The 72,089-nt window shown below is 39.1% G+C and overlaps 1 protein-coding gene across 1 annotated transcript; it reads left to right on the top strand.

Moving 5' to 3' along the window:
• The first annotated feature begins 20,162 nt into the window (after positions 1 to 20,162).
• HNMT (histamine N-methyltransferase) lies at positions 20,163 to 50,839 on the top strand. Its single transcript, XM_084799600.1, has 6 exons — positions 20,163 to 20,587; positions 23,251 to 23,303; positions 42,453 to 42,560; positions 43,365 to 43,492; positions 47,195 to 47,288; positions 49,972 to 50,839. The coding sequence occupies exons 1-6, from the start codon at positions 20,451 to 20,453 to the stop codon at positions 50,331 to 50,333; spliced, it is 882 nt and encodes a 293-aa protein (XP_084655726.1). The 5' UTR covers positions 20,163 to 20,450; the 3' UTR covers positions 50,334 to 50,839.
• Positions 50,840 to 72,089: the final 21,250 nt, after the last annotated feature.

Genomic DNA, 72,089 nt, shown 5'->3' on the forward strand with positions numbered 1-72,089 from the left:
ATTTTCCTCTTACTCCCTCCCCTATGAATGTGACTGAGGGGGTCCTTCTCCCCCTCTATATGCTCATAGGGTATCAAGTCTCTTCTTGGTAGCTTGCTATCCTTCGGAAACAAATCTCTTAAAGGAATTTATGAAAATGTGAATAAGCAGGACAAAGAAATAAAATTATCCAAGGCATGAAAGTGGAAATAGGAAAAATAAGAAAAAGGAAAAAAAAAGTGGAAATAGAATCAATAAAGAAAACCCAAATTGAGGGAAATCTGAAATTGATAAATTTAGGAACTTGAACAGGAACCAACCACAGAGGCAAGCTTAATCAACAGAATACAAGAGATGGAATAGACAATCTCACATTGAAAACACATTAGAAGAAATGGATACATTGGCCAAAAAATGTTAAGTCTAAAAAAAAATTCTCCTGATAGGAAACATCCAGTACATCTGGGACACTATGACAAGACAAAACCTATGAATAGTAGGAATAAAAGAAAGAGAAGAAACCCAAATCAAAGGCCCAGAAAATATTTTCAACAAAATCATTGAAGAAAAAATTTCTAGCCTAAACAAGGACATGCCTATAAAGGTATAAGAAGCTTACAGAACACCAAATAGATTAGATCAGGAAAGAAAGTCCCTCCTATACATATCAAAACATTAAACACAAAGAACAAAGAAAGAATATTAAATGCTGCTATGGGAAAAGACCAAGTAACATATAAAGGCAGACCTATTAGAATTATACCTGACTTCTCAATGGAGACCTTAAAAGCCAGAAGGTCCTGGGCAGATGTCTTGCAGTCTCTGAGAGACCACAAGTGCTAGACCAGATTACTCTACCCAGCAAAACTTTTAATTACCATAAATGGAGAAAATAAAATATTGCTTGGTTAAAAAAAAAAAGAAAAAAGAAATCTCTATAGGTAGGCTTTGATAGCTTGAGAACCTATCAAGTTAAATAAAGATGTTAACATTAATTTTATAAAATTGTGTTTGTTTATCAGTTCCTCTTTTAACCTGGCTGTCATACAAATAATTGACAAATTTTAATATTTGTTTAATAATAAGCTTCACAGCACCATAACCGAGCAGTCATCATTCTATTCTTAACCCTTTAAACTATTCTGGTTTCCTCAGTGCACATGCTGGAGATTCTTGGCTTTTGTGGCTTTCCTTACTGAGCCCCTTCTGGTGTTTCTTGGACCTTTGCCAGTGGACTAAGCCCCTATGTCTTCCTTTAACTCCTCCTCCCCTGGCTGGTATGAAGTCAACTCTATTCTCGTCCTGGCTCAGTGATTTGAGTATGAGCTGCTTTAATGGCGTGTCTGACGACAATTAGGGAGCAGTGCTTACATAACATCAACACAGGGGAGTCTCAGAACAAGGATTACAACCAGTTATAGGGGATACACAAATCAGCATTTGAATTACACAATAAACTTATGCCTACATCTTCCCCCATTTAGTCTAATAAAAGGCTCTTTCTTTTGTAAAAAACAACAACAACAAAAAAACCCCTATGTAATAATAACGATTTTGAAAATTATTAGATAAGATTTACATTTGTATACTTGGCATGCTTGGATAAAGTATTCTATTATCTATCAATTTCTATCCTACTAAACAATTTAAGCTTAACAGTAATACTATAACTATGTAGTCTTCAGCCCCATCAGAGAATTAAGAAAGAATAAATATTACCTAAATATGTAGGAAATGCAGGCAGTCAGCTTCCAAAAGCATAGAAATGACAGATATTTATCTGCCTGGACAGTCCCCCCAAATTTATCCATTTGAAGAAGAAACTTAAAGAACCTGCCTACTTTTCTTTGCAAAGCTCGGCTGTTGACTCCCCTGCATTCAGCTTATCCTGTTGAGGCAGTATTCTGTCTGTAATTGATACAAGGACATTTTCTTATCCAGTGGCTTGCTTGCCACATATGAAGCCTTCAATGTTCTTTGAAATAGAACGGGGTTGCTGCCAGGAATAGACCTGTCTCATTGTCAAAAAAAAAAAAAAAGCTTTATGTTAATAAAATCTTTAAATGCCGTATTCTGTAAATCTCTGAGGGTTTTGAAGATCATCTATCCATTTATCTTATTGGAATTGTTTGTTTCTAGCTATTTTTTCATCATCCTAAGAAATATATTTTTGTAATGAGCTAAATTAGTATCTAACATGACCAAGAGCTTGATTGTCTGACTTCTAATATGCATTTCTTATTTATCCTAAGTTTGTAATAGTAGCTTTCAAAAGGACTAGAATTTAATATTGCAGTTTTAAGAATTACATCAGTGCAATACCTTAGTGTGATATAACAAAATATCACATAAAGATTTATACCAGTGTAAGATTTTTGGCTTATTAAAGCTCTTAGGTCCAAAAGTAGATTCAATACTCTACCTTTTACTTGTCATTCCTATAACCAATCCCTTAAAAATAACAAAACATCAATCACCCATGGACCGACCAAAACACCATCCATCCCTTCTTGAGAATAGGATGTAGTTTTCTTAAATGGCTTCCTGCTGCTTAGGGATATAGTTTTTCTTTTGGAGTGGGGGCAAGATAATTGGAACAGTCTTAAGAAAGTTAGTGTAACTTTTGCTATCCAGTCTCTGAATTCTGAGAAAGTTCAGAGCTTAACTGAAGTCCTGACTGGAGCAGGCAGTGATGCTGGATAATCTAGACAGCCATTTTGAAATTGTCCTGGATGCAGATTTTTGAGGAAACAGTTACTGAGGCCATCTGTGAGGTATGATCGCCTGGTATATATGTGGTTTTTTGGTGTCTTGTCCTCTTGCTTTGCAAAATATTAACTTTCAACAGTATTGTACATTTTTGTATTAATATATGCATGGGCTGTGCACTGAGCACAGTTCAGTTAATGATGATTCTCTGCCCTCTGTTTGAGTAAGGTAAGGAATCAAATTGTTAGTTAATTTTTAATCTATGCCATTTAAAAGAATGGCTTGATAAGTCCTGGGAAATTTGTAGCCCAAGATTTAGTGGTCCTGCATAGCTGAAGTCCAGGCTGGAGACACTTTCATGTCTCAGTCAGTTTCCATGCTACTCCCGTGTGGAGAGATCAGCAAATTATTTTATCTGTCCTGTTTGGTCTACATGATTTCTTTTCTTCAGTCTATAGCCAAGATTTCCAGGAGGTCTATCCCATTAAATCTTACTTCCAACAGTTTGGATGGAGTACATAGCTTTTTTGTTTCCTGCTGAGACAAGAGCATTTTCTTCTCCCCAATGCAACACATTTCCTGTCTTCCATTTTGGAATTAGGACCTTTATATGCTGATAACATTAAGTAGTCCTTTCTAAAATCCAGTGTACCTCATCAGGTATGCTCATTTAAAAAAAAAATTTAAAACTGACAAATCATTATTTAATTTAGTTTGGGGAGATAGTATATTCTCCTTCTGTTTTATGACCACATTTAAATATGTGTTGTTAGATCTTTTTAAATTGTATGACCTATAGGATTATAAGTTATATCTGTAACAGGTTACATGTCATAATGTCTAAAAACTGTTGTGTTCCAATGGATACACATGCGGAAGCACCATCAGCTCCAATGTGCAAAGGCACTTCTGAAATATTCACCAACTCTAACAAACGTGTACCCTCAGAATCATACTTTCCAGAATGTAAGGCAAAAGACCATTAAATTCTGAATATGACCCTGCAGCACAGTGCATATATCTCATTTCTCCAAATTCTACAAAATGGACTGTACAAGTCGCTGTATGGCAGAATGCCTAATTAACATATGAGTGCAGATAGGTCAACAGCTTACACAAGCGTAGTTACAATTAGCATAGTCCCCCTACGGGAGGGGGAGCTAGAAATAACTCTAGCAAACGCATGCGTACTGGTAATTGTTTACAGGTAGCAGCACACAGACCAGCGCCATTATTGGGTGCGGCTGGCACAATCGTGGCTGGCTCCTTACACTCAGGGTCACTAGGGCAAGGTTTTAAGAAATAGGCTTAAAGGCCTGGGAACAGCTCCAGAGAGGGCCGACCTTGCCACATGCTTTCTGGCCCACTGGAGGTGGAGTTGCTAAGAGACTGGCCCAAAGGACCCCTAGCCACACCCCTCCCTGCCCACTGCAGATATGATCACTAGGAAACCAGACCAAAAGGCCCCCAGCTCTTGACTAAAGTCACGTGGCTCTGCTGGGCTATCTTCTCTCTCCCCAGGCAACGGCCAATAGGCACAGACAGGACATTCCAACCAAAACTGGTGGCTAGATACTCTCCCTGCACCCCTAGAGAGAACAAAGAAGTCGAGAGTCCTTTGTGATTTTTATGCTAATCTATTAATAGTAGGTGATTTCAATTCCCCATTTTCTCTATTAGACAGATAATCTGAGCAAAAAAAAAAATTAGAAATATCATAATTATTTGATATGTATTAGACTTAGTAGATATCTAAGAATATTTCACCCAAATATCTACTTAGTAGCACGCTGAAGCTTTTCTAACATAGACTACATTCTGGGACACAAAACAAATCTTAATTAAACTGAAAAGTGTGAAGTCACTCCTTGTATCCCTTTTGACCACATTAGGATAAAACTTAAAGTTGACAGCAAACAAGCCTCTAGTAAATACAGGAAGTCATAGAGATTAAGCAACTTGAAATTAATAAGTACTAAATGATAAATAAGTCAAAGAAGAAATTAGATGCTAATGAAAACACAATGCAACTAATCCATTGGATACACTGAAAGTAAGCTTATAAGAAAATTTTATATCTCTAAGTCCCTATATTTAAAAAAAAATCAGAAAAATCAGAAATGAACAGCTTAATGATGCAACTGAAAATTTGGAAAGACAAGAACAAAACAAATCAAAACTCAATCCATGCCAAGAAATAAAAAAATGTCAGAGCAGAAATGAATGAAATAGAAATAACACTGTTAATGAATCTAAGAACCGATTCTTTGAGAAAATAAGCAAAAAATGACAGCCCCTTCATCCCCTTGTCCCAGCTAATCAAAAGAAATAAAAGGACCCAAATTAACAAAAACATGATAACAGACACCAAAGAAATTCAGAATATAAGGGAATATTTTTAGGAAACTGTATTCCATTAAGATAGAAAATCTAAAAGAAATTAATAAATGCCTAGATTCAGTCAAACCACTGAAATTAAACTAAGAAGTCAGTAACCTAAACAGACCCATAACAAAGGAATGAATTGAAAGAGTAAAGAGTAATAAAAATTTTCCAGCTAAAAAGTCCATGGTCTTATGGAAACACAGCTGAGTTCTACCAATTCTTCTTAAGCTAGAGAGAGAGAGAGAGAGAGAGAGAGAGAGAGAGAGAGAGAGAGAGAGAGAGAGAGAGAGAGAACAGGCCAAAATCCTTGGTGACCGTTTACTAAAAAAAGTGTTCAATAAGATATACAAAGTGCAGACATACACAAAAATAAAAATGATTACTGAGCAAGACAAAGTGGGTTTTATCCTAAAACGCAGGAATGGTTCAATATATCCAAGTCAATAAAAGTAATAAACCTTATAATGACTTAAAGATAGAAATCACATGATCATCTCAATAGATCCAGAAAAAGTCTTTAGCAAAATCCAACACGCAAGCTTACAAGCTTACTATGGCATATTGTCAAAGTCACAGAACAATTTGTGGGAGTTGGTTCTCTCTTTCCTTCACATGAGTACAAGACATAGAACTCAGGCCATCAGGTGTGCTGAGGGCAACCTTATCTCCTGAGCCTTCCCACTGATCACAAATAAAAAAAGTTTCAGGGCTACCTAGTGACCTTGTGTCTGAAATAGGTAGAAATGCAACTTGGAGAGCAGTAGGTAATAAATACACCTCTCCTTTTGAGAAACAGGCTCAGAGAAATTTACAAATCTTTTTGTCACTATTATGTATGGGACATCAGAGAATCTATGTCATGTATCAACTTTCTGGCTGTACATTTGCTTAAAAACTTTCCCAGTGGGGGAAAATGTACTGATTGAAAGGGGATGCTTTATGATCAATAATTTTATCTTTCTACTGACACATACTTGGAACTAATATACATAAAACATCTCCATTCAGGTAATTTTATATACCCCATTTCCCACACTGGTAATTATAACTTAGAACACTTTTTGTTTGAGAAAGATATGCTTATGTTACAAACAGAAAATTTCCCCCAAGCATCCAATAGTTTGTACGTAAGCTATTTCTTCATTCCACACTAGATGTCAGGATTGAGTTGCTTATTTACATAAAGTATTAGTTTTATATTTTCTGATTAATTCAAATAAAAATAAAAGTACCAAATATCATTGCTATTGTTCCTTTAGGTGTCATCTGGCTAGACGGGCATAGCTCGTGGGTTCAGAACAGAAGAAAGAAGGAAATAAGGATGGAAGGATGGAGGGGGGATGAAAGAAGGAAGGAAAGAAAAATACAAAAGAAAAGGAAAGAAAAGTAGAAAAGTCATAGCAATGAAGGTGTTTTTTTGTTCTTCGGGATGATTATTTATAACTCATTCTTGACACATTAGTAAATTTTACATAATAACTACTATGATGTGTAAGATATATTCATAAGTAGCAATGTTATGTATGCTGAAAACAAATGGGAAGAAAACTATAGTGTTAGGCCTGAGAAGCAAGAATCTGATACAAATCTACATATTTACAATAATGGGTTTGGAAGGGCAGAATTTACAGATAATGTGGGTGAATTAGATAGGAGTCCAGCAACGTAGAAATGCTGGACTCCTAAGCGAATAAAGTCAGAAGTTTAAAGATGAAGTCATATGAAGACATGATGAAAGCAGAGTAAGCTACCAAGCTGACTTCAAATATATTACAGCATGAGAAAACACATTAGAGCTCTTTGCATATTTTTTTCCTCAGGATTCTTCAGAAACGGTGCCATCATTAGAAATTATAAATTAGTGAAGCATTTTAAAGTTCTTGTGACAAAGAGTAACACTTGGACCAATTCTACAGATTCTATCTAGCAGGGAGACTCCTTTCACGTGGTGCCTACTTTAAGAAGCATTTGCAAGTTCCCCAAATGCAAATTCTCCATTATAGATAACTTTAATATTTTAATTTTATATTGCCTTCTGGACCACATTGTATCTTTTGCATTTTTTAGCCTTGCATATTTATATGTTATTTAAAAGCAAGATTCTGCTTTTAGTTATGTGCCATCTTATCACCTGTAATACCTATTTGTGGAGCATATAATTATAAAATAAAATCTTATTAATTCCTTGACTTTATTATAAAAATTTGAAAGAAAAATCACCAAAGAACCAGATTAGAAGACTCATTGTCTATATACATCTTGCTGAGCTTGTAAATAGTTAGAATATGCACTATGAAGCTCTAGGTTTTACTTTCATTAGCAAATATAATTTGAATGTGACGATGCACAATTTACGAGCATTTTTGTGTGTGTGGTGATGTACCCGAGAGCACTTTGAAACACGGTATTATACAAGTCTAAGACATTATTTCAGAAGGTATTCTCTGACTCGTAACTTTCCTTGAATGTTAATACAGTTCAGGAAACTTTAAAAAATTATTTTTATTTCATGTTCATAGTGTTTTGCCTGTGTCTATGTGTACCACACGTATGCAGTGCCTTCAAGAGTCAAGAAGAAAGCAGAGGATCTCCTGGAGTTGGCGATCGATACTGGTGGTTGTGAATTATGAGCACCATGATGGGGCTCTGTATCCTCTGGGAGAACAGTAAGTGGCCTTCAGCACCAAAGCATCTCTCTAGCCATTTAGAAACATTTTAAAACTTACTCTCTTTAGTAATTTGTTTGTTACAATAAAATGTATCTGTTCAGCCTAGGAAGCCAATAACTGACACAAAGAGACTGAAATTTAATTCAAAGCTGCAAGCACTATGCTGGGCAGAATCTAAACTGCTGCTAATATAACAGTAAACTAAAATGGTCTACTCTAATCCTCATAACCTACATATATCCCAAGCACTTGCCAATTTGATCCTTCCTGGGCAGCTTCTCTCCTCCAAGTCTCCATCAACAGTCCACTGTCAACTCCGGGCTCCTGCCCCTTTCTAGGAAGTCCCGCCTTCCACTTCCTGTCCTTCTGCCCTGCTGATTGGCTAAACAGCGCTTTATTGACAGTTGTTATATCCACTCAAGACATTCCTCCACACTGGTTCTTGCTCATTTAAAATTATAAGATTCTTGGAAAAAAAAATCCACATTTTTTTGTTTGTTTATAAGTATCACAGGAAGTTGTGATATTTCAGGGAAAATGTTACTCTGATTGACATAAATCACAATGTAGAAAATTGTTCTCATAGTTTTAGGTGAAAGATGGTAAACAAATGAGCATTTTGGTCTTCTAGTTGGAAGGACTTACAAGGCATGGGTGTCAGCTGTTGAACTCCATCTGGACAGAACTTATTCAGACCATACTGTGACTGTTGATGAGTTCAGACTTATATAACAGCCTGTTAATATCCCTGTGGAGACAAAATGGCTTCTCTGGATAATAAGGGCCATATGTAAAAGTCTAAAAATGCCGATTTGGTTAAGTGGAATAACTCATTTATAGCTTTAAGGTTCTAGTGTATAATGGATAAATGACTCACATTTTGAGATTACTTGTTCTGTTGGCCAGGAAGCATTTGTTAATAGTCTTCTTTGAACAGAGTCCAATCTTATAAATGTCTCTTGTTTTTTAGAATATCTTCCCAAACAACATTTAACTCTCACTAGTTCTTTCTCCCTCCCTCCCTCCCTCCCTCTCTCTCTCTCTCTCTTTCTCTCTTTCTCTCTCTCTCCATTTTGCTGTGCCAAGCATTAGACCCATAGCTTTCTTCATGCTAGGCAAGCACTGAACCACTCAACTATATTTCCAGCTCCCCTAAAATGTATTATGATTGAATAAAGGGAACAGATAGATTTGTGTAACAGTTTCCAAGAGATATTTTGAGCTTCAATACATTCATAAATATGAGAGAAGTATAATTCCTAAAAGCTCCTTGCAAACAAGACAGTGTATAATCCATCATAATGGAATAATATACTTGCATCATTCCTTATAATATACTTAGCATTTTAAGAGAATTTTTATTATTAGATTACATAAAAAATCATGGAATTGATTTATATGTTTTGCAGATGATTAAACTGATGTTAAAATAAGCTAATTGACTAATTTTCCATCGCCATTATTTCCAAAGCAGAAATGAAATTAGCCCTTATGGTGATTGCCTGAGGCTGCGGCCAGCTACAGTCCACTTGCACATGTCTCTGGAGTACCTGATGTTCTTCATGGTCTCTGAACCTTTCTCTCATCTTGGCTTTTCTGTATTCTCTTAGGCAAATGTGTAATTTGGGTCTTCAAATCTTCATTAAAGTTGAGGAAAACTAATTTGCTAGAGAAATTATTTCTATGATTATTTCAAACTTATTTTCAGTATTCAGGGAGAATTGCAGCAGGACTTGGCTGTGTCTATTACTTGCCTATTAATTGTAGAGTAATCAAGGAGATCCTCACATTCTTATAGGCTGTCTTAAGGAATCTCTGACTTAATTCACTCAGGCCCAGACACCATGACTCTCACCCGTGGAATCCTTCACATCTGCCTTGGTATTGGGACGTTCTCTGATCTGAACTCGGATCATGACCCAGAGGCATAGCCAACATGTCCGATGAATGTGTAGCAAAACAAATTACTACCAGGTTCCCCGACCTGCACCTGACGATAATGTCATTGTGTTTTTTACCTTTAATAAAAGGGTTCCCCAAGCTTTGGTGTCTGAGAGTCCTCAGAGCCAGCTCATAAAGAACTCTGAATTGGCCTTCAATGCCTGTCCTGTAACTTTCTGATTTGAACAATAACACTGCAGAAACATGCTTAAGGACCAGATAGGCAAGTCTGAATCTTTGAAGTGGCTGGAATCACAAGGAGACTGACAGTGTTTACAGTGGGCGAGATCTTGTGTTTAGTTTCTCCCTAAGCTGAAATGGAGTCTGAAGATGAAATGGTAGTGCCTGGAATATGTTCCTTTTGTTTGTTCCAAACAGTTGAAAGTGTTCGAGTTTTACAAACTTGTTTTTGAGCCGGGCATGGTGGCGCACGCCTTTAATCCCAGCACTTGGGAGGCAGAGGCAGGCGGATCGCTGTGAGTTCGAGGCCAGCCTGTCTACAAAGTGAGTCCAGGATGGCCAAGGCTACACAGAGAAACCCTGTCTCGAAAAACAAAAAACAAACAAACAAAAACAAAAAAGCAAACAACAAAAAAAAACCCCAAACTTGTTTTTGTTGATGTTATAAGATGTGTTATGTATGAAATCATGTCATTAACGAGATCTTCAAACTCTTCCTTTTCTACATGTATCCCTTTTATTTTTCCCTCCAGTCCTAATCATTGTACATTAGTATATTAATCAATGTGGGAAAAATGGACATCCCTTTCTTGTTCTGGATTTTAGTAAAATGTGTTGTTTGCCCCCATTTAATATAATGCTGCCTATACAGTTTTCAAGTATAATTGTTAGCAATTAAAGTTATATTTCTTCCACTCTCAGTGCCTCCAGAATCTTTAGTAGGAAGGAGCACTGGGTTTTGTCAGAAGACTGTTCTGCATCTATTCAGATGATCTTGTGATGATATCTGTCTTCACATGCATGCATGTGATTAATTAAATTTATTGATTTGCCTTTAGAATCATCTCTGCTTCTCTGAAATAATGCAAACTTGATGAATGATCTTTTATATGTCCTTGAAATTCATTTTCTAGTATCTTACTGAGAATTTTTGCATCTTTGTTTTTCAGGGATAAGTATATAATTTTCTTTGTGTTGTTTGTTTTATTATTTGGTCTAATATCAGAGTATCTCTGGCTTTATAAAAAGAGTTTGGTAGACCTTCATACTTTTCTGTTTTGTGGAATAATTTGAAAATATGCTTATTCATTTTTTGAAAGTTTAGTAAAATTACCAGTGATTCCATTAAACCTTGGTGTTTCTTTCTTTTTGTTCTTCCATTAGGTGTTTATGATGTAGCTATTGGTGGCTGCCATCTAGATGTTTTAAGCATTTAATTTTTTTATCACATCTGGCTTTAATTTTACTAGTCCAGGTCTATTTTTATTCTTTCATTTCATTTATCTATCATTTGATATTTTAATTAACTGGAATATAAGACTTTGAGATTTTCTGCTATTTAGTTTAATGTTTCCATTTTTGCTTCTGATTTTATTAGTTAAGAGAATATAGGCAGTAAACTTCAAACCCCTACCCAGACCTAGCCGATGAACAGGATATTCTCCACCAGTGAGTGGAGAGTGAGATCTGACTCTCACACGAACTCTGGTGCCCCTTTTCTGACCATGTCCGCTGGATGGGGAGGCCTGGCGGCACTCAGAGGAAGGATAGCAAGTTACCAAGAAGAGACTTGATACTCTAAGAGCATATACAGGGGGAGGAGGTCTCCCTCAATCACAGACATAGGGGAGGGGAGAAGGGGGGAAGTGGGAGGGAGGGAGGAATAGGAGGAAACAAGGAAAGGGCTAACAATCGATATGTAATATGAATAAATTAATTAAAAAACAATAAAATATTCAACTCTACTGAGAAAAAAAAAAAAAGATTTTCTCTGAATGGACTCTGGCCACCATGGCTCTGCTGTGCTTTGCCCTCCCCCATACTCCCCTTTCCGCTCAGGTTTCCTCTGCCTTGTTAGAACTGTTAGATTGCTTTCCTAAAGCTAGCTACCAAGGTCTGTTCCCTTATTTGGCTACTTCCTCCTTGTGAGGCTGACTTCCAAGATCTAGCCACAGAAGTATTAAAGTCCAGCAGTCAAAAGCCCCCTTTGGTTCACTTAATTAATGTGCCCAATCAAAATATACCGCCACAACCTGGCCCATTCTAACACAGGCCTCCTCTGGTTCTCAAAAGTTACACCTGCAAAGTAAATTGCTGCTTTTCTTCTGCCTGAGTCAGAAAGCAGCCACTTTAATGTGTCTTCTCTGCTTAAAAAAGGATCTCTCGGTGAAAACAGGTGTCTGGGTGTGGTTTGTGCCTACTCTGGGGTCTGAAAGGGAACCCCCTGCAGCGTGGGGTCTCCTAATACCATCTTTCTTTCAGTTAGTTTGGTTAACAATTTATAAATATTGTTTATTTTCAGCAAATCAACCTTTGATTCTTTGAGTTTGTGTGTGCTACATTTCACGAACTTTTTTCCTGCTATTAATTTTTGCCCTCTGGCTATTTATTTTGGGTTCAGTCTGTTCTTGTCATTCCAAGACCCCTATAACAATAGTTTATTTATTTGAGACCACTCTGATTTTTTAATATGGATGTTTAGGATTATAATTTTCTCTCTTATGGCTGATTTTATTACATAGGTTTTGTTATGTTGCTGTACCCAGATTGTGAGACCGCCCCCCAAAAAAAAGACCACCAGGACTCAACACCTATGCAATATACATGGGGACCTTTAATTTTTCAACTCGAGTTGGGCTTTAACTGGTCACCAACCCAGTGGTATCCAGAAGGAGCCTCAGGCTCTGAGTTCAGGGTAACTTTATAGGTTCCTATCCCTCCCAGCCCCCCAAAGCACGGGAGTTCCAGCCTGGCAAGTACCTATGGGTTGAGTACCATAAAGAGGTCTAATGCCCAAAGGTGACAGGTTACAGAAAAAGGTGCCAAGACCACCCATGGCTTAGCTTTCTTTGTTCTCTTTGTTCACTACCTTGTCCAGGGAAGTGTCTGGTTTCTTATTAGCCCTATCTCTGGTGGGCAGGAAGGAATGTAGCCATAAAACTGGGTCTCTTATCAACTCTATTTCTGGGTCCCCACTTAGACAGTGTTATCTCTAGTGGGGCTCTTCTTTGCAGCTATGAGCCCAAATCTCCTTACAGCTATGTTCCTACCTTTTAACTCTGTTTCTTCAAGGAACTTTACGACCCTGAGATGGGTGCCAAGGCCATTCGTGCTTCCGGCAGCCCACCTGGCTATATGGTCTTCGGTCGTAGTTTGAGTGGCCATCTGTGTGGGTTGCTAGCGAACGGTATCGTGTTAGCTCATGAGGGAATGCAGCCCTGGTTACTCCCTGGGTCTGCCTAACTGCTTGTGCTCTCAGTGTTATATTTGCATTTTTATTCAACTTCAGGATTAAAAATTAGGGTTTTTTTTTTTCCCCAACGAAGTTCTACTGGGTATATTAGCCACATTTAAGAGCAAGAACTTCATGCTCAGCAGTAGAACAACACAAAATAAACCCAATTGTGGTTTGGAGATTTTTATTTTTTTATTTTATTTATTTATTTATTTTGGTTCTCATTGCTTGGTTTGGCACGTTTTGCCTTACCTATCTTCTGCTTGTATATTATGGTGTCTCTATGTATGTGTTTCTCATGATTTTTCTTTTTCTTTTTAAAATCTTAGTGCGTTTGCTTTTATTTTTATTTACCTGCTTGTTTCCTAAAGAAAGAGAGGAAGATGGTATGAAGCTGGGTGGGTGCAGGGATGGGGAGTGTCCGGGAGGAAGTGATGGGAGGGAAATCACAACCAGAATATATTGTACGAGAAAATATTTTCAATAAATAAAAAAGCATGAAAATGGATTTATAATAATTCATAAAGTTTTTGAACATTTTAACTGGCTTTAAACTATCAAAGAGACTTTGATTTGTCATCAGGTGCACGTTGGTCATGAGGCATTAGCATATCCTATTTATATATCTGTAAGCTTTTGTACAATCTAATCTAGAAAATACAAATTGAGGGTGGAAATTTCACTCACTGGGTCAGCACTGCTTGTTCTTTATTTTTAAGTGTAAGCACAGGCTAAAAATGTAGGCTGAAATATCAGTGGTTTAGCAGAAATAGAAGCTTGTTTTTCGTCATGTAAAGTTTGGTCTAAAGCAGTAAAGGTGAGGTGAGGGTGGGGCCCACGGTTTAGGCAGGCTGCCCAAACATAACACCACAGGCCGTTTGGTTCAAACAGCAACACATTTGTTTTTTTGAATTCTAAAAGCTGGAAGTCCAAGCTCAAGATACTATTGTGTGTATGTGTGTGTGTGTGTGTGTGTGTGTGTGTGTGTGTGTGTGTGTGTAAACCATTTTTCTGGCTTACAAATGGTAACTTTCTTATTCTGGTGTGAGTAGGAGAGGGGGAGGAGCAGCAGGGAGGGGAAATGAAAATGTTATGGTTTTTGTCTTAAGGTCACTATTGCTGTGAATAAAAACACCATGATCAAAAGCAACCTGGGGAGGAAAGGGTGTATTTGGCTCACAGTTTCATGTCAGTATTTATTATTGAGAAAGGCAAGGGAGAGAGGGAGAGGAACTCAAACAGGGCGGGAACCTGGGCACAGAAGCTGATGCAGAGGCCATGAAGGGGTTGGTCCTTGGCTTGCTCAGCCAGTTTTCTTACAGAACCCAGCGCCAGCAGGACACCCCTCACACACACCCCCAACACACACATACACACACACACACACACACACACACACACACACACACACACACACTGGATGGACTGGACCTTCCACTCCAGTCACTAACTAAGAACACGCTCTACAGGCTTGCCCACAAACCTAATGAATGCATTTTCTCAGTTTGTGTCAAGTTGACATAAAACAAGCCAGGGCACTTTATTTTCTGTTTTAAGGGCACAGTGCATTCCACAGAGATGGTTTGCACAGTCTTCTAAAGAAACAGGTTTAAAACTGGATCTACTACATTCGGCCTAATTGGGAAGTTTAGTGATCACCACGAGTCAAAATCCATGAGGAGACAAGAAAGAAAGAGGACTCTACATGTTGGGGGCAAAGGCCAAGGCCACCAACTGCTTCCACCTGTGTTCCCCTGACCATACACTTTAAGATGCCATAAAAGTGCAAGAGAAATTGGGAAATGTTGTCTAGAGAATGCCTGAAGTGCGAGCAAAAAGAGGCTCAGTGAAGAACTATCTGTTCTTCATAGCTACTGCCCCTCCTATACGACAAAAGCTGTGCAGCAGGAAATGGTTCCTCAATTCTTCCATGACTCTTTGTTCTATTGTCTCCAGCAACAGGGTATTACCATCAAATTCTGGAGGCTAGTTAAGAGCATTGGCAGTAGCGTGTAATGTTTGGCAGATTATGAGATCTCACTTGCCAACAACTCGGAAGGAGGTAACCAATTCCAGGCACTGGGGGTTTTGTTGTTGTTGGGGGTTTTGTTTTGTTTGTGTGTGTGTATGTGTGTGTGTATGTGTGTGTGTGTGTTTTATATATGAGACCAATTTTATATATGATAATAAGATAATGATAGATACAGGGTACCAGATATTATGTTATATGAGGTTTATTAAATTAGCATAGGGGGAGAAGGAAAGGGGGAAGGGATACCTTAGAGAGAGAGAGACAGAGACAGGAAGAGTAAGAAGAGAGAGAGAGAGAGAGAGGTGGAAGAGGAAGAGAGAAGGGGGAGTAGAGAGAGGGTAGAGAGAGGAGGCCACATGGACAGCTTGTCCTTTTATATGGCCCTGGGCAGGGCCATGTCCCCATGGCGGGTAAGCAATGACATCACAAGTAGGCTGACGGAAGCAGAATCCTAAGTGTGTGTGTGTGTGTGTGTGTGTGTGTGTGTGTGTGATATTCTGTAGTGTCTAATAGAAACAAAGTTGCTCGTTATAGTAAAGCTTTATTTATATGTGTGTGTTTGTAATCTTCACATTCAATAGTAGATTTTCATATGGCTTTTCAGTATGTTTTTATTGTTTGTTATCCCATGCTATATTCTTTTTTATATGCCCCCATCCTCTTCCTGATTAAACTCTTCCTTTGCCACTATTTACTTTTAGCCCTTTATATGACTTTGTTCAACATTCCTTCAGTTGAAACCTACTCCCACCATGGGCCCTTACCTATTTTTGGCCTTCATAGGTATTCCAAATGGAACATACACTTATGAAGACTCAAGGCTAACATTAGAGATATATGTTTATCTTCTGGTTTGAGTTACCCTATTTACAATCTTCATTTCCTAATCCACCTATTTATCCGAAAACCTCATATTTTGATTTTTATTAACACCAGGATAGTAGTCCATGGTGAAATGTGAAGCAGGATTTCTCAGGCATTACATAGGCAGGATGTTCACTTAAAGAGAAAGAAGTGGAAAGCATCACAGCTTCTACCTTAGGCCTGATGGACAGAAGAAAACCGTTGCTTATACGTTAGCCTGATGAATGTACAGAGATGAAGGACTTGCATCACGATGAATGTTTACGAGGTCTTGAGACTTCACCATTGCACAGTCAGAACCTCAGGATGTGCTGATATCTGTTTGCACATGGAGGGTGTCCAGTTGTTTTCTGTGCTTTGTCATTGAAGGAATGGAAAATAGGCAAACGGATACCGAACTCTAGAAAAATGCATTAGAAAAAAAAGCACAACTATTTTTTCTGTCTTCTGTATTTCTTCCCCCCCCCAATAATTTATTTATTTGTTTGTTCACTGTACAACCTGTTCGCAGCCCCCCTCTTCTCCTTGCAGTCTCATGCTCACATACTCCTCCTTCTCATCTTCCCCAACAGGTACCAACCCAGCCCTCCCATGGAGGCCACTAAGGCAGGCCAGCTAGGGGAAAGGATCCAAAGGTAGGCAACAGAGTCAGGGGTGGCCCGCGCACAGATTTCTGTTCTCTCTCCCAGCCCTCTCCCCACATCTGACCTCTATCCCAATTACCTTCGTCACCCTCACTCCCACCCAGTTCCCTCCCTTCCTCCAGTTCCAACGTCTTATTTCCCCTTCTGAGAGTCCAGCATCCTTCCTTGAGCCTTCCTTGTTACCTAGCTTCTTTGGGTCTTTGGATTGTAGAATGGCTATCCTATACTACATGGTTAATGTCCACTTATAAGTGAGTACATACCATGTGTGTCTTTCCAGGCCTGGGTTACCTCCCTTAGGATGATCTTTTCTAGTTCCACCCATTTGCCTGCAAATTTCATGATTTTCTTGTTTTTAATGGCTGAGTAGTATTCCATTGTGCAAATATACCACAGGTTCTTTATCCATTCTCGGGGAGAGGGTCGTCTAGGTTGTTTCCAGTTTCTGGCTATGATGAATAAAGTTGCTAGGAACATAATTGAGCAAGTGTTGTTGCTATGTGGTGGAGCATCTTTTGCGTATATGCCCAGGAGTGATATAGCTGGGTCTTGAGGTAGTACTAGTGCAGTTTTCTCAGAAAGCACCAGATTGATTTCCAAAGTGGTTGTGCAACCACTACCAGCAATGGAGCGCTGATCTTCTTGCTCTTTATCCTTTCCAGCAGGTGCTGTCACTTGAGTTTTTGTTCTTAGCCATTTTGACAGGTGTAAAATGAAATCTCAGAGTCATTTTGATTTGCATTTCCCTGATGATTAAGGACTCTGAGCATTTCTTTCTTTCTTTTTTTAAAAATTTCTTTTATTTTGTTTGTTGTTGTGGTTATTATTGTTTAAGTTGTTTATAGGATGGAATCTTGACCATCATGAATCTGTAATTTTTTTTGTTTGTATGTTTGTTTTTGGGTTTTTTTTAACAATGTAACTTTTTAAATTAAATATATTTTACATATACATTTATATTATTACACATATATACAATAAACTACCTACAGCAAGAAGAACCATGACACAGTCAGGAATTACATAAATGTTACATTCTTGGTGCTTTGGCTATTTATATTTGGGAGCCTTGAAGAAAACATCTTTCCTATCTTGGTGTATCTAAAATTCTAAATGTAAATCAATATTTATCATATCTGTCATTACCAACTTAAAACTTCTATTTAGACCTAAAAACATCTTAATCCCTAAACAACTAAGCTTAATTGTAAAACTAAACTATCTGATCTTCAACCTATCAGAGACTTGAGAAGGAATAAACTTGATTACCTGAGTATACAGGGGGTGCAAGTTAGCAGCTCCCCAAATGAGAAGATAACAGAGACAGTTTGCTACCTGAATAGTTACACATAACTCTTTTAGTGTTGGAGCATCATCTTCAGCTTCCTACTCAAATATGAGGTATTGTATCCATATAACTCAATTATAATGCAAAGTTTACTTCCAATACTTTGAAAGTGCCATTGCAGGCTGATTAGAATAAACAAGTTATACAAGTTAATTTTTAGTTGATCAAATCATGGTCATCTCAGTTACTAGCCCATTTTTATAAAAGAATATACATCTTAGGTACAACAGATAGATATGATTCTATAGAAAGACAATGTAAAATAGTTAGATAAGGTCTTCAAAAGCCTCAGAGACATAGAATATGGTAATTTAAAGTGTTTTCATTATTTTTAAGATCCACTGACAATGAGACAGGTTAACTCCTGGCAATACCCAGCCTACCTCAAAGAAGATGATGAGCATCAAAGAACCTCCTTATGGAGATGGATTCAAATGTGGCAAACAAGCCACTGGGCAAAATGTCCTCGTTTCTACTGCAGACAGAATTCTGCCTAAAAAGAGGCAAGCTTGGATGCAGGCAGAGTCGACAGCCAACTTTGCCAAAACAGTGTAAGCAAATTCCCAATATTTCCTGCCTCACAAATATGTCTGTCAGATACATTGGGCCAGAAGGCTGAAGGTGATGTCCCAACATTATAGAGAGATTTGGGTGACTGTTCAGGAAGCAAACTGTCTCTGTCATCTTCTCATTTGGAAAGCTACTAACGTGCACTCCCAGCATACTCAGGTAATCAAGTTTATTCCTTCTCAAGTCTCTGATGGGGTTGAAGACCAGATAGTTTAGTTTTACAATTAAGCTTAGTTGTTTAGGGGTTAAGATGTTTTTAGGTCTAGATAGATGTTTTAAGTTGATAATAATGAGATATACTAGATATTGATTTACATTCAGAATTTTAGATACACCAAGATAGGAAAGAGATTTTCTTCCAGGCTGCCAAATACAAATAGCCAAAACACTAAGAGTGTAACATGTATATAATTCCTGATTGTGTCATGGTTCTTCTTGCTGTAGGTAGTTTATTGTATATATGTATAATAATATAAATGTATATGTAAAAATTATTTAATAAAAGAAAAAAAGGGGGAAAAGTGTCTTGACAATGTTCAAAACCAACAATTCAAATTCTAAGCAAACAGTATCCTTGAACGTAATGCTTAGAAGTTCTTCATATGTTTTGGGTGTAAAAATATTTCTCCTTGTATGTGTATGTGCTCAAATTTAGCATTTTTGTCTTTTCTTTTTGAGATTATTTGCATAGTGTTTGTTTAGTTTAGGCAAACTGAGATGGCAGTACTATCTAGGAGGTCCAAGGAGATAGGCTTGGATTGAGTATAAAGATTTTTATGAAAGCACGGTGCTAGGGCGTAAGACATTCCCCAGCCCGACCACATTTCACTGGCATGCTTTGAGCAGACCACTCAGTCTCTTCAAATCTCAGTTTTCTTAGATCTACCTGATAAGGAAAGAGATGGAGACCGGGTGACAGTGCAGTGCATCCCAGTAGTGCAAGCCACCAGCTTTGTCATTGTCAATGTAAACGCAGAAGCAGATTTGTAATCATTTCAGAAGACATTGCCTTTGTGGAACTTGTCAGGAGATCAGTTAGGCATCTGTTATTGTCTTCGTTAGCTAACTACCACACAGAGATAAAAGTGGAGCTTAAGATGAGTGGTAAATAACCGGGGATGAAACTTTCAGTTTCCAAAGGCTCAGAAAGCAGGAGCTCCTGAGCGCTAAGCCTTTTGTGGGACTAGGGAAGGCCTCCTACTACCTTAAACTTAGCTAACAGCTCTCACGCTCCTCTTTGACTTACAAAATTTCCTGATTTGTTCGAACAAATCGACCAACATTTGAAGAAATCAGCAGTTGCGATTAAGAGTCTTAAGCTAAAATACGTGAAGGCTGGGGACTTCGGCCCAACAACCACTCAGCCAGATGTTGGTTGGTTGTCTATTTTAGCAGTTGCAGGTTTCTGAAAATCATATATAGCTTCGTGACATCCCAGTCAGTCTAAAAGCTGACCGTTTTTTGCTTTAAAAACAAAACAAAACAACGAAAACCCCCTTTCCTACTTAGAACGAACTAGTGACAGCTGCAGAAAAAAAAAAAAAAAAAAAAAAAAAAAAAAACCAGGAAGTGCTTGGAATGCTTTTACAGCTTTTCTGAGCTGCTGGGCTGCTTTACAGCTGCGCAGGGAGTAAAGTATCAGCTGAAAGTCCTGAACGAACCTTGGCTGGCCCAAGCTCTGTCTGTTTGCTAGTTTTGGATGCATGTCAAATGCAAAGCAGGTTTAAACGCTGTCACTTAGTTTTTATTCATGCGTTATTTTTTTTTAAACTTATTTTAAGGCGTGGTTTCGGAGCCAGCGGGGTTATAGAAACTGGTGGGGGAAGGGAGAGGGAGAGGAAAGAGAAGGAACAAGGAAGAGGGGCAGTTAAACGTCTTTATTAGGGAACTCAACATGGCATCTTGCATGAGGAGCTTGTTTTCTGACCACAGCAGATACGTTGAATCTTTTCGGAGGTTTCTAAGTCATTCCACGGAACACCAGTGCATGCAGGAATTCATGGACAAGAAGCTGCCAGACATAATAGCAAGGTAACACAAAGAAGCGTTTCTTTCCAGGGGCAAACCTGTGGGTGGAAGATAGGTAGGTAGAATGCATCCCAGGGGGCAGACAGAGGTGGAGGGGACCCCGGGATTAGATTTGTAGCGGACCACAGCTGCCTGCCGCTGCCGCCGGGCCTTGCCTAAACCCGCTGGCCTCGCTGCTAATGCAGCTCTGCTTGCTTTAAATAGGCAGGGACTGATTTGGTGCTGCATAGCTGGCAGCACGGGCTAAGTGTTAACCATTTGAAGGCTTTAAAAGCAAAAGCCCAACCTTATTTGGAAAAAGATAAGATACAAATCATTAAACTCAGATTTTTTTTTCCCTAGCACGCTTTCAAATTGTAGGTTTCCAAAATATGGATTCTGGTATTCTTTTCCTTAGACTCAGATACAAGCAATGGCAGAATGCTGTTTGCTCCAGAGGGTAAGAGTTGTGGTCCTCAATTCTAATAACATTGATTTAAATTCATTTCCCTTATCTATTATTATCACTTTCCCCCAAACTCTTTTCCTTTCAACTTAGCATCAATATGATCCTGAAAAAAAGGTTATTTTACCATTATCAGGGAGGCTGGTTTCTACCCTTCTCAGAGACTCCTTTATTTATCACTTAGTTTTGATTAATGCGTTCAATTTGTCTCAAAGCTGATAAGCATTATTGAGGTGACAGAAGGAATCCATTCACCTATGGGGCTAAGTTGTTGACCTTCTCTTTCAGGAAGTAGCTATAGGAACAGATTAAGAAGTGACTGACTGTAGCCCTAGTTTGCAAGCAACAAAGAAACCTGTTGTTTTATCTTCTACTGTCTGAATTTCTGTCTGGAGTTAGTCCCCTGTGGTAGCACTTCTGCCCAACCAGAGCAGACATGTTGGACAAGTACAGAGTGTTATATGCCTGTTTCTCCTCCTCCTCCTCCTCCAAACTTGAGTCATTTCCTCAGCCTTGTGTTTTGTGTCTGTCTTAACAAGGTGCATTAGTTGACATGTAATAGGATAAAGGGCATAAAAATTAAGTCATGGGCTCTGCGTTCCACCCGATGCACACATAGATGCCACTAAGTATAAAAATACTAAAGCAGACACCAAGTAGACAGTTTTATCTGAAATCATAATTCACTTCTTTGGACCTTTATACTCATTTCTTAATATATGGGTTATGGGTTACTTTCTCAATGTGTGTTCAGTTTGGATTGTACGCATTCAGCGCTTAGCTTAGCCAGGTCCTTGCTTTACTTTAGCCTCACAGCACAGACTGAAGATGTGCTGACCCCAGTCTACATGGAACGGTGACTGTGGAACCTGTGAAAGATGAAATTTCAGTTATGCCCTCTGATTTTAAGTTGAAAGTACTCTTATTCTTTTTTTTTTTTTTCAAATGTAGTTCCTAGGATAGGTATACAATAAACGCATAATATTTATTTGTTTATTGAAAGGAGAACAGGAAGAAGGAATGTGGAAAAAGACACCATAGAGGCAGCATGAAGCACCAAGTCCTTGCCTGGGCTTTATTTATATCTTCAGTGTACAATGCCCACAGAGATTGACAGAGCTATGTTTTATGCTTAATAATAAGAAATAAGGCAATAAGATACCAAAATGCCAGGCAGTGGATATTATATTAAATGAAGTTTATTAAGTGAGCATGGGGAGAGAAGGAAGGGGGGGAGAGGTACAAGAGAGAGAGAGAGAGAGAGAGAGAGAGAAAGAGAGAGAGAGAGAGAAGAAGAAGGAGGAGGAGGAGGAGGAGGAGGAGGAGGAGGAGAAAAGAAGAGAGGAAGTAAGAGAGAGAAAGAAAGTAAGGGGGTAAGGGAGGGAGGGGCGAGGTGGGCCTGCCCTTTATAGACTGGGCAGGGCTGGCCACGCCCCCGTGGTAGGTATGCAATGACCTCACAGGTAGGTGGACCAAAGCAGAATCCTAACACTATGTGTTCTTGTTTTTCAGTCTCCAAAGAAATGCCACTTTTTACATGTAAGATGTGTATAGTGGCACTTCTGCCTCCAAGTTCAAGGAAGAAATGGAGCCTGTTGAAGGAGAACCCCCCTTCTCCCAACACACACACAGTGGGGGGTCCCTTCTAGACCTTGATTAGGCATAAACCACATCCAAATACCTGTTTTCACAGAGAGGTCCTTTATTAAGCTAGGAAGAAAAGGTAAAGTGGCTGCTTTCTTCCTCAGGCAGGAAAATAGCAGCAAATGACCTTGCAGGTATAATTTTTAAAGAAAATTTTGGTTCGGTTTGTTAATTAGGTGAACCAAAGGTTTTTGATTGCTGGACTTCAACACTTTCATAGCAGGGCTGAGGCGGAATGGTGAAATAAGGGAACAGGCCTTGGTGTCTGGCTGTAGGCTGGTAATCTAATGATTTTTAGCAAGGCAGAAGGAATGAGGGAGAAGGCCAGGCCCTGCCAGAATCGTGCTTGCCAGGCTCGAGCTGACCAGAGTCCTTTTGCCCGTGTTTTCAGGTACTCTAAAAAGAGGCATAGGAATAAATGAGGAGCCGCAGACATGCCTGGCCGCTTCTGTGCCGGCCTCTTGGCCTTTCATGTGTTCGTCTTTTGCTTTTCAATAGACTTGACAGGAAGCATTGGCAAAACACCTTTCAGGGGTTTCTTAAGTTATATAATTTTGTTTGTTTGCTTGCTTTTCAGGATTGGAGAGACAAAAGCAGAAATTAAGATTCTGAGCATAGGTGGAGGTGCAGGTATGAATAATACATGTAAATTTCTATTCTGCTGTAGGCACCATGTATTTGATAGTAACATTGTTCATACTCTAGAAATTACTTTCCTTTGCTATTGTAAAAGATCAAAGTTGTAAATGAAAGCAGCATCATGCAACTCAAATTAATTGCTCTCAATAAGTTTATATACTTTAGGATATTAGACTTCATTATAATTTGTAGGGTAGGTACGAGAGGAGATTTTCTTGTTCTTTTTGTAAGTGGAAAACTTAGGAGATTATCACTGCTACTGGTTCATGTAAGGACTGGAAACGTTCACCAGAATGTAAATTGATGCACAGCTCCTTCCAATAAAAATATCTCAAAACGGGCAAAACATACTTAATATCATCCTTAATTTACATTATTGTAGCCCCATGTCTGAAGTGAATTGGCCTCACTACTCCCTTCTTCTGAATGAATTCTAAAAGTATATTTAATGATTCAAAGTACATTCTTATCTGTATTTTACCACCACCACTTGGGCAATTTTTAAAAAGATTTATTTACTTATTTTATGTATATGAGTACTCTATCTGCATGTACACTTGTACACCAGAAGAGGGCTTCAGATCCCACTTGTGAACCATGATGTGGTTGCCAAGAATTGAGCTCAGGACCTCTTGAAAAGCAGACAGTGTTCTTTACATCTGAGCCTTCTCTCTAGCCTGGTCTTATTTTTAATTTTGAATTCTATAAGAAAAACACTAACTCTGCAAAAGCGGATTGATATATGTGTCATTTGTAACTACCCTAATGAACTGTGTTAACTTTGACTCATACATAAGCTGAGGTTTTTCTCATTAGTAAAATGGAAACACTAGTGTTATCTAGTCTTATCTATAGAATTGTAATAAGAAAGCATTTATAAAATGCTGAACATATGCTATTCCTCCTGTAAAGCAAAGGTTTCTCTCTGAAACACTAAAGTAACATATTTGTTTCATTTTTAAGGTATTAGTCATCTTTGACTTGATATGTTAATATCAAACATGCTGACATAGCTATGATTACAGCCTAGTAGACTGGAAACTGCGTTGACACTCGCAAATGTCCTTGAGCCTCTTAAATACAAGTGTGTGGTGCCATATGAATGAGATGGAGTGTAGCCCATATTAACACAAAGGGAATAAAGAGCCCTCCAGTGAAGAAGAATAGCTAGTTTATGGTGGTATTATTTATTCAGTTTTCATAAAACTTACCGTGCTATAATATAATAAATGCTAATCCTAAAAATCCCTTTGCCCTGTTATCTTTAACCACATAGACAGAGAGAGCAGCAAGGACAAGTCGAGAGGGTCACTGTTGCTAATCATGCTATAGGGAATGCTTAAGCTATGACACTGTATTATTGCTACTGTATTACTATAAGCACAAAAGATTTGTAACAGAGATGGATTGCCCAAACACGGTTCTGTTAATTCATTTACTAAAAAGAGTCATTTACAGTTTGTTGCATAGGAGTCTCAGATACCCTCCAAGCATCAGGACTATGATTTCGTATTGTCACCTGGGTTCAGAGCTTATGAAAAGTTCTACAAGAAACAACAATTCAAAATAATCTCTATCATGACCCAGTTAATTGTCTTTAATATAAAGTTAGTTGAATTTCCAATGCAAATATATCCACATTCTTTCTCTTTATTTCTTTCTTTTTGATCTTTGTTTCCTTTGAGACAGGTCTTCTCTGTGGAGCCCCGGATGTCCTAGAACTTGCTCTGTAGAACAGGCTGGCCTTGAACACAGAGCCCTGCCTGCCTCTGCCTTCCAAGTTAGTGTGGGGGTTAAAGGCTGCACCACTATCCCCAGCTATATGTTCACATTCTCATGAGCTACCTTATAGAGAATACTTGGCCTGTACATCGATTCTTTACATTAAGATGCACCTAGGCACTAATGGGATTCATCAAAATAAAGGGAAGGATACTGTGAGTCCTATCATTGGAGGCTGAACATTGTATTGCTACCAGACTCTATCGTGGAGAAAATATGGAATCTTCTTAGACTTATTCTTCAGAAGAAACTGTTCAGAAACATAAGGACTTGAGGAAAAATTCAAATTAAAATACAGAGTTTGCAGCCCGACTTGCTGGACAGGATGTGCATTACAAGAGGGGTAGTCTTATACAGCGAGTACATTCCAGACGCTGTATTTAAAAGTTAAAAGTTAAAATTGGGGGTTGTCTCATATGCCGGAGAAATATGGTATATACTTAGCTTTCATTAACCAAATGAAATAAATAAGCAGTACATTTAACAAATGCTTGAGCAAGGTGTCCTTGTTGTGAATAAGTGTTATTTCATGTAGTTTCAATTTTCATATTGCAAGGAGGTAAATGCTTATCTCACAAACTCCTTGCCTTAGAGAAGCAGTTTCGCTCATATTTCACTATCTTCAGATAAGAGGTTTATATCAACCTTGAACTTGGTTGTGTCCTTCCAAATCAGTCTCTGAACTCTAATCTCTTGCAAGTGCAGCCGTTGGTCTTAGTCTTTACTCTGTGCCCAGTTCCCACAGTTCAATTCACAGGACCTCACCACAGTCTTACCTCACCAGAGTCTGGTTTTACTGTTTCGATGTCCTGTTCTCAGATGCGTAGGCAGCTTCAGCTGACTTTCTACATACCTCTGGTGAAAATGCTCTTTCCATTCAGAGCGCTGACACCGTTTCTCCCAGCACATTTGAGAAACGCATACCCAGAGCAAACAGACTAAAAACTCCATAAGTGAAATAGCTACTTATCAGGAGTGATTGTCCTCAGAGCCAAGCAACTGCCATCTGGGCCATTCACCTCTTTCTCTTGCAAAAAAATTCATCCTAGCTGGCCTTGTTGGCAGTTTACACTTCCTGCACTCCCTTGTACCCACCTCCAGTATTTAACTGCTCGTTACCAACTGGCAAGTTTGTACATGGCACAGACGAGGGATTAGAATATGTATATATTAGAATCTATATATTCATATATGTGATCTATTATGCACATATATATGTCAAGGGGAAGACTAGAGAGGGGTCCGTCTAGGTGGCTGTGGGAATCTCTCCCTCCTGCTGACCGAGGCTTTCTGGGTGTGGCCGGTGGAGAAGGCATGGCCACATCCCAGTGAGTAATCCCTCACCTGTGCTCTGCAGCCAGGAAGCTCAATATTTTCATTAGGAGAAGGGAGAGACCTTAGTTTCATCTCCTTCTGGGAAGGAATTTTAGCGACATTGCTTTATACCATTTAGTGCTCATGTTCTTTGGTTATTTATTGCTTTCAGAAATATGAGAAGGATGTATGCCTATGCACACTTATTATTATTATTATTTTTTTAGAAACTAGTGTTTATGTCAACTATGATTCATATGTCTGAATGAGCTAATTGCAAGATGAAGTTATAATATATAAGATCTGGTTTATTGGAAGCAGCTCTTGGCCACCATGCAGGGTGGGGGAGGGAGAGAGGGAGGGAGCCGGGGAGGGAATGAGAGAGGGGCGTGTGGGAGATGCAGAGAGAGAAGAGATAGAAAGAGAGAAAAGAGCAGAGGAGAGAGAGAGGTGGGAGGCACAAAAAGTCTGGATTATACAGTGAAGATCCTCTGGGATAGGGGAAGGCCGGCCTCTGGGCTAGAGAATTCAGGGTAGAGGGTAGGGCATGCCGTCCATGCCCTGCAGCAGGTAGGAGCCGAGGGAAGCCTGAAATCAAACTACACTTTATGAAAAATGTAAGATTAAAAAAATCTTATGACATTTTTACTTATAATCCAAGCAATTATTAGGGATCTATAATAGTTCAAAAGAAAGGAAATTGATGGAAAACTTCTTAGAGTAGTCTTTAAGTAATATTCTACATTCATAGCTCTGTTATCTACAAATTATATATCCTATTGGTGGAGAAATGTGTGAAAACAAATAGGTGAATAAAAAATAAAGGAAATCACAAGGAACACAAATCATGGGCAAAAGCCTAGACCGTGTAGCTTTTATAGAGCCCAAACTGAGCAGTAGTTTATGTATGCACGCTTTAACGAGAGGCAGTGAGCATTCCGGAGTGTTTTTATTGTTGTTTGTTTTCAGGGTTTTCTATAAGTCATTTCACCTTGACTTCAGCAATTATTTTTAGTTTTTTTAGACTAGTAACATTATTTTTACTCTAAATCTGATAGAATTTGCTTTTTGGTCCATTTCAACATTGATGTTTCCTTAAATTAAAATTAAGCCTGGTAGGGCTTCATAATCATTAAATTTTTATGAGTGTTGTTTCATGCTAGGTGGTGCATAGAAAACAAGAAATCCATAGTCTTTTTGGTAAGGGGAAATGCTACTAATTTATAAGGCTACAAACCTAACACTTATGCCTGGAAAACGCTCCAGAAAGGAGTTATTGGCAGTATGTTCTTGCTATGGAATTTGCATATATATTAGATTTATTTTTTCACTTATTATATTCAAGTATCAGAAAGTATTACAAGAATTAGAACTAAATTGAGCAGTCTAATTCTTCCCATTTTTTATTTATATTCCCAGTACTTTATGTACAGATGGTATGAACCCTCTCATAATTTTTCACAATAATTTTGCTGTTACCTGTTGAGAGCACTTGGGTTAGGTAAGTCTTTGTTATACAACACACAGATGGCAGCATTTCTATAGAAGATAAAAAATAGAGAAAGTGTAATCCACCATCATTTTACAGATTAATAATGTGAGCAGTATTAGGTAGAATAAAGCCCAGAGTGCAATAACTTGTACAGAATCAATGCAAATATTATGAACCTGATAAAAAGACAGAATGAGTTGTTTAGTAATCATCAAATATTTGAAAATATGATTTCTAGGACTGGCGAGATGGCCCAGTGGTTAAGAGCACTGTCTGCTCTTCCAGAGGACCAATGGCAGATCGCAACGGTCTGTAACTCCCGTCCTTGGGGGGATCTGACAGTACATGCAGGCAAAATACCAGTGCATGTGAAATAAAACTAAGTAAATTTAAAGAAAATTGAATAAGAGAAAATATGATCTTAGTAGCATTTAAATTTTATTTCCTTTCTCAAACAAAATGTGAAGAGAACACAGAAGTTTGTTGATTTATACAGTTATGTAAGCAAATGGGCTGACACGTCTTTTAAGTTAGGACAACAGCGGACTAGATATAATTAGGGTGGGGACTGGATGGCCTGAGGTGTCTGTTGGGCTTAGAAAACAGTGTAATGGCAGTGCTACGTCTTTCTAGTCATACTAGTGTGTGACCTGTTTTGACTAAGGCAACAAAGGTAGACTGGCTATGAACAGAAATACCTCTTAGCCTGTACAGGCTCATTGTGATAACTTAGGCTTTGGCCAGTTGTTTTACAGCGACAGAAACTCCAAAGTTGAGTTGTTTGGATAAATGGGTAGATTTACAATTTAATATACGGAAACAGTTATCTTTACACAGACCAGTGCAGCTTTTCCTGAGAGACATTAACCAGGGTAAACATGCCTGTATGGTGCAATTATTCTTTTTTCTGATAAGAGGCACAGGACTTAATTAGTGGCCATCAGCCAAGGTTCTGACCTCTTCAACTGCCTGGCAGAGGCATGCATGCTTTTTTTAGCTAAGTTTCACTTTCGTGTAACAATTTTTAAAGCGAGTTTATTGATGAATCTTTTGTGTTACATTGGTTTCTTACTTCCATTTCTTCACTAGGACATGGCAGAAAGCAAAGGGTAATGTTTTTAGTATCTAGATCAATAAATTGAGAATGATGGAAACCAGAGTTTGGGGGGTGAGCGAGCAAGAAAAATTAAACTGTATTTATTGCTGCCTTCATATATTTCCTGTGAAAAACCTGAAAAATGTCTGTTCCCAGAAATTGAAAGCCCAAGAAAGTGATTTTTCAGTTCACTTTAAGAACTTGCCGATAACTAAACCTGCTTGGAAGTGGAAGTACACATCTAGAGAAGTTAAATCATCTGTTGTTTCATGAATGCTATCATACAGTGAGGGGAAAACCCCAGCCTTTTCATATGCACTAGAAAAAGGCGTAGGCACTGACATCTTGAACGCTTGTGCCATTAGAATTGCTTATTGTGTAATGATCTATGGTTTTTTGAGTGGCCTTTTAAGAAAGAGGTATGCCCCTCTCCACTCACATGACTGTCACCATGTTTAGTTCTTTTGAAGACGTGAAGTTTTTTTTTAACTTAATTTTTTTCATTTAATATATTTAGATAATATTTTTTCTCTTCCATGGGCTTCTAGATATGCACCCAACCTTTAGGCAAAGGCTTTAATTATATATCACTTAAAATGGTTCAAATTTGAATTATTAATATATAGCAAAATAGCAGTTGTTATGTTCTGAGAAAGATGTGGACGTTGGTGATACAGTCTATAAGATTTAGGATTGTCTACAAGTATATTACACATTTGGGAGAATGGAGCACAAGAATATATAACATTGGAAGCCTGTTTTAAAGGCAGAGCAAGCAAAATTCTTTGAGCTAATTAAATAAAGCTTGAAATAGAAAAAAATAATAATGGACAAAATGAAGAAAAAAATCATTATTTATAAATTAAAAGACTATATTTGGGTTGGAATGGTGTCTTATTGGTTAGCAGCCACTGCTGGACTTCCAGAGGACCTGGCCTGGATCCCCACCACATGGGAGCTCACAACCTGGTAACTGCAGTTCCAGGGGATCTGAGGACATGGCACACATATGTTCACACCAAATAAGAAAATAATTTTTAAAATTAAAAATATTATATACTTAGAAAAGCAGATAAATTCAGGTATGTAGCTACACACACACACACACACACACACACACACACACACACACACACACACGGATCATGATGTGGTATTGTAGTTTTCCTGAAAGACAGATTTGTAGTTTGTAGCTCCTTGTACCTGTTGGGATATAGTCTATTAATTAATGAATGGGGCTCTACATGACCTTTGCTGTTAAATAAGACACTACAATTTAGTATACAAACATTCGGGTGGCAGAAAGCTCATGATTAAGAGCACGCCATGTTCTTGCCGGTGACTGGCATTTTGTTCCATCTACCCATCTCAGAGGGCTTATAACATCCGCTAGTTCCAGCTCCCAGGGACCAATGTACTCTTCTGGCCTGTGTGGACACGTATGTACACATGGTACGTGTAGGTAATCTGAATTATGTAGAATGATCAAATAAAGTGACACTTGAGGATGTAATAAGGCTTTGTGGCACCAGGATGGAGCAGGCTCAGAGGACTACACCTAAGCAGCTGTGGAGAAGTGTATTTATTGTTATACAAAAGTTAAGTTTAGAGCAAGTCAAGTCCCTCATTCAAATCCTCTGATCTGCTCTGTGTGCTGCCTGAAGGAACACTGGCCCCCACACTCCTCAGTTCTGATTGTGCTCCGTTGGCAGTGCTCAGAAATACACGAATTCCAGGGTTTCCAGGACTGTGTTGACTGAAGTCATGAGAAGGCCGTGAGCAGTGTTCTTCATGTAAGAGAAATCTTCATGAGAAGTGACTCAAAGCTGTAGCTTAATCCTCCTGTGTATAAAGAATAATCGACATTCTTTCTGTCAACATAGAATAACTGATTTGTAAGGAAAGGACAGAACAAGGGAAAATAGTAGTTTTGGCCTTCCAAGCACGGGAAAAGGAAATGAAAAGGCAAGTGTATGGGCAGAAACTAGGTTTTGTTTGTAGATTCCTAGAACTGCTTCTAACAAAGAGTAATTATAACCTACCATTAGAAGACAACAATAAAAAAGTAGTTTGGGAGACGTTTTCTTCTCTTTGAGCTTAATTACCTTTAGTAGTTCTAATGTTAAAAAGGTCATTATTATTGAGATATAAATAATGTTGTTAAACTGAACACTATTTTTTTTTAAAGTGAGTTGTTCCATACTTGGTTTTACATGCCTTAGGATAGTCATATGAATATAAAAATTAACTATGATCAATTAGAACCTGCTTAACTTTCTCTCTCCCTCCCTTCCCTTTCTTTCTTCCTTCCTTCCTTCCTTCCTTCCTTCCTTCCTTCCTTCCTTCCTTCCTTTCTGTGTGATAGTGTTATGAAGGCATAATTGTGGAGGTGTTCTAGAAACAACTACAAGGATACATATGTAAAGTAATAACAGGTCCATGCACATGGTAATGACAACAGGGAAACCCAAGGGCCTGTGGTCTGCAGGCAGGAGGCACAGGGGAGTTCGTGATTCCAGTTTCCACCACAAAAGCTAGCTGTTTGGAGTCGCAAGAAGAACTCATAATGCTGACACATTTGGATATTGATTATCACAGAATATCAGAGTTCAGAGTTTCCTATTTTAATGTTTAATATAATTTATTTAATTTACCAATTCAACTATTATTTTATCTAGAAACTTCCTTGAAGATACATCTACAATACTATCTAAACTTCTGGACATCCTATGCCCTGGAAAAATTGATATATAAAATTAGCAATCAACGTTAATTTTTAAAAATAATGAACTTAAGTAAAAACTAATTTAAACTTCTGCAGAAATGTTTTATAGATAAGGCAAAACAACAGCAACAACAACAACTACAACTATAACCAAAACCAACCAACCAACCAACCAACCAAAAGCAAAAACAACCTGAATGTTAACAGTTGTAGTTAAATCTTTGTAAGCACAGTAATTTGAAAAGATGTTCTGTATAGTAAATTTGTTTAGCACATTTGTTTAGTATACTTGTTTATGCTGACACATATTTTTAATTTAGTACCTGCTGAAATTCCACAAAAGAATTAACAGAGAAAATCAGTTTAAACTCATTATAAGATGTCCAGACTCTAAAATCATTAATTTGCTCTGCTGTTCACAAAGGAAGAAGAGAAGACTAGGGAAGTTTGATTTATTGAAGTACAGCTATTTATTATTTCTCTATTTCTCATGGGAAAAGTTGTAGACTTTTAAAAATGAGGAATATTTAATACCATTTCTTGATAAGGCTTTAGTAAATGCAAACAACTTTACGTGTGTATATGTTTTAAATCTCAGAATGTCAAAAATAAGTTGCCTAGTTGTCCCCTTCCAGAGTAAGGACTAACAGTGTTTGCATGTGAGTGGAAACAGCAAGCAGCCTGCCTTGCTTTTCTCCTAGAGCAAGTCCATGGCTCCCAAGTGTCATCTGTTTACTCCTGAATGTGTTATGAATTTGTTTGGTAATTCAAGTCTCTCTTAATTTCTTTCATCTCTGAGCATCCCTCTCATCCAAGAATATAGGTCTTGAAAGCATTCCCTTATGATAAACTCGTTATCTTTGGTGTTGTAGTGTTTGTGAGCATACTGCCCGAGGCTGCCTGGCAGACTATGACCCTACTCTGCCTAGTAACCTATGACCTCATGACCTACCTGCCACTAGGAGTGGCCCTACCCAGGATTATAAAAGCACAAGCCCACCTTATCTCTCTCTTGTTTCTCTCTTCCTTTCTTGCTCTCTTACCTGTCTCTATCTCTCTTCCTCTGTCTCCTTCTTTGTCTCTGTTTCTGTCTTTCTCTCTCTGGGGCGCTGCCCCTTCTTCCCCCATGCTCGTATAAAAAATTTCTCCATATCATATATGTTGTGTGGTACATATTTCATATTTCATAACTCATTTAAAAGTGTTCCTTTGCTCTACTTGGATTCTGTTAATTTATTTTTCTCTTTCTTTCTTTTGGTTATTTTGGCTAAGGGTCTACCAAACAGCTCTTAGATTCATTGATTCTTTGTTTTGATTTTTTGCTTGTTTCTATTTCATTAATTTCTGCCCAGCTTTATCATTTCTCACCATCATCTGGGTTTGGATTTGGTTCTTGTTTTCCCAAACCCTTGATTTGCATCACTAAGTTATTTATTTGTCCTCTTTCTGATTCTATTGTGGGGAGTTAGAGCTATATACTTTCCTCTGAAGGCCACATTTAATATGCCGGTAAATTTGGTTGGTGTTGTGTTTTCCTTTCATTTATTACCAGGAATCTTTTATTTTCCTTCTTGACTTTTCACTTTGATCCATTCGTCATTCAGTATTATACTATTTAATCTCCGTGAATGTGTGTAATTTCTAGAGTCTTTTGCTGTTGGTTTTGAGGCCAGGATACATAGTTTCACTGTATTTGTTGAGATTTGTTTTGTGTTCCAGAATTGGTTTATTTTAGTTCTATAGGCTGCTACATAAAATATTCTTTGATATTTGGGTAGAACAGTCAGTCTCTTGACATCTGTTGTATTGATTTGATGTACAATATCATTTATGTTCTACTCTTTATTTTTCTTCAGATGACACATCTGTTTTGGTAAGTTAACTGTGTCTCCAAGTCAGGTTTTTAATGGGATGAGCCACAGTCTATGATTAGGATTATAATCTCCTTATTTGTTTCCCTGGTCAAAATGTTTCTTAAGAAAAATAAAACAATGGAGGGGGAGGCCTGGTGGCACTCAGAGGAAGGATAGCAGGTTACCAAGAAGAGACTTGATACCCTATGAGCATATACAGGGGGAGGAAATCCCCCTCAGGAACAGTCATAGGGGAGGGGAGTAAGGGGAAAATGGGAGGGAGGGAAGAATGGGAGGATACAAGGGATGGGATAACCATTGAGATGTAGCAAGAATAAATTAATAAAAAATTAAATAAAAACAAAACAAAAAACTCTTCTTCTTCTTCTTCTTCTTCTTCTTCTTCTTCTTCTTCTTCTTCTTCTTCTTCTTCTTCTTCTTTCTCTTTTTTAAGTCTTATTTGTCAGCTGTTAGAATAGTGACACCCATTCATTTCCTGGCCCCATTTGCTTGGAATACATTTTCCCTCTATTCCTCTCCAAGGTGGTGCCTCCCCTGAGTTGTATGAATTTCTTATAGGCAGTAAATAGTTGGATGTAAAAAAATCCATCCAACTAAGTTGTATGTTGTGATTGGGGAGTTGAGGCCATTGACAGACATTTAAAGTTATTACTGAAGATAGTATTCAGTGTTGCTGTTTCATTGCACTGTTTTGCTGTTTGTGTTCTTAAGCACATTTTGTGTTTCAGTAATTACAGCCTCACTTATTTTCTTCCTAAGGTCTCATGACTTTGCTTATTCCTCTTCAGTCTGAAGTGTCTCTTAACAGTATTATCTGTCAGGTTGGTTTGGTGAACATGAATTCCTTTAGCCTTTTTATAATACAACATGAAAATTTTTTCCTTCAAATGATGATAGTTTTGATGTCCAAAATTGTCTAGTTTGGCCTCTTTAGTGTTTTAGAACATGAAGTACCATGCTCTAGGCTCATCTTGCTTTTAGAGTTTCCACTGAAAAGTCAGTTATTATTCTGATGAATTTCCTTTTCTATGTGACTCCTGACTCTTCTGTAGCACTTTCAAAATCTTTTTATATATAATGTTTTACTTTAATATGACATTGGGAGTCTTTTCTTCTGTATGTGCTGTATATTAGTGTTTTGTGTGTTTCCTGCGTCTCCATGGCTATGTCTTTCATTAATTTAGGGAAGTTTTCTTTGATGCTGTTGAAAATCTGGTCAAGCTCATTTTTATGCTACTCTGTCTATAATAAATACATTTTGTCTTTGCATAGTGTCCTGAATAGTCCTTTCCTGTATTTTAAAAAAAGTCATTATTTTCTTTAGAGGGTTCAATTCCTCTACTTTATCGTCAAGTCCCTATATGCTGTCCTCTACTTGGTCTGTTCTACTGTAAAGGCTCACCCTTAAGTTTTCTAATTGGATCTTTGAATTCTTTAATTTTATCTTCATTTTCAGCTTGTAGAGGGTTTTTTTTTTTAATTATTGCTGTTGTTTTTGTTTTTTCTGTTACATGATCTTTGATCACAGTGTAATCCTTAATATTGTGAACTGTAGAAACCTGTCATTTGTCTGGTGTGGTTGATCCTTAACACACACCTTTAGTCCAAGAGCTTTCTGTACACAGAATTTAATAAAGTTAACCCTAGTCCAAGAGGCGGAGCAAGAAACCAGCTAGCTGACAGGGATTAAAGAGTGGGAGGGATTTTGAGTTGAGGGGTATTTAAGACAGCGTGGAGAAGTAGAAGGGATCTTTGGCACTTCTCTTGGCTTGGGATTTTAGGTTGGCTCCTTGGTCTTTGGCTTTTCAGGCTTTGAGCTAGCAAGCCTTTGGCCTTGGGTTTTTTGGCCTTTTCCTCCTGGGCTCCAGCTGAGCTAGTGAGCCTTTTTGTGCCTTCTCCACTAGGACTTGAGCTGAGTAGGAAGGTCAGCTGGGTGCTTCCTCTGCCTCTCTGAGCTAGCAGGTTTTCACCGCAACATCTGGCTCCTGAGTCTTTATTGGTAAAATAGACCGATCAGGGATTTTTCAATTAAAACATTTTTCAGCATTTCTATCTTTTTATTGTATTCCACTTTCAAATCCTGTATTGTGTTTGTATTTCATTCAGCAATTTGTTTGCATTTTCTTGAACTTTAATTAAAGTTTATTTCTGTCCTCTTCATGTTCATCCATATGTTTACCGGTGTCTTCTTTCTGAATTCTTTAAAGAGAGCTATGATTACTCTTTTAAATTTTGTACTCTGAAATTCATCTTGGTCATTGCCATTGGAGAAAATTTCTACACTACTGTTGGTCTCTGAGGGGGCTGTATTTTTTTTTATTTTTCATATTGTTTGTGTTTCTGTACGGTGCTGGGGCATGTGGGTTTCTTCCATTTGGCTGCATGTCTGATGTGAAATTATGACCTGTTTGTTTGGCTGGAGATTTGGTTTTCTTTGTGCTGTTGCCAGAACTTGGTTGATCTCATGTCAGGTAGTTGGAATGACCAGGTCGGTCCTTTACCTACTTAGTGTTGATTATTGATTGGAGATCCTGGCGTGATTCCAGTTAACTGGCAATTAGTATGATACAGGAGGCTTAAGGTTATTATAAGATTGCTAGGCTGAAGTCCAACAAAGTCCCCTGGTGCAGTTTCTAGCTCTGGGAAAGGGGCCAGAACTCCCTGGAAAAGCATGGAAGAACATGGCTTCTGACCTGAGTTTGCAGGGCAGCATTCAGGGTCCGAAGGGCAGCTGGACCTGGGTCAGATTCAGCAGGGTATCATTTGGTTGTGGATCCTGTCGGGGCCTGGCCAAGAAAGCGTGCAGAAATAGATTCTACATTGGTTTTGAGAGGCCGACTAGAGCAGGCAGCAGTGGCATAAGATAAGGATGCTGGGTTAGTTGCGGTTCCTGTATGAGGTTGGGCAATAAGGCTAGGGACGGAAAAGGAACTGAACCAGGAGAGCTTGCAGTTTGGCTCCCACTTGAGCCTAAAATCGTAGTGTGGAGTGGGGAGTCCTTTCTCTTCTGTGTTATTGTATTATTCTTGGAATTGGACTATTTTAGTTAGAACAAGGGCAACGCTATAGAACTGAAAAGAGAAAGCAAAGGTTTGTTTACTAGGAAAACACATGATAGCCAGAGAAGGCAAATGAGGAATTTATAAAAATATAGTGTCTATAGATGATAAATAGCTTATGTGAAAGGTTCCAAGATAATACTTTTATGCATGTCTAAGTGTCTTAATATGAATGTATGTACACTATATGTATGCCAGGTGCCTGTGAATGCTAGAAGAGGAAACAGGTACGTCTGGAACTGGGTGGTCACAAGCCTTCATGTAGATATTGGCAATCAAATTCTAGTCCTCTTTAAGGGCTTCAAAGGATGTTAACCACTGTGCCATCTCTCCAGCCCCATGAAACATGTTAGACTAAGCTGCAGTACCAGGAAAGACTTGAACTACTGCTTTTCACCTTCCTGAGAAAGAAGCACACATGAATCTTATTTCGTCTTTTAAAATTAATTTTTAGAAAAATATAATCTTCCCCTTCCCCTTCCATTTTCTACCTCCAGTACTTCCTGTGTATTCCATCACACACACTTTGCTTCCTTTCAAAATCACGGCCTCTAATTATTATTGTTACACACACACACACACACACACACACACACACACACACACACACACTTATTATACACAATAAAATATTTATAAAATATTTATTTATTCACTTTGCATCCCGGCCATAGTCCCCTCCCTTCTCTCCCCCCAGTTCCCCTCCCTCCCCCATCCCCTATTCCGTAGAAAAGGGTAGCTCATCGAGTCACATCAGGACTGAGTTCTTCCTCTTCCCCTGTGGCCTGACAAGGCTGACCCATCATGAGGAAGTGATCAAAAAGCAGGCAACAGAGTCCATGTCAGACATCCCCGCTACCCTTAATAGTGGATCCACATGAATCCTGAGCTGCCCATCAGCTGCATCTATGTAGAAGACATGGTCCAGTCCATGCATGGTCCTTGGTGCTTCAGACTCCACAGGCCGGCCCCTCTGGGCTCTGGTTAGTTGACTCTGTTGAGTCTTCTTGTGGAGCTCTTGTCACCTCTAGCTCCTTTTATCCACCCACCCACCCCTGCCACTTTTCCACTAGACTCTCTATGCTTCGCCCAATTTTTGGCTGTGAACTGTTGATGGGTGGAGCCTCTCAGAGGACAGCTCTGCTAGGCTCTGGTCTGCAAGCATAGCAGAGTATCACTAATAGTGTCAGGGATTGGCTCTCTTCCATGGGGTGGGTCTTGGGTTGGGCCAGCATCTGTTGGGCATTGCCTCAGTCTCTGCTCTATCTTTATCCCTGCACATCTTATAGGCAGGCATTAAAAACATTTGCATACACATATGACGCTAAATATACAAGTGCAACCTCCTCAGCCTCTTTAATGTTACTTTTATGTGTATATTTGTATTAGACAACCAATTAGGCGATCATCCCTAGGAAAAACTATCTCACCCACTTTCAGTATCCCTTAGTTGCCCATGGTTCTTTGTGCCCCATGTTAGTTTGTGCCAGTGTTACGCTTCTTCTTTAGGTTTTTTTTTTTTTTTTTAAGGAGGCCATATTGTTGAGGTGTCCTGGCTGAAGCTTTACTGCCTTTTTAGGAAGCACAATTTCATAGTAGCTTTCCTCTGGCTCTTATAATCTTCCTGTCCCTTCTTCCACAGTGCGTCCTAAGCCTTACATGCACGAGCTGTTTTGTGGGTTTATCAGTTGGGCCTAGACATCCCACAATCAGCTGTTTTTTGCAGTTATGGTTTTACCATTTTTGGCTTTCTTTATTGATCTTTGTCTGTTGTAAAGAGAAGATTCTTTGATGAGGGATGAATGGCTTTAGGGTAAATATTTACAAAAGAGTTAGGAATTCTGCTGGTTTAGTAAGTGTAGCGGGTTTCCTTTAGGATCCATGATTACACTAGCCTTGGTAAGTTGGCCAAGTTTCCAGTACCAGGTATGATTTCTATTCTGTCGAGCAGGCTTTATGTCCAATTAGAGAGCTATTGGTTACTGCTGAGATGTGTGTCACCACCGCTCCTTTAGGAATAGTGTGCCATTCTGGTCATTGTTATGGCTCCTAGGTGTTACAGCTAGGTAAGACTATTGGTTGTTTCCTTCCCTTGAAATCTTTCGGGTACTGTGAAAGCGAGTCCTCATCTTTTTTCTTTTCTTTAAAAAATACTTTAAAGATTTATTTACTTACTATGTATACAATACTGTGTCTACATATACACCTGCAGGCCAGAAGAGGGCACCAGATCACATTATAGATGGTTATGAGCCATCATGTGGATGCTGGGAATTGAACTCAGGACCTCTGGAAGAGCAGACAATGCTCTTAACCTCTGAGCCATCTCTCCAGTCCACGAAAGAGGCTTTCAATTCAGAGCCTACTCAAGTCCTCCAGGCCTTTTGAAGTATGTGGTGTTTTTAGCAGAAGTAGTCTGGGAGGCAAACAAAGGCAATAGCAATGGGCTATAGTCCTTATTTTTCTTTTAAAGACAGGGGTTCTCTGTGTTGCCCTGGCTATCCTGGAACTCTCTCCATAGACCAGGCTGGTCTTGAACTCATAGATATCTGCCTGCCTCTGTTTTCCAAGTACTGGGATTAAAGACGTGTGCCACCACCACCCAGCTGGACTGTATTGTTTTTAGAGCTCTTGAAAAGAGCTTTCTCATGTCTGGTGTTTTTGTTAGTATAAGGCTTTTGCTAGGAGCATAATCAGCCAAGTAGGATAATTTCATTAACACACATACACAAACACACACACACACACACACACACACACACACACACACACACTACATACATATATAATGTAATTTTAGGTAAATAAGTATTAATATGATTCGTATTGCTTTTTCAGACTTCATTACTGATATTATACCCTCTTTTCTCTTTGCCCTTTTGTGTGGACCTCCTTGCCCACTCCCCAATTAAAGATCCTGCACATTTTATCCATTTACCTCTTCAAATCACTTGCTAAAGAATTTAAATATTTATAAAACGAGAGTGAGTTCACTGGTTATCCACACACTTCTCTCTAATATCAATGCCCTCCAGCCAGTTATACACTTGTTAAAAGTCATCAACCTTTGTGGGCATATCCATGCTCATTCAGAGTCCAAGGTATATTTAGGATCACTCTTTACATATGTGATGGTTGAAGTGTTTGCATTTCATCAAAGGTCATGTTGAAACCAAACCCTCAACACAACAGCACAGGATATGAGGCCTTTAAAAGGCTTGGGAAGTAGCTCAGTGGCAAAGCGCTGGCCTAGCACAGCAAAGTTTCTGGGTTATATTTTAAGGACAGGAGATAAAAAACATTATTTGGCCTTCAGGGGGTCAGCGAGTTTACAAGTAAGTCTAGGTGAACTTGCTAGGCCCTTCTATCACATAGGGCTACCTAAGTGGCCCAGGAATTCAGGTAATGACTGCGTAGTATGGGGAAGTTATTTATTGTCCAGCACAGGAAAAATTTGAATGTGTAAGAGGAAGTAGTTAAGATAATTAAAATTGTGATAACTTTTGAAATCTTAATTGTGTTGTGCAACTATTCAGGTTTTTTAAAATTTTATTGGTAATTTTATAAAATCATTATTTTTAAAAGATATTTTCAAAACAATATTAATACCTGGTTAAAAATGAGGACATTGAGACAAGAAAAAAAGGAGAGACTACCACCAAGTAAGACAAAAGGCATAAAATGAAAGTATTTCCTGATTCCTGAGAGGCTACTTGGCTGGTTTCCTGCACTGCAATTACTGTTAAAGAATTGCATCACGCTCTCTGAGTGTCCCGGGAGGAACAAGTATTTTGTACCTGCCTAGCATTGAGCGAGATACGATCTGCCACTTGGAAAGCTCTAACGTATCTGGATCCATCCTAGCAGAAAATCTCATCAGGCCTCAGAAGGGAATATCATGACATGTCAGTTGTTTCCTTCAATGCTGAATTTGTTATCTTTATAATTGATTTTTTTAAAACTTAACTTTCCTTCTCTAGTCTCTTGGGCAAGTTGGGATCTCTCTCTTTTTTAAAAATTAGCCTCCAGTTCCTCTTGCCAGTTCCTCCTTTTTCTTTCATTTCTTTTAAACATCTTCTGCTATGGCTTTCGTACCAGTTCCTTTTTCCAGGTTCCTGACCTGGCTTTCCTTAGTAATGGATTCACAAGTTACGTAAGGTGAAACAAACCCTCTCCTCCCCAAGTTGCTTTTGGTCATGGTGTCCATGACCAAAATGACCATGGTGTCATTTATCACAGCAATAAAAAACCTGGCTTAAGACAACCCTAAACTTCATTTTACTTACCATAAAGTGGTAATAGTCATAGTAGTAGACAATAACAATAACAACAACAACAGCAATACCTAATTCGTTCCTTGTGACGGCTAAATGGTAAAATGAATATAAAGCGCAATGTGAAATAGATGGCGCTGAATAAATGGTCTTTGTTCTTTATTCTTTTTCTTTGAACCCCTCTGTTCAAAAAACCATTTCTTTTCTCCCTATTGCTCAGACAATTCAAATTGAGTCTCATACTTTTATTATTAGGTTGCATGCTAACCTTCGTTAAAGTGTGGACGTCTCTTGGCAAGATGTGAAAATTACCTTAGCCTGTTTTGATGTGAACACCATTAACAGGACATTTCCAAAGTTAGACATAAAAAGTGGCAAAAGTGTATGGCACAGTATTAGGACATATGGGAGGTAAAAGAGTGATGAGCAAGAGCATAGAGGATGCCAGGCTAGGAAAAGACATTAAATGGCATAAGGGCCTCAGTTGGTTGGCTAGGTTTGTATGTGGATTGATTATTAATATTTAGTATTTAATATTGAATTATTATTTTAGTGAAATCAGTGGCTACTCCTTAGTCAGCTTTATACCCAAACAACAACACAGAGAGTCCAGTATACATTTAGTTAGCCCATAGCATACTGCCGTATAATAATTACTCCATCCTGGACCTCCATGTTAGTATAGTTTCCTCCTATTGAGTTTTCCCACTTTATACTTACTTTTAATTCATCTCCTAGGCTTGGTTCATTTCTCCTGGTGTCTGGTCTTCTCCCCTAGGCTCCATCCTCCCTTCTTCCTCTTTCTCCTCCCATCACTGGATCAGGATGTCCCACCTTATTCTATGTTATTGCTCAGCATTGGCTAGTTGGTTTTATCGACAACACAGAGAACAAATGGTGACATGTTTATACAAACTAGAGACAGAAATACTTAGAATAAACATCACAATGCGATGTCCTGATTGAAACCAGAGAGTGGGGTGGAGAAATCTGCATTTGAATGAACAAGGGTGAACTATACACAGTTCACAAGAACATTATGCCAACATGTGTGTGTGTGTGTCCATGTGTGTACAAATGGAGGTGTTCAGAGACAATTTTCAGGAGTGGCTTTTCTCTTTCCACTGTGGGTTCTGGAGATTGACCTCAAGGCCTTAACTTTGATCAGCAAGTATTCCTACCACCCTGAGACAGCCCAGCAATGGTATTTTGAAGAGAGCACTTGGTACTTGGCATGGTCTTTGAAAAGAAATATCTGACACACTTTTTGTATTCTGTATGTACAATCATTTGTCTTTTTACTTGAAATATTTAAATGCTTTTCTGGACTAGATTAGTTATCAGTTCTAAGTTGCACTTTTCTAATATTTTAATATGTCTGGCTTAAATATATCCTTCAATTGGCAAATATTCAAAATTAATCTTTTTGAAAATCTTTGTAAATATAAGTCAAAAAGTAAGTCAGCTGAAATTGTTCTTAATGACTACACTCAGTGTACCCTGTCCTGTTTATTCACCTTCTAGGTGAAATGGACCTTCAGATTCTTTCCAAAGTCCAGGCTCAATACCCGGGAATCTGCATAAAAAATGAAGTTGTTGAGCCAAGTGCTGAACAAATTGTCAAGTACAAAGGTATGTGTTAAATTCTCTTTTCAAGGGTGTATTGTCTCATTTTGTTTGTTTTGTGGCTTCTTTAGTCTCAAATGGCTAATAGCTCACTGAGTATTATGCATTTGGTAAATTTATATGGAGAAAAAAAATCTTTAAGGAAGGAATGAAGCATCTGAAACTACTGACAGCGAATACTTGAATCCCAAAGAAGTAGGTTACTTATAAGGTCATGAAATTAAAGGAACGCCTCAGCAGCAGGATAGATGAACTTGCCAGCAAGGGTTAACACAAGCAGGCAAAAAGCAAAACACTTCCTTTTTCACAAGGATGTGGGCTGCCACCAGACAGTGTGGCCTTAGACTCTTAGGCCCATTCTGACTTCAAATGATTTGAGTTTAGGATGGGTCTTTCCACATCAAATGATCCAGTCAAGAAAGCCTCCCGCAGCTATGCTCAGCTTCTTTTTAGAAAACAGTTTATTTATTTTATGTGCATTAGTGTTTTCCCTGCATGTATATATGTGTGAGGGTGTCAGATATTGGAGTTACAATAAGTTGTGAGGTACCATGTGGGTGCTGGGAATTGAACCTGGGTCCTTTGGAAGAACAATCAGTGCTCTTAACTACTGAGCTTTCTCTCCAGCCCCTGTACTCAGCTTCTTAGATTTTAGTTGATTCCAGAAATAGTCAAGTTGACAACTAAGGTTAGCCACCACAGTCCAAAACATTCATTGCATTAAAGTTTTAAATGAAAATGGATTCCATATGTATAATCAATTAAATTAAAATTGATTATAGGCCACTTTTTTTCTTTTGGGTACTTTAGAGCTTGTAGCCAAGACAACAAACATAGAGAACATAGAATTTGCTTGGCACAAGGAGACATCATCTGAATATCAAAAACGTGTGCTGGGAGAAGAGCCTCAAAAGTGGGACTTCATTCATATGATTCAGGTAAGAAATAGTCTTACAATTGCTACCAAAAAGATGTTTTTCACAAATTTGCATGGTGAATACATATTTTAATGTTTTAAAATGAAGAGCTTTTGGCTTCTAGTTTTATAAGTGAACACTTTTTGCCTTAAAGAAGATGTTGGTAAACACAAATATCCTTCTAAATATAAAAAGACAGTTGTTCAGAATTGTAGAATGATAGTATATTCATTTGCATGTTTGTGTGTTTATATACATTTTTGCATCCTCTTGGTTTTTCTATTAATAGGTATTTTTTATATTATGTATATAATAGAAGGGACATGTTTTATAATATTAGGCCAACAATATGTTACTTATATGGCCCAGTCATTTTTAGAAGGACTTTTGTTCCATGACTCAGCAGCAATGGACTAATAAGCAAAGATTATTGAGTAAATGGCATGAGGCTTCAATTCTTGGCGTCACTGAAACTTCTGGATACTAAAGAGTACATCAGTGTTGGAAGTTGATTAGTATTATGTAATGGTCTTACTTTGTGTAGAACAGTTAATTTAACAACGTAGTCCGTATAACAATATAGTCCATAATCACAGAGACTTCAAAGGAGCACAGTTATAAGAAGCCAGAAAAGAAAAAAAAATGAGTCTAAAGCCAGCATATTCAAGCCATCCTAAGCCTGTACTTGCTTAGAAAACAAATCTTTTATGTGTCAGGAGACATGTAGTGTGTTCAGCAATCACACACGATTAGATGCGTTTATTGCCCTCATGCAAGTGTTTCCTAGTCTTCCACTCCTTCTTCCTTCTGTAACCTGCCCCTGGTAAGGCACTCCTTAACTTCATCCTTTCACACTTTCATACTTTTAAAGAAAAGAGCCTGCTGAAAATTAATCTTTTACCCTCTGTCTGTGTGTCCTAGTGTTCTCTTGCTTTTAGAGACACCGTGACCATGACAACTCTTATAAAGGAACGCTTCAAAGATATAGTTCTATGGGGGCCATTTTTATTCAAACTAACACATTCCACTCCTTTGCCCTCGTATGTTTGTAGTTATATCATAATGCAAAATGCATTCAGTTTAGCTTCAATAATCCCCATAGTCCATAATGGTCTCAACCCTGTTTTAAAAGCTCTATGTCTAAAAAGTCTCTTCTGAGACTTATGGCAATCTCTTTTTTTAAAAATTAATTTATTCATATCACATCTCAGTTGTTAGCCCATCCCTTGTATCCTCCCATTCCTCCCTTCCTCCCACTTCCCCCCTACTCCCCTCCCCTATGTCTGTGTCTGAGTGGGACCTCCTCCCCCTGTATATGCTCATAGGGTATCAAGTCTCTCCTTGGTGACCTATTATCCTTCCTCTGAGTGCCACCAGGCATCTCCATCCAAGGGACATGTTCAAATATGGGGCACCAGAGTTTGTGTGAAAGTTAGATCTCCTTCTCCACTCAACAGTGGAGAATGTCCTGTCCATTGGCTAGTCTGGGTAGGGGTTCAAGGTTTACTGCCTATATTTTCCTTGGCTGTTGTTATGGCAATCTCTTAATTATAATTTCCTATAAAGTCAAAATGGAAGAGCAGATGACATACTTCCGACACACAGTGGCTCAGAACATGCATTACCATTCCAAAATGGAGGAAAGGGAGCACAGCAGGGGAGAGAAAAGGATCAAAGCAAAACTAAAACCCAGCAGGGCAAACTCCAAACTCTGTACCTTCACGTCTGATGTCGCAGTACTCTTCAGATCTCCAGCTCTTTTCAGCTTTGTTGATTGCAACATACTTCTTTTTCTTGGGCTGGGTCCATACCCATTTAGCAGTTCTCCTTGGCATGCATCCCATGACCCTGGCATCCCAACATCCAGGCTTCATTTTCATAGCTTCTAGGCCTCCATGAGGGGACATCCCTGGCACACGCCTGGCTTCGGTGGCTTTCCTTAGTCACGGAAGGAGAATCTACAACCCCTTTGTTGAATCCTTGACTTTAAAAGCCACAACTACATGGCCCAAACTGTCAAGTTCTTCTGCTTGCTGGAGCTAGAACATGGCCCTTCATTAAAATACATTTTTAAAAACCAGATTTCCATTTTTGGAGGTTTCCCTCATTGCCTAAGCTTTTTTCTAATTCCTTTCCACAAGTTGGACACGTTGCTTGGTGGAGTCTTGCCCCGAGGTCACCACTCCATTTAGAATCAGGATTTTCTTTTAACATTTTATCTCCTTGAGCAATGGACCTACTGTCCTTATACTTCTTAGTGCTCTTTTTCTCCTCAAACTATATTTTGTTTTTCTTTTTTCTTTGCTCAGCTTGCTTGTTTTCATTATAGATCTGACTAATAGTGGCCACTAATAACCAAGCAACGCAGTCAATACTAGGCTATCTTGAAATCTCTGCTAAAGCTGTTAAGCTAATACTCTTCAATTTAGCCTCAGGCAGATTTTTGTTGTTGTTGTTCAAGGGCAGAAAACAACCACATTCTTCATCAAAATATCATAAGATCAGTGTCTAGGTCATTTATTAATATCCTTCTCCTCTGAAAACTCTTGAGCTGGCTGTCATAATCTACACTGCTCTGAGTACCACTGTTTTCCATGTTCCTACTAGCTTGGCCCATTAAGCCATGTGAAAGCATTCAACTGCTTTCCTAATCCCAAGTCCCCAAATCTACATTCTTCCAACAAGCAGCATGGTCATGCTTATCACAGCAATACCTCTTTCCCCGGTACCAACTAACTTTTTTCTCAGTCAGGCTTCCATTGCTGTGAAGAGAAACCTTGACCATGGCAACCCTTACAAAGGAAAGCATTTAATTGGAGCTTCTTTACAGTTGCAGAGGTTTAGTCCATTGTCATCATGGCGGGAGGCATGGCAGCGTGCAGGCAGATTCAGTGCTGGAGAAGTAGCTTGAAGTGTTCTGTTTCTGCATCTGCAGGCAGCAGGGAGGAAGGAACAGAGGGAGGGAGGGAGGGAGGGAGGGAGGGAAATTTGGGGAGGGACAGAGATAAGAGACTTGGCTTTGCTTGAGTTTTTGAAACCTTGAAGCCCACCCTGAGAGACATACTTCCTCAAACAAGGTCACATCCACTCCAACAAATAGTCTCACTCCTTAAGCACTCAGGAATATGAGGCTATGGACCCATGCTTGTTTAAACTACCACACCAGAGGTGGCTAGTGGCCTACATGGACTCTATGCTATCTGTGTGGTTCTTAGGCCCTTAAAGTATCTACAGATAGGCTACCTGTGGTAGCTTGTTTTTGGAAGAAATGACAGATACCTTGAATGCTTAGATGTAATTACACTTCCTTGTGCACCAGGGATTGTATTACACCAGGAAATTTTTTTCCAAGTTATACTGGGTTGACATTGGGAATAAACCAACTGTTATTAGATGCCCTGAAGTCTCATCCAGATTGAGGAAGTCAGTCTGCACCTGGTTTTCATTCTTATCTCTTTGAGGGTTCGCTTCTCTGCCTGGGTACCTGCAGGGACCACCTCAGTTGGGCAGATGGCATTTTTGTCCTTCCCCAAATGTCTTATTGTTCTAACACGATAACATCTTTAACTTTTAAACATTGAAAGATTTTGCCTAATAAAAATTCACTCAATGTAAAAAAATCAAAACTTCCACTGAATATCTAGTCCAAACAACAAGCATACGAACCATTTAGTCCAAAACAATATAGGGAAAGCATCTCATTTCTTTTTCCCTCCTACCTAGATGCTGTATTATGTAAAGGATATCCCAGCTACCTTGAGATTCTTCCAGGGTCTCTTAGCTGCCAATGCTAAAATTCTCATTATTCTTGTGTCAGGTAAGCCATTTCAATCAGCCACGACTTGAAAATAACAATTGTGAACATATGCATAGATTCGTGTGTTTAGGTAAAGTTAGTATATTTTGTCTCTCTTATGAAATTCATTTTAAATTAATTTTTAGTTTAGTAGAAGTGTCATTCACAACAGTATTCAATTTAGAGGACACTATAGTGTTCTCTAATCTTTTTGCTTCCATCTACTCAGAAAACATCCTTGCAAGAGTGAGATGGCTCGCTGGTTAAGCGTACATATTGCTTTTGTAGAGGACTAGAATTTTTTTCCCAGCACCCATCTCCTTTGGGCAGCTCACAACTACCTGTAATTTCAGCTTAATTCATGTACACATCCATACACGTGCACATGTGTGTGCGCTTACACACACACACACACACACACACACACACACACACACACACACAATTGAAAATATAACAAAACCTTACCAAAAAAAGAAAAGAAAGTCTTTGCTTTGTATCCATATGCAGCTGCATCTGTTACTGGGATAAAACACTGACCAAGACAAACTTGGAGGGAAGAAAGTTTATTCGGCTTATAGGGCACAGTCCATCATTGAAAGAAGTCAAGGCAAGAATTCCAAGCAGGCATCTAGAGGTAGGAACTGAAGAGGAGACAGTGGAGGAATGTTGCCTACTGGCTTGCTTCCAGGTCTACCTGCCTGCTCATGGCTCAGTTCACACTGGGCTCACCTACATTAATTCAGAAAAAAATATATATATATACATACCCTTCAAAAATGCTCACAGGCTTATCTGATGGAGGAAATTCCTCAATTGAGAATCCCTCTTCCAAGCTGTGTCTAGAGTTATGTCAAGCTGACAGAAACCGAGCTGCACAGCCCCAGTCTTGTAGGGCACAAAGTTCAAGTGACGCTATTTTTAAGATGAGGACCAGCAAGTACATTGATTACATTTACATATTTTTAAATCACTTGAACATCTTTTCCCCCACTTTGAGATTTACTAATAAGTAAATAAAAATTTAAATATTTTGAATGCTACTATGCATACTAGTATTATATTAATATGCATTTCTAAAGCCATCAGCAACACAGTTCATTATAGCTTTTATTATATACCTATATAATGATTCATTTATTTTACTGGCACTCAGGTGGGTTCTTCCTATTGTCAAAGTCACTATTTCATGGAAGAGTGTTTTACCACAGAGAAGAAATGTCACATTAGCTTCTTAAAGTAACCATTGAGCAAACTTAGAAAAATATTTCAGAAATTTGCTAATGTTTGTCAGAAATATTAACTAAATAATGGTAAATTAAAAATATCAAAAAATCACCCTTTTAAGTAGTTTGATTTGCATTTAAGTAAGATATTCAACCTGAGAAAAGAAATATTACTGCCAAATACGTTGGTCATTTTGCATTGATTTAGTTAACTAGCCTGTTCCCAGTTTTCCCAGGCACACTCTCTCACACATAACAAGTAAAACTGTAGAGTAAATGGCATTAGTTTTTATTCAAAGTATATTGAGCAACCCCCTCCCTACTCTCTGCCCTGAGACTTTCCTGCTGTTTCACATCAGAGGCTCTTATGAAATCAGGAAAGCAAAGGGCACTGCCTTAGCCTTTCAGTCTATTACTATCTCTTTGTATAAGCCCTGGGTACACAGAAAATGGCAAACACGTGTTTGAATTCAACTGAGTAGTTGTTTATTTGTATTTTATGATACCAGAATGATGAAGTTCTAAAGTCCACCAAAAAGAGGAGAATATGATTCATTTAATAATGACTACATATAAAATACAGGAACTCTGTGTATTTGCAGACATGTTTATATTGAAATATAAGGTTCTGTGGAAAACAAACAAACAAACAACATTCTCATGTGCATATACCCTGCATATGCAGACAAAACAATGTAGGTTAAACAAGTAAAACTAATTAGGACAAGAAAGACAGGTTGAAATAAATAAAATCGGGTCATTTGGTGGTCAGTGTACTATAAGAGACCTCATATTTTCTTCTGTTTTCCTGTATTTCTATTACAGAGTAACTTTAACTCAATAAATATTCACTTTGTGCTAACTGTCAGGCTTTTATGATTACCAGCATGAAAAATGAAATAAAAAGGAAGTATAAACAGCTTGAATTTTGTTTTAGCTGAAGAATATTCTATGCTATGATATCTCATTGATATGTTTTTCACATCTCCCCACTGCTCACTCAACTCCAAGTTCCTTGGCTGGCTGGTCAGTTCTTAAATGTGCCAGCCTTGCATTTGCCTCAAATCCTTTATGGTTGGTCACTCCGTGTGGAGCGGCCTTCCCTGTGATGGTGCCCTGCTTGCTGTCAGATTGCAATTGCAATTGTGTCCGAGGGTTACTATATTAAGCAGTCTCTGTGATCGCCAAAGGTAAAACAGCAGTGTTTAAATATCTTTGACCAGCCTTATTCCTTACTCTGATTGTTTTTCACTTAACACTTTATATCATACGGTATATATTGAGTTACTTGTTTAATCTTCTCCCTGGTTTTGTTCTGCTACTTGAGTTAAGTTCCACAAATGGTCGGAATATAATTTTGTTCGCTGCTTTACTCTAAATGTCTAGAATACTGACTGGGAGAAGCTAAATGAAAGAAAAAAATAAAGAAAGAAAACGTGAACTTTCTTTTTTTGGTTTTTGCTTTTGTTTTTTCATAGGAACCAGTGGCTGGGACAAACTTTGGAGAAAGTATGGACCCCGCCTACCCAGGGATGACCTCTGCCAGTATGTCACATCCTCTGATGTTATCCAGATCCTGGATGACCTGGATATTAAGTATGAGTGTCATGACCTTTTGTCCACCATGGACATAACAGACTGTTTTACTGATGGTAACGAAAATGGAGACCTCCTTTGGGATTTTTTGACAGAAACTTGCAACTTTAGCAAAACGGCACCACCGGCTCTCAAAGCAGAAATTATGAAAGACCTCCAGGAGCCTGAATTTAGTGTTAAGAAAGAGGGGAAGGTACTTTTTAACAATAACCTGAGTTTTATAGTGGTTGAGGCACATGCCTAAGTCATGAGTATTGAGAGCTTATATTTTGAACAATTGTTGATTTACTTACATATTAAGTAATATTATTTACATACTGAAGTTAAAATTAATCTTATAATAAGGGTACAATATTATGTCCTATAAGTGAAATCTACAAATTTCCTAGCTGTTTTGGGGCTTCTTTAAGAATCATGTGGGCGGGCTGGAGAGGAGGCTCAGAGGTTAAGAGAACTGGCTGCTCTTCCAAAGGTCCTGAGTTCAGTTCCTAGCAACCACATGATGGCTCACAACCATCTATAATAAGATCTTGTAGGACCTGCTGCAGGGCGTGGCTGGCATGGCCTACCCTCTACCTAGGGCCGGGGCTTCCCCTCTCCTGAAGATTCACTGTATAAACCCAAACATTTTGGTTGCTCTCTCTTGGTCTCTCTCTTCTTCCCTTTTTCCCTACCTCTACCTCCAGCACACACTTCCCCTTCCCTTCCCGTCCTGTGCCGCTTCTAATAAATCTGCATTTATATATTGTAGCTTCGTCGCCATTTAGTTCTTATTGTTTATTTAACCAAACATCTTGTGCCTGTGACTGGGGAGGTGGGGCGGGGCAGGGGGTGGGGAAGGGGAAGAAGGGGAAGGGGAGTCTTGCTCCACATGGCCAGGCAGGCTGGACTCGTGGGGCCGCTCCCTATTATCTTTTGGGGGACCCACGGCCTCTCTGGATTTGACTCTGTGAAGATGTGGCCACGCAAGGCCGTGCAAGAGCGTGTGCTCTGGAACAAAGCCAGGCCTTTGTTTGAGGTAATCTCTTGTTCCAGAGACATCAGTTCATGGATTTACCTCACAAATTTAAGCAATCACAGGATATCGAATTGGGACGCCACTTCCCATAGTCTTGTGATTTGGCAAAAGCTGGGAGACAGGGTTGCCACTGGGTATCTGCATGAGTTTTTTTCTTCCAAACTGCATCTGCCCAGATTTTTTTTTATGTGTTCTCTCACTGCTCCCCTCCCCCCTCTTCCCACATTGTCAGATAAATTTCATCCCGTCTCTCCAACTCTGCCCTCCAAGGGAAGCCTGTGCATGTCTGGCATTCCTGAAGACTGCCCCACCCTCCTCACCTGGAGCTACCTTTTGTTTAGATCAGCTATACTTCATAGATGATGGTCCTCAAACCTGTCAGAGAATCTACAGAATAAGCACATTGAAATGCTTAATAAAAAAAAAAGCTTAATGTGACAGAGACCTCAGCTTCTAGTGGTGACCCCAAGGCTTTCAAGACTCAAGCAGATGTGACTCTGCCTGGGCTGTGATACTAGGCAACTCTGCCCCAACTGGGCCGCTGCAAAGGCCCTGGCCGGAACTGTGGACACTTGGAGAGTTGACTGCCCCATTTTGTCTAGACAAAATAAGGTCGATTACTCTCCCAAAGTCCTCTTCCGACCTCTCAGATCTGCTGGGCCAGGACTGATGATGCTATGCTGCCCTAAGATCTGTGCCCAGAATGAAGCCACTGACTCCACAGGAGCCTTCAGGAAGGCCGCCTGGGTAATGGTAAGCCTCTGTCATATTAATCAATACTTAGGCCGCTTGGACTATGCTCCCTGTGGTAGTTTATTTTTCTCAGGTCTCTGACGGGTTTGAAGATCAGTTTAACAACAAAACCCAAGGCTTCAGCTGCCTTCTTAGGAAAAGGTAAAGTTTTGTAAGCTCTGAAGATCTAAGAAGTGTTTGAGGGTGAGAATGTGTTTTACAACAATAAGAAAGCGGTTTAAGGTACATAAAAATTCTTCCCCCCTATACTGCTGTTGTATTTAGACTGTTCAGAGCTTTAACATTAATCAGATTTTAAGTTGTAAGCTTCAGGAGATCCACTGCAATCCACAGGCCACACTCCAGATAAGTAATTCCTATTTCAGAGGGTGGGATTTGTTGGAGGTTGGGGATATTTTGATGCTAATTACTGCTTGCTGTCTCTGTGACCCATCTTGCCTAAGAGCCTAACCTGTTTGACCAATAAATGGCCATCACACCTGGGCGGGGCAAATGGAATGGGCGTGGCTAAGGCTCCAGGGCTGGGGGAGACAGAAAGAACCTTGGGAAGAGGAGAAGAGAGGAGAGGAAGGAAGGCCGCCGCGGTTAGGTGGAGGAGAAGCACATGGCCAGTGTGGATGGAGGATTTGGCCCAGATGAAGAACATAAGCAAATATTTGGGATTATGGATGGGAGGTAGCTTGATAGAAATTATTAGAAGTTTATGGCGTGGGATTGGGGCAGGGATCCCGTACCTGCCCCACTATGGGAAGTAGTTTAGAGGATTAATATCTACTCTGCCCTAAGTTAACTAAGGCTATTTTAAAATATAACAGGTGGATCTCTGTGAGTTCAAGGCCAGCCTGGCCTACAAAGCAAGTCTAGGACAAGCCAAGGCTACACAGAGAAACCCTGTCTCAAAACAAACAAACAAAACCAAAAAGCAGCAGCAACAACAAAACAGGTGTCTGTGTCTTTACTGATTCCTAGCGGCTTAGAAAATACTGTCCTAATAATAGTTATAGGCCTAAGAATAAACATTATTAGGCCATACTGATGAAATAACCACGACAAGGTTTCCCCCCCATTCCCCAGTTTTGGGACTCCCCTCCCCCAACTGCCAAGAGCATGGGCCTAAAACTTTCAAACTCCTTAACTATCTTCAGCTCCTAACATGTATATGTCCCAGCACCCTGCCAGGTGCTGCGTCCAGAACACAGGTGCTTCAGCCTAAACCTCCAGCTAGACCTGCCTTTTCTTAGCCACAGACTGTCTCACAGATCCAGAACAGCAAATCTAACAGCCTGCTCTTCCCAGACTTTTCCAACAGTTCAGCCATTTGACCCCCCTGTCACCGCCTTACTGTCAGCTTGAAGAAGTAAAAAGACCAGATTTCTGCACACCTTATCCATTTATTATCAACAAAAGGCTGGGATGTTAGGTCCTGCTGCAGGGCATGGCTGGCATGGCCTGCCCTCTACCTAGGGGCTGGGCTTCCCCTCTCCCAGACACTAGGGGCGGGGCTTCCTCTCTCCCAGACACTAGGGGCGGGGCTTCCTCTCTCCCAGACACTAGGGGCGGGGCTTCCTCTCTCCCAGACACTAGGGGCGGGGCTTCCTCTCTCCCAGACACTAGGGGCGGACTTCCCCCTCCCAGACACTAGGGGCGGGCCTTCCTCTCTCAGACACCGGGGGCAGGGCTTGCCCTTTCCCAGAGACTCACTGTATAAACCGGACATTTTGGTCTCTCTCGTCTCTCTTGCTCTCTCTTTTCTACCTCCTTCCTTCTCTCTCCTTCCCTTCCTCCTCCCCCTCCCTCCACCCCAGCATGTACTTCCCCTTCCCTTCCCCCTCCTATGCCGCTTCTAATAAACCTGCATTTATATATTGCAGCGTTGTCACCATTTAGTTCATATTGTTTATTTAATCAGTCAGTACCCTCTTCTGGCCTGCAGGTGTTACGTTCAGGCAGAACACTGTATACATAATAAACAAATAAATCTTTAAAAAAAAATCATGTGGGCTACTTCCAGTTGTATTTTGTCCTTGAAAGATAACATTCGGGCTAAACACTGTTTAACTGGAAACTTGAGTTTCATTGGCTTACTGATAATAAAACTCTTTCCATTTTCTTATTGTACTAAAAATTCTTAGGATAGTAATAAAATATGTAGTATCCATTCTTTGAATAATAGTCAAGTGGTATTTGTTGATTTTTGATGTCATAAAGGAGACATTTTTCCGCTTGTAAAATAAATATTTGTCTACTTTCTCCTATGGCAGTTTCTATCGTACTTTCAAAAAATTTAATATTGTTAAATTTAGGTCGTCTAAGTTTATACCTGGAAGCCCATTTGAGAGACAGAGTCCAAAGTCGATGCAAAAGCAAAGGAGTTTATTAGCCGATGAGTCGGGGTCCACACCATACTCCGTAGAGATGGGAAGACCCCGTTCTGTAACGGTGGAGAGTCTAAATACCGTATCACGGAGGCAGGACTTAACAACCGTGGCTGGTTATCAGGTAATAGGCGAACAACAGGTGACCTTTTAGGTGAATGGGGGCCTGAGGTAGTAAATTTTAAGTAGGGGAAGGTAGCTTTCAGGTACGTGGGGGTCTAAGGTAGTAAATTCTAACTGGGGGCAGGGCTGAGGTGGAGGCTAGTGGAGAATCGTTAACTCGTTCTCCTCAGTTTGTTCTTGTTATCAGCCTGCAACTCAACCTGTTTGCTCCTGGAACCTGATGTTTCTTTAGCTAACAATATCACTGCTGAGCCCAGGCCATCTAGCTAATAATGTCCCTGCTGAACTCAGACCACCTAGAATCTCACAATGTCATCATGAAGCTAGAGGTTGGTGGGATGGCTCTTCCAAAGCACCTGCCTGAATTCAGTCTCCAGAATGCATGTCCTACCCCTCACAACCAACTGTAACTCGAGCTCCCAGGTATCTGATGCCATATTCTAGCCTCTGTGGGCATCAACACTTATGTCCATATATTCTACCTCACATACATAGTTAAGAATAAATCTTTTAAAAAGATTATTACAAAATTGCCTCTTTGTCATATGATTTTTCTTCTGTGTTATCTAAGATTTAATCATCTTTTCTTTTTGATATTCTGAAACTTATAGTTTGCGTAAATCAATTTCTTTTTGCAAGTTTTAGTTTCTGAAACATTCTGAAAGGTCTTCTAAAGTTTAAAATACTAATTTTATAGTATTTCTATTATATTTTAACATATATAAATATATTTATATATAATACATCATATATATTAGATGATATAAATGTATTATGCTATATTTATATTATAATATAAAAGTTATATAACAACTTTATTCCAAAGCGTTACCTTTGGACAGTAAGATTTCAGAGAATTTGGGGAGACTTACTCGATGTTCTTGTTTTATTTGAAATAATTCAGTTATTCTTATAAGAATAATACATTTTAAGGTAGTAATTCATAAATAATTTCCGTAGTAAGTAAATGATACTTCTCATCATTTTACAGTACAGAAGCCTTAACTCACAGATGGTGTTTTGTCTTTCTCATAATAGCATTATCACTGTATGTTGTGGGATAGTCACTTTGAGAAGTCTGTGCCCCTTCTTAACCCACAGCTCATTTCTAGAATCTGTTTACATTAACAAATCAAACTTTGCTTATAACCATTAACTGATATACATTACATTACAGTGATGTATTTTCTTGGGCAGCTTCATCAGACTCCTGAATAAGACCACTGAAAAATCAGAGTAAATCTGTGATTCGTGAATGATTGATTGGGATGGGGTAACTTCAACAGAAGGATGGAATTCAAGATGCAGGAGCAATTACGGCCTTTTGTAGAAGGAATGGACATGCTACTTACTGGTAGCAATAGATACGCTCACAGATTGTTATATATAAATATGGCCTTTTCCTCATCCCTATAGGCCTTTTCTAGGAAGTGCAAAGATAAATTACTTCTCATCTACTTTTGTTTAATATAATGGAAGTACAAGGAAACAGCTTAAATGTCAAATTGCCATGACTTCGCATCTCCTCCTTGTAGGAGCGACATTTGCCTGTACATAAATGGCTTTCCACTCTACTTGGTGTTGTTTTTACAACACAAAGGGGCTTTGCTGACAAGAGGTCCTGATATGTAAAAAATAGTTTGATTCTTCCTGAGGAAGGGCCTTTTTAAGATGTCTTACACATCAGTGCTTACTTTGTAGCAAAGACTTCCTGGTCTGCACCAGCGGTGAGGTAATGGCAAGCTTTTGACTTTTAAAACCTTAACATCTTTAGTCTAGGCAGGAGAGTTTTCCCCAGGCACAAGCCTACTTTTGGTCATTTCACTATACTTTTAATTTGCTTAATAAAGTGAGGTGATTTATAACTTTCTCACAATGGATCATTTCACACAAGTTCTCTTTCTTTTCCTTTTTAAATTTTGTCTGTTTTTGAGACAGACTCTCATTTTATACTCCAGGCTGTCTGTAAACTATATTACCCAGGCTGGCTCTGTCTCATGGCAAGCCTGCTGGTTCTGCCTACTGAGTGCTGAGATTGCAAGGGTAAACCATTGTGCCTGGTTTACTAGATACTGTTTTATACAGAAAACCATCTCCTCACATACCTGAAACTTAGTGATAGTGTTACAGGTATCCCACCAGAGATGACCACTCAGACTGGTTTATAGCCAACTGCAAGGCTTTATTCCATCTTTATTTGGGTGGACCTAGATGTCCAGGGCACAGGGTTTTTAAAAGCAAAAAACACATCCTTGACACCTTAATTAGCGGGGTGGGGGCCAGGCCTTTGCAGAAGCAGGCAGATTAACAGAAGCAGCTAAATTAAGTCATTAGTTGTAGAAGGTTTCCACACAAACAGGCTTAAAATGAATTAGCTAGGACAGGACGTCGAAACCTTGGGTTCCTAAAATATAGTAAGGAAAAAATTTTCATGGGATTCTTCATCAAGGAGATCAAATTCTAGTTAAACCTGAAATGGTCTCAGCAAGAAGGAAACTTTGCATGTCTTGTCCAGTTACAACAGAAGGCCACATAGTGCCAGTAGATGCAGCTATTGAATTTGTCCTGTGTTACCTGATGTTACAAAAGATTTGAGGCAGTGATATATTAATGTCTAAAATTTGTATGAATACAATGAAAAAAACAAAACAATATAAATTTGGAATGTTATTTTGCGTATCCCTATGAATCATTCAGTGAGGCATGGTGCCTTGTGTATGGTAGATGATAAACAGGATGAATGACGAATTCTGTTCTTCTGAACCTTCCGCCTTATAAGTTGTGTGTTTAGTTTAGTGTTGTAAATATGGCCCAAGACATTAAACAGGTGCCAGAGCAGGTGTAAGGCACACTCAAGGCCCCAAGTTTGATACCCAGCACAACAAACAACAAACAAAGACAGCAAAAAAGGAACAAGAACAATAGAAATATTTTAAAAAGAAAATGGCCTCTGCTTAAATTGAGTTGTTTCCTCTTAAAATTAGTATAACTAGGACTGTTTTTTGACACTTGCTTTTAGAAGTTTCTGTCAAAACCCAAAGAGAAAATATAGTATGGTACACAGTATTTCAAGGCCTGATACTTTCTAGTGAGAAAAATTTGCTCTGCTACCATGAGCCAAGAAAAATTAAGTGATCTCCACATCCAAAAAATGAGATCAGAAATTCATAAAGAGTTAATATTCATGGAATATAAAACTATGCAGATCCAAGTATACATTTAATGTTTTCAGATATTTATGTAATAATACTTTTTGAATAGAAAAAAAGTAAAAAAGTAAAGAACATGACTATTCCTAGGTATGACAGAGGATAAAACTTAGTGTAGATATGAGGGCGAGCATAGAGGGAGGCACATAAAGCTGAGAAAATGTAGAGTGGACATAACTAGACTGAGCTGGGCCATGTTAGGAGAGGGGGAAGGGGAGAGGGAAGAGCAGCTGCCAACCAATAGGGGCATCCTGGCCAAGAGATGGTCATAGCCAACATAGCTTGAAAAGACAGCACAGCTCCTGGACTGGAGAAATCCAGGGCAGGAGAAGGAGTATGCCAGCCAGGATGGCCCTGTAACAGGGAAAGATTGAGAAATTTAGGGAGAAGTTGGCAGTCCACTTTGATATCTTTTTTAAAAAAATATTTATTTATTCATTATTTATACAGTATTCAGAGGGCACCAGATCTCATTACAAATGGTTATGAACCACCATGTGGTTGCTGGGAATTGAACTCAGGACCTTTGGAAGAACAGCCAGTGCTCTTAACCTCTGAGCCATCTCTCCAGTCGTCCCCCCCCCCCCACTTTGATATCTTAATGGATACCTCAGTTAGCCATTCATTCTAGGCTTAAGATCTAACAATTTTCGTGTAATACTTGAAAATTTTATTGTACATAGTCCAGATAGTAGAGTGCTTGCCTTGCTTGTGTGAATTTAGATTTGCCCCCCCCCCCAGCATCACAAACAAAAATGTAATAAAACTGTATTTATATGTGTTTATCTCATCAGGACAATGCTTCTAAGAAAAACAAAGACTACTTTGTGACGAATGAATAATGTAGCCTAGTTAGTGGAGCCACGGCAGTTGATCTCTTAGGTTCAAATTCTAAATGTGTTGATAAGCAACTACATGATCAGAGACAACTTTTATATTTTATCATTTCACATTTAGTTATATGAAAAATGAAGACACTCATAGTGACTGTTATGATTAAGAAATTACGCACTGCACAACAGATGTGGTATGAGGATGTTTGTTGTTATGAGAAGGGCAAGAGAGAAGGAAAGAAGATATAGTCTGAGTGAGCCATGAGAGAGATGAATGTATAAAGTAGGAGGGTGGGAGACAGAGAATCAGAGGGACAGAGGAGAGAGAGAGAGAGAGAGAGAGAGAGAGAGAGAGAGAGAGAGAGAGAGAGAGAGAGAGAAAGAGAGAGAGAGAGAGAAAGGGAGAGCACAGTAACAGGTAGATCCTTTATATCTGGTGCTGGTGTGCAGTTCTGGCACATGCCTACCAGTGGCAGGTGATGACATCAGAGGTTGCTAAGCAACCTAGAGGCAGAATAGCAGGGCTGCTAGATGATAATAGTAACTGTCTCAGGTAAAATTTTAGAAATTAAGCTGGATGTGGTGGCACATGCCTGTAATCCCAGTACACAGAGAGGCAGAGGCAGGCGGATCTCTGAGTTCAGGGCCAGCCTGGTCTACAAAGCAAGTCCAGGACAGCCAAGGCTATACAGAAAAACCCTGTCTCCATTTTTAAAAAAGAAATTAAGATAAGGAATTCTTTCTTATAAAGTGCCAGATTCATACGGATTGCTCAAAATTAATAACCCCAAGAATAATTAGTTGCTTATAGAAACATAAAATACAGAGAAAATTGTGGTGGTTTGAAAAAGTATGGCTCTCATAGACTTATATGTTTGAATGCTTGGCCCATAGGGAGTGGCACTATTAGGAAGTGTGGCCTTGTTGGAAGAAGTATGTCATTGTTAGGGTGGGCTTTGAGGTCTCCTTTGCTCAAGCTATGTCCAGCCAGTGTGGCACGCAGTCTCCTGCTGACTGTGGGTCAAGATGTAGAACTCTCTTCACCACCACCATGTCTGTATGCATGCTACCGTGTTTCCCGCCATGATGATAACGGACTGAATCTCTGAAACTGTGAGCCAGACCCAGTTAAATGTTTTCCTTTATAAGAGTTGCCATGGTCATGGCGTCTCTTCACAGCCATGGAAACCCTACCTAAGACAAAAGAATTTTATAAATATTGAGAAAATTCAAAATTAGAGACAAAAGGCTGGTATTTAGAGAGGTCAATATAATTTCCAAAAATAAGATTCTCAATCAGGGCTTTCCCTGTGAGCTAGCTTTGTTTTTCAGGAAGTCCAACCTGTTGTCGGGATAAAGCTATTAAAGTTCCGCATCCCTTGGTGTCCTAAGTGCCTCTGCTTTGCACCCTGTGAACTGGTTCCATCTCATCCCTGCATAATATGAGCAAGGGCTAGTCATCCACCTTAGTTAGGATGTGTGTTATAATAAAACATCATAACTCAAAGTGATTCAGGAAAGAAAGGTTTCTTTTACCTAGCAGCTTGTAGCCCACCATGCAAGGATGCAAGATCCTGAAGGCAGAAACCGAAGCCAAAGCCATGAATGAACTCTGCTTACTGTCTTGCTCAGCCTGATAGCTTGCTCAGCCTGATTTCTTAGATCATCCATGATCCCCGGACCCAGGGGTTGTACCAGCTACAGTGACCCGAGTCCTCCCACACCAATCACAAATGGACAAAATGCAGTATAGCCTTAGACAAAGGCTAGTCTGATGACAACACTGTTTTTAAGTTGAGGTTCCTCTTATAAAATGACTCTAGTCTGTGTCCAGTTTATATAAACTAGCCCGCATATGAGCAGACAGATGGATAAGAGCTCACAGGTCATCCAGAATTGGATTGGACCAGTTTCTATTGGAAACTCTGAAACAGATTTGTTAAAATATTTGGTTTAATTTTGTATAATAAATCTGAAACAGTTGGTCACTTATTTACTCATTCAGGAAATAATAACACATCGTCCAATATTTATTTACTAAGAGTCTCATATGTATAATTTACTTGAAGCAAGAAAAATACTGCTGTTAAAAAGTTTGTAGGCCAGCACACAAAGATGCTTGCTACCAAGTCTGATGACTTCAGTTTAATCTCCATTATCTAGTCATGGGAGGAAAGAACCAACCAATCCCCACAATCTGTACTCTGACCTTGACATGTTTACACTTCACACATGCATACAGATATAAGGTAATAATTGAAAAATTAAAAAAAATGATTAAAAGAAAAATTTCTGCTCTCTTGTAATAGCTTCAGCTGTCTACTTGACACAGGCCTAAAGTCCTTTGGGAAGTAGGAATCTCAAGTGATGAATGGCTTGATCAGATTTGTTTGTGGGCCTGTCTGTAGGGATTTAAAAATGCTCATTTTTTTAAATTGCTAATTGATATTAGAAGGTCGAACTTACCCTGGTGTTGGGTTGTATAAAGAGACTGACAGTATACAAGAGTAGGACAGGGTAAGCCACTAAGCAGTGTCTGTAGTTTCTGCTTTTGCTGAGGCTTCCATCAATGACGGACTTTAAGAAGAAACAAAACCTTTCCTCTTCAAGTTGCTTTTATTCATGGTATTTATCACAACAAAAAAGCAAACTAGGATACCTCACAAATCTGATCGTTAGTAAATAAAATAGACTTATGTAAATAAAAGTAAATATGAATAAGACCGTGCAAACAATATGAAACTACGTGTAGTGGCCAGGGAAAAGATTACTTCAAAATGGTCAAATGGGAACTGGGGAGATGGCTCAGCAGTTAACAGCTCTGGCTGCCCTTCTAGAGGACCTGGGTTCAATCCCCGGAAGCCACAGGGCAGCACACAGCTATCTGTGACTGTCAGGGTTTAAGTGAAGTATAATCAAGTAAGATGTGCAAAGATTTGGGAGAAAAACAGTTGAAGGAAGAAATACAAGTACAGAAGCCCTGATGTAGAAGAGGGCCTCATTTATCTAGAGAATAGTAATTGAGGTTTGGTGGCTTCCTATGGTAGATAAACCAGAAGATTATCTTACAGATCTGACCCAAAGTAGCCACTATGGAGTTCCTTGCATATAAGAGTTTGAAAGACATGAACAGATTAGGCCTGTGGAGCAAATGTAAGGTACCAGGAATGGAAGATGCCAAGAACTCAGGATGGGACATGAGCTTTAGCTTTCTTGAGGAATAGTCCATATTATTTCTAGTCCTGTCCATGTTTATCTTGAACCTTCTTTTGCTGGATGAATCTTTGCTCACATCTACCACTAACTGACGAGACATCAAATTGGTTCTTACAAGGGAATTTGACATTCTAGACTTCCACATGCCTTTGCAGCATGGAAAGACAATTCCAATGGGTTGAGCTATTGTTTTGATCTTTGGAAAAGATAGAGGTAAAAGTTGAATATCTAGCATGCTGAGAGGAATGAATCCTGTCAGGTCTGATCCAGCGCCAGTGCCCGGTTCTTTTGTTCTAAAAAACATATAAATTCTCACAAGCATTATACAGTCCAAAATTATAAATGTATAAGGTATGCATGATGCACAGAACAATCAAGGCTGGTTCTCTGCTCTTTATATGTGCAGAAAAAAGACATTTGTAAATCTTCATTCATGCCACATGAAGAATGGCATGTAATAATAAATCACAGGGTTTCTGTAGCCAACAAGAAGCATTGTCTGTGCATAAACATTCATGTCTCAGCCAGTCTCAGATTTATTCCCATGTAGTGGGATTAGCAATATAAGTTACCTGCTTGTTCTGCAGTTTGAAATGTTCACATCCTGATTGTATCCCCCTCCCTCATCTCCCCACCCCCCCTTCCTCCCTCATCCCCTCTCCATCCCTCCCCTAGTCCTCAGAAAGGGGAGGCCTCCTCCCCTAACATCTAGCCTTTACCTATCAACTCTCATTTGTACTATGTGTATCCTCTTCAGTCTGTGTCTTGGCAAAGCTTCCCTGCCTGGGGGAAATGATCAAAATTGAGGATCCAGAGTCCATGTCATAAGTAGTCTCTACTCCATATATGTGGGGCCCATAAGGAAATTGTGCTGCCTTTCTACTACATCTGAGCAGAGGGTCCCAGTCCACATCATATATGGTCCTTGGTTGGTGCATCAGTCTCTGTGTTGCAGTGTAGTTATCCTGTTTTATGTGCATCCTTCATATTCCAGCACCAAGTGCTTCAGTTGCTGTGTCTCATCAGAACAGGACCAAGGCAACTTATAGAATAAAGGGTTTATTTGAGCTCAGATTTCCAGAGTGGTAAGAATCCATGATGGCTGAGCAGAAGTATGGAAACAAGCAGCAAACGTGGAGGTGGGAGCAGGAGCTGGGAGCTCACATGGCAAACTGGAAGTAGGAAGCAGAGTGAACTATCTGATGGTTGGTGAGTCTTGAAGCTTTCAAAGCCACACCTCCAATGATGACATCCTTCCTCCAGCAAAGCCACACCCCCAATGATGACATCCTTCCTCCAGCAAAGCCACACCCACAATGACGACATCCTTTCTTCAGCAAAGCCACACCTCCTAATTCTCCCCAAACAGTAACTGGGGATCAAATGTGCAAATATATGAGTTTATGGGGGACATTCCCACTGAAACCACCACAAATACATAAGTGGAATTCTAAATAAAGATCTGCATTGCTTAAGTTCTACTAAATAAGATATGAAAAGAATTCCAATTTGTGAGACATGCTGACAATAAATAAAATAAAATAAAATAAAATAAAATAAAATAAAATGATGTTTCCTCTTGGATTACTGAAATGCATCTGTAGTGAGTTATCCCCGACAAATGTACACAAGAGAAGCAATACTCAGGAAATGAAGATCAATAAGGCAACCGCAGCTAGGTTTCTTTTTCCAGTGGTGAGATGGATGCACCAAGGACAGACTCTCTCTCCTCTCATATGACAGATAATAGCACTCAACTCTGACTGTGTAATGCCAGCTCTTTTGAAGAAAAGCACCTGAAATTCATGCTATATGACAAAGGGTTAGTCAAATTCTAATCCTCATCTTTTTCAGTTTTTAAAAACTAAGACAAAGAAGAATATTGTGAAATGCCACAATAAAAACCATCATTTTTCTGACTGAATTTCGAGCCTCCTCCACAAGGCAGAACTCATGCTTGGTACTATTAATGTGGTGAGAAAACTTATGACTGGGTAGGTCATGTGACATAGGGGAGAAACTAACACTAGGTATTTATTCTGCTAAGTGGACATGATATTATTTTTCTCTTAAGTTACTATCATTATACCCATAGATTACATTTTTCACCTTATCAGAGAAAGTTTCTTTTTGTAGTAATACTTGGCAATTAATATAAAGACACCCTCCCCACTAATCAAAGTGCAAATGATAAGAGAATATGGGCTATTCAGCTGTACACAGGGCATTTTTATTGCCACCCCTCTTCAGAAGGTGCAGGGGCTACCATGGACGTGGAGGTGGAGAGCTTGTAAGAGCTAAGCTTTTTTGGCTGGACATGACAAGGCCTTTGTAAATCTGACCTCACAGAAGCTGGAACTACATGCATTGGACCTCCACACGATCAAGCTAGCCAAAATTTCACATGGATAAGTGAGGAGCTCATCCTAGCAGCTCAGAAGCGACTCTTGGCTAATGGCTGCTGGGAGAAGAATATGTTTTCTTCATGGATATACCCTGAAGACTCCAATGTAGCCCTACAACCACATACATACAGGTGGCACAGAGTAGACTCAGGGCTTTCATTTTATTTTATTTTTAAAGGCAGCACGGAAAGTTTAGAGGGGAATATCACTCAAAAGAGCTGATAATATACATGGTGACAAAAGAAGACCAGGAAGGGTAAGAAACCAGATGAGTATGATCAAAATACAGTACAAGTATTTAAGAGACTCTCAAACAAACATATAATAAATATGTACTAATTACTGAAATAAACTTTGAAAATTAAATACAGATCACATGGTGGCTAGGGAAATTGATTAATTGTTTTTGTTTTGTTTTGTTTTGTTTTGAGAAGAAGCTTTTGAGTTTTTGTTCAAATAGAGCCACAATTATTTGGTAAGGAGTATAGTTATTTTATCACTCATGTGGATTCTGTAGGCTTAATTTGCACATGGGGAATAGACACCGAACAGAAGACATAGATATTCATCACGGTTTTTAGTTCCACTTAAAAAAAGAGAGAGAGAGATTACCATTGAGAGATTCTGTTAACAGTTCCCAAAAGTACTGCTTTTGAAATATTAAGGAGCTTCTTTTAAAATATATAAATTGCATGGAAAAGATACAGATTGTATAGTTTCATCTCAAATTTTAGAGTGTGTATGTATTTCAGAAACTTATTTTTACAAATGTATCAGAAGATTTTTCTGATATTATAAGTAATTTTTTTAATAGTAATAAATAGTCAGGCTCAACAGCTTGTAGGTGTAATCCAAGTTCTTAGGAGACTGAGCTGGAGAATTTCTGGGACTGTCTAGTCTGGGCTACATTCTGTTGTTTTTGTCAGAATGTATAAGTATATTCATATAGGCTGCATGCACGTGAATGCGTGGCACTAGTTTGGTTTCCGTTACATTTGTAAAACATTCTGACAAGAAGTACCTTGGGGAGGAAAGAGTTTATTTTAGCTTAGCCTTTCCTGTCACACTGAGGGACACTCATTTAGGGAAGCCGTGGGAGGAGCCTGGATGCAGGTACGGAAGCAGAGACTACAGATGAAATCTTACTGACACTCTGCCTTTCTTATACATCCCAGACTCAACCTCCCAGGGATAGCACCATTTACAGTAGGATGTGCCCTTCCACACGAACCACCAGTCAAGGAAATTCCCCATAGGCATGCATAAAGACCACACTGAGGCAGCTAATTCTTCAATAAAGGGTCCCTTTCCCAGACGACTCTAGTTTCTGTCAAACTGACAAAAACTAACCATCATAATAATGACTTCATCTACATGTCTGAGTGTGATACACACACACACACACACACACACACACACACACACACACACACACGTCACTTAAGTGTTTAAAATATAGCTGTTGGTCTCCATAGCAGAAGAAACTGCAAGTTGTAGATTACAAATTCATTTGAACTTAGCAGGTATGATTATTCATTTTTTAAATTTATAATAATATTTTAAAAAGCAGGATACCAATATATAGCAAATGTTAATTACAGAATGGAGTTAAACTAACAAATGAACACAAGAGGTGCTAGATTAAATTTAAAGACATTATCTTTCACACCACTCCTTTATAGTAGGAACTTTTGACCTATTCAGAAAAGGGGACAATGTTTTTGTGGTCATTAAAAATAAAAATACTACATTTACATAGATTAGTATCTAATGTATCTTCATTATATTGTATGCAAAGTTATCTTAAACATATGTTATAAATGAAGTGGTTTTCTACCAAATTGTGCTTTTTCATACCAAAAAAAAATGCTAATATAAATCATAGTATAAATCATTGAAGGCTCATATAAAAACCCATGCCTTCAGTGCACATATTTTCCATTAACTGTACTATGTTAGTAATTGGAATTCACTGTAAACTCCTGTAGACTTCACTGCTATCATGCTGCATGGCATACCAAACCTGCCTTGCATAACAAGAAGTCCTGACTAGGAAATATTCCCCTAACAATGACAGTGCATTTGTCATCGTGATAATGGACGCCTGGGCTGCCTGGAGACTATAAATTACCAGCACACCCTTTGTGCTACACTGGCTTAATCTGGCAGGGCTTCAGTCTTAAATTCCTGGTTTTTGTAAGTTATAATTCAATGATTTTGAGCTGTATCTTTGTTCCCAAGGACTGGGCTCTAGACTTACAAAAACCCTCTTAAGTATGATTTATATTTTCTTAGCAGGAAGAGCAAAAGTCTAGTAGCTTAAGTCACATTGGAGAGATTTGTGTGATACAATCAGTTCCCGCTAAGAAAAATATATGTTTAAGTATAGATCAGAATCACCGTGTAAAACCAGGGTTTTGTAACAACCTAATTTTATGCTTTAAAATTTAATCATCAGAAAGAGAACCAGACACAAATGTCAGGTATTAAAGGTAACTAATGTGTCCAGTGTCTCCTCCCCCCTTTGTGTAATGGACACCATGACAGTCCCCTTTTGTCTAATATGAAGAATGGAAGAATTCCTGCTTCACAAATATGTCTGCCAGATATACTAGGCCAGAGGGCTGAAGATGATGCCTCAACGGTACAGAATGTTTTGGGTGACTGATGAGGCAGCAAACGGTCTCTGTCGTTTTCTCATTTGGGAAGCTGCTAACTTGCACTTCTTGTTTACTCGGATAATTAATTTTATTTCTTTTCAAGTCTCTGGTGGGGTTGAAGATCAGATAGTTTAGTTTTACAATTAAGCTTAGTTGTGTAGGGGTTAAATTGTTTTTAGATCTACATAGATGTTTTTAGGTTGATAGAGATGAGATATTCAGAATTGTAGATTCACCAAGACAGAAAAAGATGTTTTCACCAAGGTTGCCAAATAGGAATAGACAAAACACTATGAATGCAACATTTACATAATTACTAATTGTTTCATGGCCCTTCTTGCTGTATATGGTTTATTGTATATAAATGTAATAATATAAATGTATATATAAACATAAAAGTAATAAAAGAAAAACAATAATGGAAGATTTTGTGTAGAAGTGAGGAAATATTACAGTGAAAGAAAAGGAGCATTTGAGAAGCCATGTAAATTTGAAATAGAAATAGCCTCTAGTGCATACATAGATGTGCCTTTGGCTTGGAGGCAAATTTCAGCCATCTGTGACAATTTTTGGCCAAAGAGTTAAAATGTCCTTTCAGCTTTTTTTTTGGTGACAAACTGGTTTCATATTTTTTAGTCTTTCTTACATACTTCTAAATAGAGATGTAAATAATAAATTACGGACTTCTCAATTGCCACATTAAGGATATACATTTGTGTAAAATACTAAAAATGATGAGATTCTCAGGTTTCTGTCAAAGAAATTCAATGATAGAGGACAACTTTATTTGAACATAGGTTAGGAAGAGCATCAGATATTGAGTTCATGGAGTTTAAGAATAAGAATGGGGCCAATGTTCAGAGTTGTCATACCTCATGTGTATTAGTTACAGTTACTCAGGGGACCAGAACTATTAAGCCCATGCATCGTCTCCATCCCAGTCACCATAGCCGTTTCATTCATGAGCCCACTAGGTGAAGGCTAGAGGTGGCTTGGGAAAGAGGCTAGCTGTCTACAGGTCATCTTATGCACTTGATAAATCAAGTCCTCTGCTGAAGTTGTCTTTGGATGAACATTTACATGAGATATGAGTATCTTCACATACTTTGCTCATCTGGAGAGATCTATCAACACATTTCTTCACCAAATGTCCTCCTCAACTATTTTCCAATTATGCTCTTTTCAAGTCACTGACAATCCAACTAGTGCATTAGCTTTAGCCTATTAGTCAGTAAACAATCACACATCTGACCATTTCTCCTTCCAAGCGAAATATACAAACATGTGTACTAACCAAGTCCTACCAAACATTCTCCCCCCCCACCCCACCCCCGTCTTTCTGGATTGTCCCTGTAGTGCTGTGGCTGTCCACTTCTGGGTGGTACCTGCATAGCTTGCACTACTTTCAGTAAACCATGCTCAAGTCTTCTCTCCCCGAGTCAACAAATCATAGGATACTCACTGGGCTGGCTAGTTTTATGTCAACTTAATATGAGCTAGAGTCATCAGTGAGGAAGAGTCACAATTGAGAAAATATATTCATGAAATCAGGCTGTAAGCAAGCCTGTAGAACAATTTTTAAATCAGTGATTGGGATGGGATCACCCAGTCAATTGTGTGTGGGGCCACCCATGGGCTGATTGTTCTGGGTTCTATAACAAAGCAGGCTGAGCAAAGCATGGAGAGCAAGCCAGTGAGCAGCAATCCTCAGTGGCCCCTGCATCAGCTCCTGCCTCCAGTTCCTGCCCTGTTTGAGTTCCTGTCCTGACTTCCTTCAGTGATAAACAGTGATTTGATAGCATAAACCAAATAAGCATGTTCTTCTCCAACTTGTTTTGTATTTCATTCACAGCAATGATAACTCTAACTAAGATGCCCACCAAGAGGCTATAGGTGTGTGCTTGGGACCAGAAGGATCATCAAGGACTAGAAATCATAGACACTTTGGCAGTTTACTTCTGAGACTATATGGGGGTGACTCTAGTTGAGACTCCCTAGCAGCGGGGCATATTGAGACTGAAGTGGCCACAAGCTAGCCAGGCAAGATTTCCAGTAGAGGGAGGGGGACACCAATCCAGCCACAAAACCTATGACCCAAAATTTACTCTGCTTACTAGGTGTACAGGGATAAAGTTGGAACAGAGATTGAGGGAAGGGTCAAGCAGTGATTATCCAACTTGGGCCTCACCCCATGGGAGAGAATCAAACCCTGACACTATTAATAATACTCTGGTATACTTGGAGACAGGGGCCTAGCATGACAGTCCTCTGAAAGGCTCTACTCAGCAGGGGATGGAAACAGATGCAGAGACCCACAGCCAAACATTAGGTGGAGCTCAGGGGATCTTGTGGAAGAGTTGGGGGAAGGGCAGAGGGACCTGGAGGGGACAAGAAATCCACAAGAAGACCAACAGAGACTCACGAAGGACCGTGGAGACTCACAGAGGCTGAACCACCAACAGAAGAGCAAGCATGGCCTGGACCATTTTAGGATGCATTTAGTCCTAATGCAACTTGATGTGCTGGAGCAGGTCGGGTGGTGTTTTCCCTTTTCTAGGGAGAAAGGGAGGGAGGAAAGGGGGGGAGTAGGTGGAAGGGGAAGTAGGAGGAAAGGAGGGAGGGGGCTGTGATAGGATGTAAGGTGAATAAAGAAATTTATTTTAAAAACAGGAGAACAAAGATGAATCTTAGGTGAGAGGCAAGACCCATCATCTCATCCCACGAGGTATACTTGGGGAAGCTGCTCTATCAAATTCTATCTCTTCACCAGCAACGGTTGCTGCATTCTTCTACTGAATGTTTCCTATTTCATTGATTCACACAATTCCTTTAATGATCGGCTTCACTTTTATAGAAGCAGAGAGAGATGTATACTGATTACATGAGTTCATGTTAAGGGCAGAATGCATGTTGCCGCATTATCTCAGTTTAACATTCCTTAAGCTGGACCAGTTTCCTCATCTGGAAGATTCCACACTGAGTGCATCCTATGACAATGCCCCACAAAGGTCTCCTGTATTTTCAGGAAAGAAGCTACTCCTATGCTTGGTGCGAGAACTGCAACTTATCCTTAGCCTCTAAGGACTGACAACATTTCATTTAAATGCCTTCTGCTCTTTTAGATTTCTCTGATCTCAAATACGACTTGATATTATTTGGTCTTTATAATAAACTTGGTGGTCTCACAGATACCCTTTGAAAACATTCTCTACTTATTTCTTCTCCTTTCCAGATTTTGGAGGAAATTGGGACAAAGCATTTCAGGAGTAGATTTTGTGTATTTTACCTTTTCTGTGATTCTGTGAATCTAATCATAGCATTTTCTCCAGCAGTCACTCTGGAAAATATTTTTCTATGATGTAAGAGACTCTCAGTAAAGAAAAATACATGTTTTTCAGGTGAGAGAACTTCCAGAACACACTTTTTCCTTTTAAATGTTTTCAGGTGCTGAGTTTCTTTCGTTCTTTTGTTTCTCTCTTTTGTTGTTGTTTTTAAACTTTTTTTGTTTATCTACATCTTATTACTTATTATGATTATGAAAATACACATAAGTAGTTGGCTTAGTACTTTCTATGCACAAAAGAGTAGTGGAAAGGCTTGTTAACGTATAATAATAATTAAGATAACAATAATTATGATACTGAGGAATTGATCACATATAATAATCATTTTCCAGAAACATTTAGTTTCCTGCTTAATAAACAGACTGAAGTCTATTTATAGCTGCCCTAAAGAATGTCTTCTCTTGGCTCTTTGCAGACCATGTTATGTGATGTAGTTATGAGAATTAGAGAATGGGGATGAACGAGTTGTGAGTTTGCCATGAACAGGAATGCTGCATGCGGAATATTTTCTATATTTTTATTTACATATTGAGGCAGGGTTTCTCTGTGTAGCCCTCATTGTCCTGGAACTCACTTCGTAGACCAGTCTGGCCTTGAACATACAGAGATTCATCTGCCTCTGACTCCCAAGTGCTGAAATTAAAGGCATGTGCCACCACTGCCCAGCTTCTCTCAGCTTATTGATGCAAAGTAACCAAACTTATAAGTACAAGAATACGGAAAGCATGAAAACAGTTACCTAAATATTACCAATAATTTATTCCATAAATAGTTGTTGAGCACATCTTATATGATAGGAATTGGTCTTAGTCCTCCAGATTCCTGAGACAACCAGTCAGGCAGACTGGGACTTTTGTAGTTGGTGTTTTAATGAGCCAAAGATGAAAAAAAAAAAAAAAAAAAAAAGGAGTAAGTAGTAAGGTGCTATATCAGGCTTTCCTTATCTTCCTGTCTGAGTTTTAACAGAGGCATTAAAGGTGAAAATAGTTGATACAAAGTGGCCCCAAGTTTGAGAATGTCAGATCTCTTATATTGGTTGATGAAGACTGAATAGAATCATCGCTGACAGCTGTAGCCAAAATACCTCCTAGCTATAAAGTGTGCAAACCAAGCTAGGCCTGGGGACTAAGAATGGTGGAGAGAATTTTGTCTACGAGCATCCATTGCCATGGAACAAGTTGTTTTATGATTGGGAACTTGATCCTTGGAAAACAGAAGTCTGGAAGAACTGACGGATTTCTTGTGGCTGGCAGCTTCTAAAAACTCTATCACGACAGCAGATCCTGTGTGCTTTAGGTTATCAGTGCCAGATAATTTTCTCTTCTCTAGATGCAATCTCTGGAATACTCATTAGTGCTTGGATGATGTGATCCTCAAACCAAGTATGGGAGAGAAGATGGCAAAATACCAAGGATACAAGAGCGTATAATAACCCAGCATGTACTGCATTACCATGTGAGAAAATAACACCTAGCCTATCTCCTAGCTTTAAAGAGAATAAGCCATTTTGTCTATAAGCCTATGAAAGCTAATAAGGCATAAACCGGTTTACAATCACCCAGTTCTGCCTTTGCTCCGAATTAAAGAAGACACAGTGAGCCTATGCAGTTGACTGTAGCCAGGGGGAGCAACTGAAGCTAAAAGGAATTATAAAGACCCTTCCCTCAATGTAAAACGTATCCTTCTAGCCCAAAGAAGTACCATGCTGGGGAGCTAAGATGTTTCAAAGACCGTAAGTAAAAGAAATTTAGAAAAATGTAAGAGCTTTTACTAAATTAGAATGTAAGTACTTGAGAAGAACTAGAGAAGCTACAGGATTTTTCAGTGTGGAAGGAAATGATTTGAGATATTAAGGCTAATAGAAAGTTGATATTCTGCTTTCATGCTTCAAATTTGGCTGATGTGATAGCTTTTCAGGGAAAAATGATATTACAGTTGTAAATAGGACTGTGGATGAGACAAATTGACGAGAGGAGACTTCTCTAAGCAAGTGTCTTTGAACCACAGACCTGAGTGATAAGGAAGAGCCAAGGACACAGAGAACTGGCAGGAATAAATAAGGGT

This window comes from Acomys minous (assembly GCF_964271855.1).
Source record: "Acomys minous genome assembly, chromosome: 10".
Lineage (NCBI taxonomy): Eukaryota > Metazoa > Chordata > Mammalia > Rodentia > Muridae > Acomys > Acomys minous.

Excerpts from the sequence above, each read along its gene's own strand:
- HNMT (XM_084799600.1), top strand. The coding sequence starts at position 20,451 with ATGGCATCTTGCATGAGGAGCTTGTTTTCTGACCACAGCAGATACGTT. Across the intron at positions 20,588-23,250 it reads CTGCCAGACATAATAGCAAG|GATTGGAGAGACAAAAGCAG; the intron begins GTAACACAAAGA and ends CTTGCTTTTCAG. Across the intron at positions 42,561-43,364 it reads ACAAATTGTCAAGTACAAAG|AGCTTGTAGCCAAGACAACA; the intron begins GTATGTGTTAAA and ends TGGGTACTTTAG.